The 72,089-nt window shown below is 41.7% G+C and overlaps 2 protein-coding genes across 2 annotated transcripts; both read right to left on the bottom strand.

The window, feature by feature from the left end:
• Nucleotides 1–14,187: 14,187 nt before the first annotated feature.
• Nucleotides 14,188–35,608, bottom strand: fnta (farnesyltransferase, CAAX box, subunit alpha). The gene is made up of 9 exons (XM_084331663.1): nt 35,422–35,608; nt 34,889–34,974; nt 33,790–33,904; nt 28,218–28,322; nt 25,335–25,461; nt 24,451–24,599; nt 23,274–23,336; nt 16,993–17,158; nt 14,188–16,375 (listed from the first exon to the last, which is right to left on the bottom strand). The coding sequence occupies exons 1-9, from the start codon at nt 35,544–35,546 to the stop codon at nt 16,208–16,210; spliced, it is 1,104 nt and encodes a 367-aa protein (XP_084187789.1). The 5' UTR covers nt 35,547–35,608; the 3' UTR covers nt 14,188–16,207.
• A 5,560-nt stretch (nt 35,609–41,168) lies between these two features.
• On the bottom strand, nt 41,169–69,566 carry aup1 (AUP1 lipid droplet regulating VLDL assembly factor). Its single transcript, XM_084331228.1, has 12 exons — nt 69,252–69,566; nt 61,983–62,120; nt 57,432–57,582; nt 54,048–54,235; nt 52,621–52,693; nt 46,654–46,727; nt 46,220–46,286; nt 44,552–44,654; nt 44,020–44,151; nt 43,108–43,244; nt 42,087–42,175; nt 41,169–41,507 (listed from the first exon to the last, which is right to left on the bottom strand). The coding sequence occupies exons 1-12, from the start codon at nt 69,290–69,292 to the stop codon at nt 41,462–41,464; spliced, it is 1,239 nt and encodes a 412-aa protein (XP_084187354.1). The 5' UTR covers nt 69,293–69,566; the 3' UTR covers nt 41,169–41,461.
• Between the last annotated feature and the right edge of the window lie 2,523 nt (nt 69,567–72,089).

The following is a 72,089-nucleotide window of genomic DNA, read 5'->3' as shown; positions in this document are numbered from 1 at the left end:
TCTAGACGCCCGTCGGCGTATTGCTGCCTAACACCGATTGTTTTTAGGTACTGCACAATTCTGTGGCCTTACACCCATGACAGCTTTCACCACTGCCCTTTGCTGTTCCTCAGGACCTATGGGGTGAAAGTTATAGATTCAACTGACTGTATCACACTTCCCATTACCACACAGAGGAACCACTATGATAAACATTGATTACATTATGCGATTCTCCATACCTAAGCAGATATTTCAATATATATAGGAAGCATCACCTATATGAATTGAAAATGGGGGACCCTGATGGAAACAAGACAAACGTCTTTCTCAGGTCTGCATCCCCTTAACAATTGTATGTATAGAGCCGTACTGTATTGTACCCATTCTGCAATCTGTTAAATAAAGTTTTCATTCATTCATTCATTCATTCATTCATTCATTCATTCATTCATCAAACACTTAATTTCCTGCATTCTGGTGTACTTTTATGAGGCGCGTCTGCAAGGTTGAGATGGTACGGTCCTGTAGGGGTGTCTGGAATTGTTGGTTAATATAGAGTTACAGGTAAGAAGGATATATAAATGTTTTGACCCGCTTATTTTTCACCTCTTTTAGGAAGGGGGTTGTCCATCATATTAGCTATATTTTTTGAGGGGGACAAATTTACCTCTTCTCAATATCGAGTGGGACATGTCCCCTGCAACTCCCCCTAAAACTACACCTATGTATATTTATAATTATATATATATTCAGGCACGTGCACACATAGAGCCCAAGGGGTGCTTGAGCACCTGCCTTTTTGAGCCTCGTAAAAAAGTGCCCTTTTTGAAGAAAACATATTTTTTTATTTTATTTTTTGTTACGCATATAGACTGACCTTCCAACTGAAAAATGTCAGGATAGAATCAAAATATTAGGTAGAGAGAGATGCCCCATATTCCATTGCAGTTTGCACGTCCTCCTCAGCGTGCCTCTCCGCGGACCTATATATTTTATGATGATGATGATAGAAACCGCTGTGGCGCATACAGTTGAATGCTGGTATTATACTCACTGAGGGACACGAAGAAGTCAAGTCCGATGGGATTTGGGAATCTCAAATACAAATTGGGATTGGAATAAAAAAATGCATTTATATTAATCAATACAGAATATACAGCACTTCTTGGGGTCTGTAGGGTAAGCACTTATTCCCTCCCCCCTGAACATTTATGGAGATGTATGGGCCTTTTAAGTCAGTGATAAGTGTCTTTCAAGGATAAGTGAGCTCCTGCACTGATTATTATAGTTCAATATTCAATATTTGATCACCAAAACCCCCCAAAAAGCATAAAAAGGGGCCCCACCCCCGCCCGAAAAGGGCCCTTAAAAATCAGGCTTGTGGGCTACGCGCGCTCGGTTAAAACACACAGTGCCCTTTTCAGCCTTTGAGCACCTGCCCCTCTAAAAACAGATATGATCAATGGATCAGCAGAGGAGGACGACGAGGTGCGCAAACAGACCACGGAGAAAGTCGGATAGTCGACGGAGCCGTCGGCAAACACAGCACCTTGTCGACTAGGACTAGGACACTGTTAACGTCGACAATTGGTATGGATTTTTTTTACTTTCATGTAAAGGATAATTTCATTGGATTATAGTGGACTTTTATTATTAGTTCTACAACGGAAGATGCCAAAAGGGATTATTATTTTTTTTGGAGCTACAGCTGTAGTCTGAAGTAATTTTTTATACATTGGAAGCAAGCTATTATAATTATTCATCCAAATAACTGACAATGGTGCTTATAAATGCAGAGTGCCCTATTGAGGGTTGTGCCTATGTAGCTGAGCATGCGGCGGCGGTGGTGGCGGCCATGTTAAGTGTACACGCCACTATACATGTCACAGGCGCAGCCCCCTGGGCGCCGGGCGCAAATACTAAAATGGAGAAGCTAAAGCGTCCCTCCATAGCACTGGCCGGAACGGGCGAGGCCTGGTCATACTTCGTAACCCGCTGGGGTGAGTACAAAACAGGCACCAAGCTGGTCGGGCCCGACATAGTTTCACAGCTACTGGAGTGCTGCGAGGAGGATCTGAGGAAGGACCTCACACGCGCGGCAGGCAGGAGCCTAGCGGGCAACGACGAGGAGGACGTCCTCGCTGCCATGAAGGCACTCGCCGTTCGCGCAGAGAACACCATGGTAGCTCGGGCAGCCCTGTCTAACATGCGGCAGGGATATGAAGAGCCCATTCGGTCGTTCCACACCCGCATCAAGGGGCAGGCGGACACGTGCAAGTACCAGATGAAATGCACTAGGACAGGGTGTGACCAAGTCAACGACTTCACGGAAGAGATCCTACGTGACGCGATTGCCCGTGGCATTGCAGCTTCGGAAATACAGCTCGACCTGCTCGGTGAGAAGAACCAGAACATGCCACTAAAGGACATGATCGAGTATATCGAGGCTAAGGAGTCTGGAAAGCGCTCAGCATCGCGCCTGCTCGACCCTCAGAGAGCGGACACGGTCAGCAGTTCGTACAGGCGGGTGAGACAACAGGACACCCGCTACAGAGGAGGAGCCAGGCTAGAGAAACCAAAGGCCAAGCCTGAAGGGGTATGCATCCACTGCGGCGAGGTGGGCCACGGCAAAACACCCCAGTGGCACACCAGACGTGCCGAGTGCCCCGCATACGGTAAAAAGTGTCGGAAGTGTGGCCGCCAGAATCACCTCGAGAGGGCCTGCCTGGGTGGCCGATCGACTAGGCCCCCACCCGGAGAGACTGACCGGACGTGTGACGAGCAGACAGCAGCCTTCGTTGAGCTATGCACAGTCAGCACAGATGGCGAGTTACGCACGCTTCCCCTCGCTCATCACCTGTACGATGACATGTGCGACAAGTGGATGAAGCGTGCGTCCAGCCCGCAGCCATACGTCAACCTCACTCTCACCACCGAGCACGAGGATTACAAGGCTCTGGGTTTTGACCTCCTAAAACGCACCCGTGCAGTATCCCTGCCTGCTGTGGCCGATACGGGATGCCAAAGCTGCCTGATCGGCATTAAAGTCGCTCAACAAATGGGCCTAAGCACAGAGGACCTCATCCCTGTATCCATGACCATGAAGGCTGCAAACAATAAGGGAATTCGGATCCTCGGCGCTGCGGTAGTCAGATTCGCCGGCAACAGTGGTGGCGCCCAAAGGTTGGAGAACGCCGTTTCTTGCCTCCCACAAGCCGGCTGCAATGTGGACTAAGTCATACATAGCACGAGTCCCCTCCGATACTCGAGGTAACAGCAATCGCATCTTTCCACCTGCGCAGCGCAATCTTTCAGCGTCAGGGGTCTGCGCTTTGGAGGGGCGCCGCCCCCATCGCTTCCTGATTCTACTGCGCAGGCGCACCAACCGACCTGTAGGAGTCGCTGTCCACAACGCCCGATCCCCACCCATCAGTTTCCCACCCCCTAATACTGCCAATGTGTATTAGTACGGACGACCAGCTAAACTGAAAGCAAGTGGAGCGCTGGGCTCGAACAGGCGAACCCAGCGTCTCCAGTATTTGTGGTGAGCGCCTTGCCCACTGCACCACGTAGCCGCACCAGTGATGTTAATACTTGAAAACGTTTGGGAAAATAATTTGCAAAAAATATGCAACACTGAAAAATATTAATCTATAACCATAATGTAATTTGAGTCGGTACCGACCCCGTGGGGTGGAACAGGTTAAGGTTTTTAAAGAAAAGTAATTTAATCGTAATGGTAATTTAATCATGAAAAACACATTCCATTAACTCATTAATTCAATATGTTTTTTTTTGCTACATTATTCTGTAATCAAATAAATACAGTAGAGATATCTGTCAATAATCAATCCAACATAATACACAAATGCAACCATAATAATAATAGTAATTGTATTGCTTACATACACACACACACACACACAGGAGACAATCCCAACATCCAAGTCCGGGAGGTCAAAGACATGCCTACACTGGCTCCCGGTAAAAAAGTAAATTAATAATACATTTCACAATGAATGAATGAATGAATGAATGAATGAATGAATGAATGAATGAAAAAGTTTATTTTTGGACATGTTATTCTCCATATTTCTCCAAACAACTCACTATATCTTGTTCCGTCGAACCAAACAATCATAGCAAAAAAAAAATATATATATATATATATATATATTTAAAAAAAAAAAAAAAAAAAAAAAAAAAGGGGAATTATAAACAAAAGGTCAAGAGCAATGTGTTTGGTTAGCAGACACATGTTGTTCACATAAACAAGCCATCAAATCCCATATGGTCTATCCATCGGTTAGGATTCCTGGTTTTCACCCAGGCGGAATTTGAACCCATTATCCCTTTCACTGCCACACTACAGAAGGTTAACCCTTTACTAACCCATGAGGAACCACTCTCAGTCGTAGCATCTCTATATAGGATAGGCTAGGATATATATATATCTCTGGTCTGGTCTGTCAGGTGGTTTAGAGCTCTGGTCTGGTCTGTCAGGTGGTTTAGAGCTCTGGTCTGGTCTGTCAACCCTCCCATAACCGTCGGTAGCGTGATAGTAAAGGGTTAACCTTCTGTAGTGTGGCAGTGATTTTAGGTATCAGAATGAATGAATGGGGCATTGCAGTGTTTGCCACAGAGGGCAACCTTCACTGGGACATTCATGGCTTCATTGTCCCCCTTGTACATGTCCTCATGGAGCACCGCACAATTGGACACTATACCGCCAAGTGTTCCAGGCTGTCAAAGCGGCAGTGAGTGAGGAGGGCTACACATTAATTGTCCCCTCGTAATCCATATACATATGAATTACGAGGGGCATATCAAATCCCATATGGTCTATCGGTTACGTCACGTCACCCGGTGGCCCTCGAGGTCGGAGCAGAGGATCTTGCGTCTGGGCCATGTTGGAGTCCTTCCAGCCCCGCGGGCCGCAGATGTTGCCGTACTCGGGCCACGTCAGCGTGGAGTTGTAGATCCTCATGCCTTCCGACCGGTAGATGTACATTGGCTGTACAACTGGGCCATGCGGAAAAGGAGGTAGAACAGGTGTCCGTACAGGAGCCAGGGCAGCCCGAAGTTCAGCGCCACCTTGCACCGTGATGAGCGTCATGCCCAGGCCCCGGAGGAGCCAGAGGGAGTCGGGGAGGAGGGACGTCAGGGAGCAGGCGCCAGAGAGCACCTCGGTGAGCAGGGCCCGGCGGGCGAACACCTGGGCGGAGGCGTGGAGGCTGAGGAAGGAGGTGACAGTGAAGAAGGCTGCGACGGTGGCCAGCTCCGAGCAGGGGACGCACGTCTTGTCGGCCACGGGGAAGGAGAAGACGGCGAAGACCACGGAGAGGAAGAAGTACCTGGGGCAAGGAGGGACGGACGGTGTATTTTTTTTTATTCATTTCTTTATTTCGCACCATTTCAGCAAAACAGTAAAAACATTGACCATGACAGAAAGGGTATAAAGGTGCTGAGTAGAGGCAAGAAGAGACCCAGATGGGCCTATACAGGGCCTGAACTCATTAAATCATTGGATTAAAAAAAAAAAACACAAAAAGAAAAGTTAAGTAAAATAAGTTCATAAAACAATTTTTATAATATTAACACATCCCTTGCCAAAAACGTTGTACAACGTGTTTCAAGGTCATGCTAATTCCGCCAATCCACGGCTCACATGTTGGCTGGGAAATGCATGTATTTGACCCTTCTATCGAGATTTCCATGACTTTTCCATACCTGGAAAATGAAAAAATTAAATCCATGTTTTCCAGGTACTGTGGGAACCCTGCATATGCTGCGGGAGCCATCACAACTCTGCAACGCTTCAATACCGCCACCTGGTGGCCGATCGGCGAGTTGCCAAACCGGAAATGCCCGTTTCAGCTTGGTCCGTCCTAGGGCTGGGCGATATGACCAAAAACGTTATCGCGATAAAATTATAAAATTATTTTCATATAACTCGATATCGATAATTATCGTCGATATAATGTCTGTCAAGTTTAATTAACTTCTTATGCTGCTGCGAATGTCTCGAGTCGAGTTGATGTCGTCATCAGTCCGCGCACGTTAGCAGTTAGCCGACAAGCGGAGTATCTCATGACAATGTAATAAATATGACACTAAAATACTCTCTTCCGCCACAATATATTGAAACGACGTCCACTGTATACCCCACACTACTATAAACGTGGCCTCAGAATTCACGCCACACACATACTCGGCACGTAAATATATAAAACAGCGCCGTGCAAGCTAGTTGAACCCCAGAACCCACCTCACCCCTGCCCACTTTGCCAACCTAGGATGGCTTAGAGTAGACGACAGAGTACAGCAACTTGCAATGGGCCTGGTCTACAAGATACACTATACGACCGGGGTGCCCATGTACATGTCAAAATACTTCCCAAAGGTCAGTGAATACCACAACCACTACACCAGAGGAAGCTCAACAAATCATGTTAAACCCAGATTCGGCTCAAACAAGGGACTAAACACGTTTCGCAATTATGCCACAACAATGTGGAACGCCCTACCCAAAGCTGTAAAGGAATGTGAATCCCTGCCCACATTCAAAACCGCCCTTAAAGAGCACCTACGGGAGGCTGCAATTCGAAACTGGCCACCGTAAATGCCCAAAACCCCCACCACCTCCTAATAGACAGTCTCCTCCCCACCGCATGTATATATTCCCTCCCCGCCGTATGTATATTCCCCTCCCACCCACCCACCCCCTCCTAATGTACAGTCCCCTCCCCATCATATGTATATACTCTGTCAGGATCTAGGGGTAACAGTACTGTATATTTGAATACCGCCTATGTCACAAATGTATCAGTACTAAATACCTATATGTCCCTATGCCATAAATGTCATGTATGTTATGTATGTCATAAATGTCTATATGAATTGAAAATGGGGGACCCTGATGGAAACAAGACAAACGTCTTTCTCAGGTCTGCATCCCCTTAACAATTGTATGTATTGAGCCGTACTGTATTGTACCCATTCTGCAATCTGTTAAATAAAGTTTTCATTCATTCATTCATTCAGTTATCCTAGCCAGCCTGTTGTTTCTAAGCGGTGTATTCCATGACAATGTGCTAAATATGACACTAAAATACTCTTCCGCCACAATATATTGAAACGACGTCCACTGTATACCCCACACTACTATAAACGTGGCCTCAGAATTCACGCCACACACATACTCGGCACGTAAATATATAAAACAGCGCCGTGCAAGCTAATTAGCCTAGCAAGCCTTGTTGTTGAGTGAGTCCTACCTCTGGGTCTCCTTCCGGGTCTCCTTCGCTCTCGGCCATCTCCTTCACTGATTGGTTGTTAGTGCGTGTGCTCATATCCAAGCTTGGAAAATCGATATATCGAAACTTTGCGACCACGTTTCATGTTTATTTCGAGGAAATAATTTATCGCGATAGTTATCGTAATCGTTTTATCGCCCAGACCTAGTCCGTCCCCTAATTCCGCCCGGCCACTCGTTTATCGTCCCGGGACTCAATCCACACACCGTGGACATGGATCGTTGCCATAACTCAATAAACATGATTTGGGCGTATATTAGTATTATACAAACCGGAACTGGATCGCCTCGATCCCCACCACATAACTGGGATCCGTTTGTTCCACTCTCATCGCCCAACGGTACGAGGAGACTGACGTGAGTTTCAGCGTTTTTTTTTATCATTTTCGATACAAACTGCTCTGATCAATATATCACCCATACTACATAAATCATTTAACGTCGGTCACAGAATTATAAACGACCCCCCCCCCCCCCTCCGTTCACCCGCAGATGATAAGTCATAACGTTTAGGACCATGTACAGTTGAAATTTTTAATATAGCATGGATCGGTATCAAACTGCATTTGATAATCTAATATATGCATTTATGCCTATATCTCACGTTCTATGAAATACTGCAGAAAACGATAAAAACATATTTATACTCTAGACGGTATTTTCGTATGAATGTGAATGAAAAAGTAAAACGTTCCTACATCCTGAACAATAGATAATTGATGTTGAATGGGCCATAGTAATGTCAATTTAGCAATACAATTTAAAAAGTTATAGCCCTGCAAAGAAGGTGAACATCTCCATAGACAAATAGCGCTGGCAGAGAATGGTTTAGGATGATCAAAGTGGTGGCAGAGAATGGGTTAATGGGGAAGTGCCCCATTTGCATATATAAACAAAATTCAGAACTTGCAATATATTTTTTCTTAGTTTATATGTACATAACAAACTGGGAAAGTTTCATAGTGATATATATTCAAATATTTTTTTGCCTATTAGGGGGTACTACACTGTACTACACTGTTTGTAGCCTGTGTGTAGTTCTGTTCAGTTCAATATTATTATTATTATTCAGTTATCAGGCATGTGTTTAGGTTGTCTATTACTAATGGTGTGATTAGGTATTGTGTTTGTAAATATCTGTTTAAAAAAAAAGTATGGCATTTTACAAGGAGTTTTCCCAAAAAAGAGTTTATGAGTTTTTCCTCATACTCTGAGCCAGAAATCTCCACTTCAGTAGCACTCACATACACCAAACCTTCCAGTTCTATTCATATCTATGTTCTGAAGGTATTTACAGAAGGGTTTGTTGATATCGCATTCATACCCTGATTTATATCACATTTTATTCCTAAAAACATGGCGAAATATGGAATTTTACCATAAAAATGGACTGAATCAGAGTATTTTCTGATTTATGGAGTGATAAAAAGAGATATCCAAAATCCCCTCTGTAATAACCTTTGGCTCTAATATGTCAACAAAATGAAACTATAATTTTGAAAATGGCTTTATCCAATGTTCAGATTCCTGTCCTGGAATTATATGCAAATTAGTGCATATTTAAGTAGATCATGCATGCCTCATTTGCATATTTAAACATACAATTTCAGAAAACTTGTAATACAATAAAGCCTCGTCTTAATATAAGTAATCAACTGGGGAAGTTTCATTGTGATATCTATTAGTTACATTTTTTACCCTATTCACCTGTAGTGTCTCACCTTAACAACCAATATAACGGAGGATGTTGTTGACTAGGCTCGGGCGGTATGACGGTATACCAGGATATTTCGAGATCCCGCCGGTATGATTCTCAATACCGTGACGTCACAGACTGCTATTACACTGACAAGAGTTGATTGTAGTGCACAGCACGCGCCAGCAGAGGGATACGTGGCTATCGTTCCGGGAGCTAACGTTGATACCTGGATGGTGCGGGCTAACTGGCTACCATTCCGGGAGCCAACTGTAGGTAGCACTTGTGTCACTTACTTGTAACAGCTGTTCGCCACAGGCACAGTTCTAGGTACGAATGAGGAGAGGAGTAATATGCACAATTGAAGAATAGTGGACCAGAGACAGAATTATAACAATAACCGGTGTTTTAATCAAATGTGCGCTAGCTAGACATACATAATACATACAGACGTAAAGTACAAGTAACGGTTTGAAGTATCCCTTTTAGGTTCGTTCAGTAACCTCTCCTTTCGGGAGGGTTACTTCGATGTCAAGTCCTAGATTGATTGGATCAACACATTAGGTTTGGTTCAGACGTCTGAGGTTATCTCTAGCTAAAAGCTAGGTTCAAGGTTGGATATTGGATGTATCCTTTTATCATTAGTAAACACTATATCAGTTTATCATTTCAATAGGTAAATGTTTAAACATATTAATTTAAACCTTTTAATGTGCAGGGAACGCAAATACCTTATTAGGTGAAATGCTCCTTTAAACTCTTCCTTTGACGATGTAACAACAAAAGTACCAAATGGAATATTCTAGATCTAGGTTATGGGAATGCAAATACCTTATTAGGTGAAATTACCCTTTAAACCTTCTTTTACAGGAGAACCATCAGTGATTCAACTATAATCAATGTCATCAATGGGTACACTTGAATCCCATTAACTCGTCCTCTTTACAAGAGAACATCAGTAGTTCAAGTAACAAATTATATAGACGGGTAATGTTTTGAACAACTAACGTTACGTTTAGAATGGAATGCATTGGCAAAGATCGTTAGCTCAAAGCTATTCCGGACAGTTTATCAACTTCCTGTCACGCCGGCTGCAGGTTGGCGACAGCCCGTTTCAATTTGTCACACTGTCTAGAGAGAGAAGAGAGGAGACAATGAGAGGAGAAGAGGATGAGAAGAGAGGAAAGGAGAAAGAGGAAGAGGAGAGGAGAGAAAGGACGCAGACAGGACAGGAGGAAAGAGTATTTTCGTTTCATTGTCATACGAGTTTCGCCGCGACGCGGCAGCCTCGAGTCACACTTTCGTTTTTGTCACCTGGGCACAGTGATGTAGTACACTGCCAAAGCAGTAGGTGGCAGTAGGTGGCGAACATGAAGGCAATTTCAACCAATCATAACTTGAATGTGCCAATACACTTCCTGGAAGCTCCAGCAAAAAAAAATTCAACAAGGCAGGCGCCTATGCAGCGCCACCATCTTGCCTATTTACTCAATGCAGCAATTCTTTTTCAGCAAAGCCTAATAAAAGTGCAATAAACAAAACGGATACACTGTGTTCTGCCTGTCATTTGTTGATGAAACAAAACTAACATCAACACAAGTGACCACCAAGAGCGGATAGTTTAGTCTAAAAAAAGATCGGTAGCATTGTTAGCTGCATGCTAACGTCAATGGAATTTGCCATTATAACAGTATAGCATTGTGGCTAGAAGCTAACGTTAGCTCACGCTACTTAGCCAGCACCAAACTGATGATATCGGGAGCTATCAGTGGTTAGATAACATTAGAGACAACGCTGTGTGTATTAAACAAAGGTGAATAGATGACTGGGCCATTTTGTTTACTGCTTGTTAAGTTGAAAGAGCAAGGAGTAACGCCGGTGTAGTGAGTTGACATTTTTCTGCTATTGGATCATAAGTTAGCTAGCTAACCGTTGAACTTGGAACAGATACAAGTTTGGTATGCTACCGGAATGATTGACAAGCAGACTTTGCAAACAGGCCTCACGGTTTCTCCCATTAAAACATGACTAACATGTTAGCCGGCAGACAGTACCCCAAAACCCACAAATACCACTTGTATGTATAATACATTTAACATTGTGCCAGCCACCAAAAATGTATATTACTTACGTACGGGTATTTGTGAATGATAATAACGATACGAGTACGACCGATAGATGCACACCACGTCGACTCGTCTGCCATGTGGGGCCTGGCGGGGAGGCTGGGGAGACTGACGAAATTGGCAGGTGCGGGTCACGTGGAGAGGCGGGGCACTTCCGCAGTACGGCGTCAATAGAGGGACAATCTACTGAGTTGTACGCAAGAATGTTGCATCCGCTCAACGTACAGCCATTGAGTCAACTTGCCAAGACCCATTGTTTCGTAAAAATAACACAACTGATTGATTGATTGATTGATTGATTGAAAAGTTTATTAACAGATTGCAGAATGGGTACAGTACAGTACAGCTCAATACATACAATTGTTAAGGGGATGCAGACCAGAGAAAGACTTTCGTCTTGTTTACATCAGGGTCCCCCATTTTCAATTCATCATAACATATATGACATACATGACATACAGATAGACAGTACTGCTACATCTATACATTTATGACATATCAGATTTGCAAATACAGTACTGTTTGTGATACAAAATTCATTTGAATAATATAAATAATAATAATAATAATAATAATAATAATAATAATAATAATAATAATAATAATAATAATAATAATAATAATAATAATAATAATAATAATAATAATAGATTCTATTTGTAATGCGCTTTACAGTTGCGGGGAAAATCTCAAAGCGCTACAGTTAAAAGAACTTAAAACTAGCGAGAATAAAGGAAAGAAAGAATATAAAAATAGGCAAGACTAAAACATTATAATATAACATAGAGAAACATAGAATAAATAAAACTGATAAAAATAAATTGGTAAAAGAACATAAAATGTGTGGAGCTAAAAAATGATAAAAAGTCAACAGAAGGCTCTACTAAAAAGGTGAGTTTTGAGGCCTTTCTTAAAAGCATCCACAGTGCTCTCAGGTAGTCAGGGAGAGCATTCCACAGACTGGGAGTGGAAGAGCAAAAAGCCTGATCTCCCATAGTGCAGAGATTTGTCCTTGGGCGCTGGAGGAGGTTTGCCTGGCCAGAGCGGAGATGTCGAGAGGAGGAGTGAGGGGTGATGAGTTCTTTGAGGTATAGGGGGGGCGTTTCCGTAGAGGCATTTGTGGGTGAGCAGGGAGACTTTGAACTCAATCCTGAGTGAGACAGGGAGCCAGTGAAGGGACTTGAGGATGGGGGTGATGTGGTGGTATTTCTGCACTCTCATCAGGATCCTAGCAGCGCTGTTTTGGATACATTGTAGCCTTTGGATGTTCTTGCTAGGGATCCCGATGAGGAGTGCGTTGCAGTAATCCAGCCTGGAGGAAACAAAGGCGTGGATGAGCTTTTCGGCATCTGACAGAGTGAGTGAGGGGCGAAGTTTGGCGATGTTCCTAAGGTGGTAGAAAGAGTTTTTGTATAGTTGATTTATGTGCGCCTCAAAGGTCAGGTGAGGGTCAATTTTTACCCCTAGGTTGGTGATTGTTGGGTGATGTTTTGGCCGGAAAAGGTGATGGTCGGTGGTGGATGAGCGAACCTGGTGTGGGGTGCCAATAATAATGGCTTCAGTTTTAGAACTGTTTAACTGTAAGAAGTTGTGCTTCATCCACGCCTTGGTCTCCTCAAGGCATGTGGTCAGAGTGGAAGATGGCAGAACTGTGGATGGGGTGGGGTTTATTTTTAGGTAGAGTTGGGTGTCATCAGCGTTGCAGTGGAATGATATTCCATGCCGGCTGATGACAGAGCCAAGGGGGAGCATGTAGAGTAAATAATATTATGGTAAGGCTGTCCCCGAAGCCTGTTTTTGGGATTCGAACTTCGTCAGGGTTCTTCGAACGGACGTTCGAACCTTCGTTTTTTTATTTTCTTTTTTTATATCTGATGATCTGACCAGTGTGAGACGCACAGAGCAGCAGCTCCCTGATAACCCAGAGAAGAACATGATGTATCCCATTGTTCTGGGTTCTGAGAGCTTCAGCTCAGGAGAACACAGCTGGGAGGCGGAGGTGGGAGACCGTCCTGACTGGTCTATAGGTGTAGTTAAAGAGTCATTTGACAACAACAGAGGGGCTACAGGCATCACTACAACATGGTATCTGGGCTCTAGATTATCAGAGTGGTGAGTACATTAATGTTCTGGGTCAGATCCTCACATGATGATGATGATGTGCACTACGCAAACCTGTAACAATTTCATTAAAGAAAAACGTGTGCCATAGCTTGTTTTTTGTATGTTTGTGTTTATGGGGTTATATCATGTAAGCTATTAAACTCCAATATATGCAGGTGCTTTGTTTACAATGGCTCCTTAATATTGTATGAATAATAATTCTGAAAAAACCTGCTCATGCTCATAGTCTGGATATTTAGCTGTATTCTTTCCACCTGTATCAGACAGAGTGCATACATATGGACGACAAAGCAAAACAATAGCTCACTGAACACATCGTTTGTGGTATTTTGTGTATTGCTACAAGCAAACTGGGTTTAGGGTTTATTTAGACATGTATATTGTTTCCTGGTGAATGAAAAGTGCATGCAGCTCTGAGACATCTAATAACCTCTCCATGACTCGTATCTCTGCCATTATAAAACTGATAACATTGATTTGTGGAGCATATAGTTCACTATTTGTACGGTAATCTTGTTGTAGTGTCACAAGGCCTTGTCTCTGCAGGTTTAACAGTTGAACGAAAGGGAAGCTGTATTGAGCTGTACTGTATTGTACCCATTCTGCAATCTGTTAATAAAGTTTTCAATCAATCAATCAATCAAGCTCATGATGAATTGAAAATGGGGGACCCTGATGTAAACAAGATGAAAGTCTTTCTCTGGTCTGCATCCCCTTAACAATTGTATTGAGCCGTACTGTATTGTACCCATTCTGCAATCGGTTAATAAAGTTTTCAATATGACGACCGGCCAAGCCGGAGGCACCGCTGACAGCCAGATTCGATCCCACTGTCTCTGCGGTGGTAGACAGACGCTTAGTCCGCTGCGCTACCCAGCCACACAAAGCCATAGTTGTGTGTAGTGGGCAGCTGATGTTTTTCTTTGTAAAGACGAAAAGGAAAATTCAATCAATCAACTACTGTTTAATCTTTTGTGGCCACTTTCACTCTCGCACAGCATGCAACATATCAGAGTAGAACCCTCAACCCATACACCAAATTCTGGGCACACGCCGAAATAGTGCTGATAATCTGGGCTAAAAAGGTACAACCTCCAATTGCAGTATGGTGCCCAATGTTCACAAACATTTATTCAACCGATGACGTTTCTTTCAGTCTGATATTTATTGTCCGAGCCTTTGATACAAACACCGACGACATGGACACTGATTTTGAGGCTGTAAAACGTCCGTTTACATTTGTAAGCATCGAAGAGACGGGTTAAACATTCAGAAAAAGCGCCGTTTTCCCATCTCCCAAGTCAGACTCTTCAATAACACATTTTAAATAGTACACAGTCAAATACATTCTGCATTGTTCCCTTTAATGATTCCCAATGACACATGTATGACTCAACATTAGTATGTACACAGTTCTCTGGACCCCTTTCCACCAGGCTCCCCTTAATTTCTTCGTTAGACACATCAAAGTGACCACAATAACATTCCAACAACAAAACCTTTATTTCCAGTTGCGATGTTTGCTAAGGCAATAATTGACAGGAAAAACACTTGGGTCCAAACTAGCAACAGAACTCCAGTGAAACCATCTATACAACCCGTTTGTATGACGTTTGAGTTGATTATCTGGAGAAAGGCCGGCACTATATACTAGGGCTGCTAGATTATGGCAAAAATCATTATTTTTGATGGATATTGAAATCACGATTGTTAAACATGATTGATTACTCGCAGATTTTGAGAACATCATACGACGACGACTGAATTTGTTTGACTTTTTCTTCTTCTCGACCAAGAAGGGGGGGGGGGGGGGGGGAGCCAAAAATCATAATCGAAATTTAAACCTGATCGACCAGCCCTACAATATACATCTGGTACTTTCCGGTGTTAAGAGTTCTAGGTGGTGATGGCGGCAGTGGTTCAGACAGGGTTATTTGCGGTGGCCCGGGGCGGGTGACATGCACACGCTCAGCAGCAGAGGGGACTACGCACATGGAAGCCAAGAAGCCTGGTTAGTATGTCATGGTGTCCCGCAATTCTTCAACCATTATCTTTATCTGAAAAAGTATATATATATATATATATATAGCTAACCCTAACTAACCTTACTGTCATGCACTTGTCCTAATATACTAACCTACAGTGTAGCACTCAACACTATGATGAACATCGTTACTCAGCTGATAAGAGTTGTGCCCTTCCTGATGACTTGTCGTACATAACGTGTAAGTCGCTTTGGATAAAAGCGTCAGCTAAATTACTAAATGTAAATGTGTCCCGTTTGGGAAATCTACGTAGTGGGCGTAGTGTCTGATAAGTGTCGCGGTCCGCGCCACAAATAAATCTACGGGGGAAACATTGTGCCAAAAAAACAGTTGGAGTGGAAGTGGTGTGTTTACCTCCTGTGGGATACATCAGGAAGCAGGATTGCTCAGATAACAAGATAACTCTAAAAAACAATCTTATTAGATAAAACAGATTGTATTGCAGACGGTTTTCCATTGGGAACATAATTAGTAGGTAATAATGATCAAATTGCGTGTGTTAACACTTTGGCTGCCTAAGGTTAAATTCATGATATACCATAGATTGCCAGCGCTATTTGTCTATGGAGAAAGTCCCCTTCTTTGCAGGGCTATAACTTTTTAAATTCTATTGCTACATTGCCATTATTAGGGCCCATTCAAAGTCCTATATGTATTGTTCATGGTTGTTATAGCAGATATCATGCATCATCAATCATCATTATCAAGGGCCAAATTTGTCACAGTATCGTATCGCGAGTTACTCGTATCGTCCCACCCCTAGTTGGTATGGCAATGAGATATCCTCAAGAACCCATATCCCAATATAAAAATTTGAGAAATCGTTCAAAAGCAGTTAAGAATCACATTGACGTTCCGGTTCACTTTCATCGGGGCTAACTGGGTAATTCTGCTTCAGGGGAAAGACGCCCGAGGACCCCTAGCTCAGCTCTTGGTCACCAGACGCCGGGGCTGAAGCTGGTTCTGGGTCAACGGCCGGGGGATCGGAGGTGTCGCTGGGTCCGTATCTGCTCTCCAGGGAACGGGCTATGTACAGCCAGTACTCCTTGCGGATGGTGTCCTTCTCCCGGGCCAAGAGCTCACAAAGCTTTGAGGGGGGGGGGAGAGAGAAGGAATATAGAAAGAAAGAAAAGAGATGATTAGAAGCAGCGTAAAAAAAATATATATATTCGCTCAGCGAATATTGTCTGATCCTTTGCATCACCTTCATGGTGAGTTTGACAAGCTTCCATCTGGAAGGAGCTATAGAGTTGCCCTAGCCCCAAAAAAACATATTTAAGAAGTCCTTCATCCCACATGCCATTGCCCTGATGAATTCTTAGATAAAAATGTTGCAGCTCTGTCTGTGTTTGTGTTGTTTTTTGTCTTTGTATTTTGTCTATGTACTGCATTGGGCTGTTTTGGGCCAATATGGTGTTGTCTTGTTGATTGCAACCATGGTGAAGCCAAAGATACATTTCCATGAAAATGGAAAAATAAAAATATCTATCTATCTATCTATCTATCTATCTATCTATCTATATCAATGCATTTCCCAGGATCTTATAAATCTATAGCTTCCCTGGTTAATGTGGATTCCAGATTTGCTTGGCTACTGTATAATAGCTCCTGTAGGCTGCAGTATACAGTGTCAGGTTGGTAGATACAGATTATAGCAGACATTTAGGAAAGGTTAAAAAATATTCGAAAGAATTCAAACATTACCTCTAGTGCCTTGCCCAACGTTTCCTTCTGGTTGCTGTTCTCCAAGACGTCCTCGTAACCGTCCACCAGGAAGGCCAGGAGGTATGGGGAACAGTGAGTCTCCTTGAGCTCCAGGACCTGGTCCAGTAGCCCCGGGTGTGACGACAGGCCCCGATCCTGCAGAATCCTGGGATGAAATACCAAGGGGGAATGAATACCAAGGCTAATGATGATGCATTTGGATGGTTCCCATGAACCATTTTATTTACACCACAATTTGTAGGTCTATGCTGCCTACTGCACATACATATGGGACTAAAGATATGCTTCAACGTCGGCTGTCGCAGATATTTTGCCCGTGGGAGCTAGACCGACATACTTCCACATTAGTTCAACGTGTGGGTTGCAGACAGTACACCAACGAACCACTAGGTGACAGCGCTGCGTTGCGTCGTTCAAAAGGGCTATATACCGTAAATCCTCAAATATAGGACGGGTCTTCTATTTACCTCAGCTGCAAAGAGCACCAGGCCTTTATTAGAGAGAGGCTTATATAAGAGGCAGACCTTAATTTTAAAAAATGACACTCATGGACATAATCCCTTAATTTTCAGACTTTTATTGCATTATTATTATAATGTTTTTATTAATACGTACATTGTCCGTCTAAATTTATTTAGACTAGCATTGGTATTTAAATATTGAGTGCAGTTGAGTAATTGTGGGATTAACGTAATTCACACACTGAAGTTGGAACTGTCTATAGGTTGCGGGGTCCGGGGACAATTTAGCGTGTGGTACCTACCTTCTCGACTTCCTCAGTCGAGTGGAGTTGATGATAACATGCAGTAGCTTTAGCTAACACTATCATAGCATCATGATCTGTAATGTGTCAACCGGACAACGCCAGCCCCGCCTGCCAACGCCATATAGATAGCGAACGTTAACGTTTGCAAACGAAGTCAACGTCATCCAGCTGACACCACAGATCTAGATATTATGACAACATTAGCTAGCGGCTAGCGCTAAAGCTAACCAGAGGGAAACGTTAATGTACGGTAGTCAGTGTAGCGGGAGGCAGCACTTGATTTGCATTGGCAAGAGTTTATCTCATTCTATATCAAAAAAAAATTAAAATAAATACTTTTTTTTGCGACCTTATATTAGAGACCGGCCTTTATTTGTCTGCATGCATCAAACCCTCGGCCATTATAAGAGGCACGTCCTTTATTAGAGTACCCTCCACTATTAGAGGATTTACGGTATTCGAATTTGTAATGTAGTTAATCACGCTCCGACCAAGCTCCCGAGGTGATAAATGGTAAATACGGAAATACGTCGGAGGAACATGCCCCGGCCCAGGGCAGCGGCCAATCACAGCATATCCCACATTCTGCACTCTGTATCAGTCTTTAGGATGGTCCTCTCTGTACCAAAGAAGACAATCACACATGTTGATTTTTTTCCTTAAAGGAAAACTCCAACATTTTGGGAAATTAGCTTATTTAACATCTTCCCTGGAGTTAGACAAGAAGATACATACCTTTTTTGTCTCTGTGCATGCATTTAGCTTTGGGAACAGTCGCTCCGTTAGCATAGCTTAGCTTCATCACTGGAAGTGGGGGAGATCCGGAGCCTGACGTTCCCTTACACTGTATACAGTCACAAAATACACTCCAAATACAACTCCAAAACGTTCATGTAAACATGTTGTGACCTGTGTATTCACCACGTGGAGAAATAAAAAATAACCCTAACCCTAACCCTTCCATAATGTCCTTCTCAAGTATTGTCCAAAGCGGTTACACTTTGAATATCCAGCAATGCAGGCACACACAATGTTGGCCATCATGGATCATAATGAGAACCACGAGACAAAGCGTGAACAGGCACAAACAGCAGCGGGTAAGTACTATACAGAAAAACACTCCTCTTACCCAGAGGTGTTTGAGTTTTCAGCCATAGAAATGTCTGTAATAATATATACAGTATATAATTTCTGGCCTAGACATACAGTATCATAACTGACCCCATTTGTTAGGGTTAGGGTAAGAGGAGTGTTTTTCTGTATAGTACTTACCCGCTGCTGTTTGTGCCTGTTCACGCTTTGTCTCGTGGTTCTCATTATGATCCATGATGGCCAACATTGTGCGTGCCTGCATCGCTGGATATTCAAAGTGTAACTGCTTTGGACAATACTTGAGAAGGACATTATGGAAGGGTTAGGGTAATTTTTTTATTTCTCCACGTGGTGAATACACAGGTCACAACATGTTTACATGAACGTTTTGGAGTTGTATTTGGAGTGTATTTTGTGACTGTATACAGTGTAAGGGAACGTCAGGCTCCGGATCTCCCCCACTTCCAGTGATGAAGCTAAGCTACGCTAACGGAGCGACTGTTCCCAAAGCTAAATGCACGCACAGAAACAAAAAAGGTATGCATCTTCTTGTCTAACTCCAGGGAAGATGTTAAATAAGCTAATTTCCCAAAATGTTGGAGTTTTCCTTTAACAGTTAACACTTTCAGAGCCCAAGCTTAATCTCGATTTACCGGTTGAATGCCCACCATCCACTTCAATGTTAGCGTTAATAACGCCTAATCTATGTTTTAAATTATGGCTATGTGTTTAATCTGCTCGTCGCTTATCAATGACTCGTTTTCCAATCAACATTGTCGAAGCGGATTGTTTTTTTATCGGTTCATTTTCGTTTTATAGCATTTTGAAAAGCCCTCGTTTTCAAGGAAAATATAAATGTTCCATGATAAAAGACGTTTACTGGAATATTCTAGAATACACAAAAACTGCCATTTTTCAGCCTATTTATGAATAGTTTTCAAATAAACGCTAGATTATCGATAGTATATGTGTACGTATGCACGCTGGGGCCGCAAGCTGAAAATCGATTCTCTGATTTCCTCAAAGCGATCGCGCACACACACACACACACACATACATAGGGCAAACGCTGAGATCTCAGCGAATACAACTCTGATTATCCCAAGACTGGTCAAATAGATTCCTTACCTCAGATCAGATGTTCTCCAAAAAGATCATTCCAATTCCTGATCGCCATTCCAAAAATCGATCACTACTGTCTACTATCGATTGGCTACTGTGAATATATATTCCAGGCTGATTCCCGTCCCGCGATCACTTCCATGTTGAGCAGACGGCTTGCCAGCTCAGGGAGCCAGCTGGCCCCGCCTCTACATATCACTGATCCCAGGTCAGTCTAAGCGACTGACGTGCAGTTTTCAGGGATAGACGATAGGGGGCGCTTTTTTCCATTCTGAGCTGCTGATGGGGCTGGTGCACCAACGGGAGACTCGGTTGATGAAATATGAATTCAGATGATCGCTAATAAAAAAACAAAACGATAATTGTTGTCGTGGGCATTCAGGGGGGGGCTGATAAAACGTCATATCATGTCGTGGGCACTGAAAGTGTTAAGTCATTGCTAGGTAAGCTGCCCTTATATATCTCCAGACTTGTCCTTTTATACTTGCCTTTTTAACACCAGACGAGCAGCAAATGGGATGCTTTTAAATGTTCCTTTGATGCAGTCAGAGCTTGGTAAAGCTGCATTCTCCCACTATGCTCCCTTTTTATGGAATATGCTGCAAGTAAAACTTTGTCTAGAGGGGAGCTCCCGTAGCTCACCGCATATCTCGGCGCTATTTCTGCGTCGGGGAAAACCGTGCTCGTCACGGATCTGGGGGACACGAGTTCGATTCCCGGACCCGCCGTCATTTCTCAGAATGTCTTCCCCTGCTCTACATCCCATTTCAACCTGTTTCTGTCGGTCATGCTTGACCAGAAAAGCGATAAACGCTAAAAAATTAAGTAAAAAAAAAAAGAGAAAAAAAAACTTTGTCTAGAGGCACTTCCTACTGTAAATGCTTTTAAAAAGGTATGCTACGATTAGCCCTTCACGAAACATGCAACTGTTTTACCTGATGCTATTGTTGATGCGATTATGCTCCTTGCCACTGCACAAATGACCTTCTGTATTTATATTTGAATTATATGTTTTTTGTTTAATGCCCTGTTTTATGTTGAAACTTGTTGTGTGCCGTGTTGGTCAGGACTCCCTGGAAGAAGAGATCTTGTATCTCAATGGGACATTCCTGGATAAATAAAGGATAAATAAAAATAAACAGCGCTGCACTGTCCACGTCAGCTTACGTCGATTGGACGTGCCGTTAATTTTTTGGCCAGCTGCATGTAGGCGTCGCCGGTAGGCTTGCAGGAGCTTAGCAGGCCACTTTGACGCCAGAGTATAAATTAGGCATAATGTGTTATGAGCTCGCTTGCAAATAGTAATTTATTTTTATTATACCAGCGCTTGTATTCCTGTGCTTTATCGTTCTTATTTCTATTATTACTATACTTAGTATTTAACACATTGAACGCCAGCAGCAGGGGGCGCTGATCCCCCTTCAGCGCCAGGTCTTTATTCAATGGATATAGTTTTAGAATGCCAAACTTGTGAGTCCTAAAACTATATTTTATATTATAGCTATGGATCTAATAACGCCGTCGACTGTCAGTGAGTTGCTTCTGGTCAACATGCAAAAAACAGATTGTTTTTTCATCTGTACATTTCCGTTTTATACCATTTTGAATACGAGTATGGTTGGGTGATTCTGAGTAAATCCCATGAAGGACAAGAAAAAGGCATTTTACTGTAATCCAGTCATCACGTTGTAATTTTTTGGCTGATTATCTAATCATCCTGAAATCAACGCTAGATTATTGGTATTATGTCTCCTCATGTATATATGAAATGTTGCTTCGACCACGGGGCGGGGCTCAGATCGGCTCAGGAAACACACCAGACAATTTCCAATGGAGTGCAATAGCTCCGCAAGGCAGTAGGCAGTGTTGACGGCCTGCCAGCTCAGACAGGGTCTGAAGGGTCTGCAGAGGCTGCAGCCATGAATTATGAATAGATATAGCGAATAAAAGAAACAACGATCCCAAAAACGAGTTAACTCGTTGTTGGTGCTGAACGCATGGCAGGCAATAACGAGTTAACTCGTTCTTGGCGCAGATTGTGTTAAGACAAATTACACATACCAGTTATTAGCTTGTTCTATTATCCATCCATTGGTCATCCATATCAACACCCATATATCCCGAGACCCTGATGGGGGATACCCCTGGACTATATTTAACACATTGTCTGCCAGGCATTGTACCCATCCTTATGCCCAGTATGCCAGTGCTGTAACCCTATAGAGATGTTTACCTTCTTTGCAGGGCTATAACTTTTTAAATATTATAGCTATATCGACATTACTATGGCCCATTCAACATCGGGTATCTATCGTTCCGGATGTGGGAACGTTATATTTTTTCATTCATACATTGTCGTGTTAGTACCGTCGTTAGTACCGTGTTTTTAAGGTTTTCTGCAGTAATTCCTAAAACGCGAGTTATAGGCCCCGACGCATATGATAGATTATCGATTGGCGTTTCTTTCCTATACACGCTATATTAAAAAAATTCAAATGTATATGATCGGTATACATTATACTTCATCATGTGTGAAGGAAAGGGAGGGGGGGGGGGTCGTTTATAATTCCTTGATAGTCAGTAACGGCTTTATTTAGTATGGGTTGATATGTTGATCAGATGGATTGCCGTGAAATGAATAAACAATCAGGCTGAAAATAACGTTATATTCCTCTTACCGTTCGCCGATGAGACTGGAGGAAAAATATTCCAATTATTTGACGTCGATCTGCTAGATCCATTTCCTGTTTGTATGCCGCAATAAACGCCGAAATCATATTGATTATTGCGTTTAGAAAGCGATCCCATGCACTCGAGTGTGTATCTAGACCCACGTTACAAGATATTACTGCCGGAGGAATTTCCTCGATGCACAGAGCGCCACTTCCGGTTTGGCTTGGAGTGTAACTCGCCCGACATCCACCAGGCGGCGGTATTGAGGCGTTGCAATATCAGACAGGGTCCAGCTGCAGTCCCGGAGGGCGGCTGGATGAATTATGAATGCCATGGCGAAATTCTTTTATATTGATCCCAAAAACTAGTTAACTCGTTTCTGGCGCACAACGCATGGCGGGCAATAACGAGTATACTCGTTTTTGGCGTCCAATGTGTTAAATATGACTTGAAAGACATTTGAAAAAGTGGTGTATATTTGGTATTTGGTGAATGTTGGAAATGTATAAGATTCACATTTTTGAACGTTCCGTTACATGCCGATTTGCTCTAGAAGAACTGTACAGTACAATTCAGTGTGATGTAATTCAACCGTTTCACAACTTACCCTTTCAAATAGTTCCATACACTCTCATTGTGGGGAGCCTTCTTGATCTGTTTTAGACAATACCTTGAACATAGGGAGAACAAATGATCAGATGATTCTTGGGGGCAGATGGAAGGGGCCACTAAATCATTGCAGTTGTTTTTGTGTTTGAAAATGTTTAATTTTACGGCCAAATAATTGACCGTATTCACAGGGCAGCCATTTTGCTCTTATGTCATGCTCAGGTTTCCACCCTGTTCCCATTGAATATGGTCAATTATATGGCTGATATATATATTGATCAAATACAATAGTAGACCTAATTTACAACAGTATTTAGAATATAACTGTCATGAGAGAAGACACTTGAAGATGTATTGAAATGTTCAACAGGCACAGCTAAAAAATCTATAATAAAAGGCCAAAAAACTGATAAATATTAAGTGCAGTAAAACACAAGGAAAGGCTTTTCAAGTTCAAAGCCATTCCTCAGGCTGCATCCAAGCATTTGTATACACATACAATACACCAAGTGGTTGACTGAGAATAAATTTTTTTTAATAATGTGTGTGAAATTTCATATGAAATTATATAATACCGGTAATTGTGTATATATAAAAATTAGGGATGCTCGATATTGGCTTTTTTACCGATACCGATATACCGATATTGTCCAACTCTTAATTTCTGATACCGATATCAACCGATACCGATATATGCAGGGTCCCCCCCCCCCCAAAAACAGAATAATTTCAGGTAATTAACATTACATATCTCTTGTTGTGGAATTAACACAACATTATGCATACTTTTGACAATAAATAAAATCAGAATTTGTTCTTACTTGCTTGCCTGGGTAAATAAAGGTTATAGAAATGTAATCTTTTTAATTTTTTTTTGGAAAACCGATGCCGATATTTTTTGATATCACATTTTAATGCCAATATCGGCCGAAAATATCGGTAGGCCGATAATATCGGACATCCCTAATAAAAATGTATATATGAAATAAAATATATAAATATGAAATTGACCTCTCTCAAGCCCAGTCCTCTTTTCTTGATCCTCCAAACACAACTGTTGCTTTCCTCAGACATACAAAGTTTGCAGATAAACTATTCTCTTAAAAGAGGGCGGAGCTTGAGATCAATTCAATTATACTCCCCCCCCCCCCCAGACAAAGAGAAAAAGAACATACTTGACTTCCCTGTCCAGGATGTCTAGGCTGGAGTAGCCCGTAGTGTGAGCGATAACGTAATGTCTCTGGTTCCACGCAGAGTTATTCCTCACGTCTTCTTCCAGAAGCCTCTCCACGAACTCCAGCTCACTCTCCCATAGTTTGTACTCCTGGGGAACAATGGAGACCAGAGTAACTCCTCAAAATGTGCAGTCAAACGGGGCCAGATTCTGGCAAACATAATGTGCAGTTATACATTTCAAATAATGGTCAAAAATAAATGGTACAGTACAACGAAAAGAAGTTTGGCATCCAACCAGAGTGCAAATGTAACAGTAAAGTGCAATAGTAATATAACGCTGCCCCCGATACTTCCCGTCTCTGCTGTGCAGGCGTCACCCAACCGACCTGTAGGAGTCGCTGTCCACAATGTCCAATCCCCACCCATCGACTTTCCACCCGCTACCTCTGTCAATTGAGATAGTATGACGACTGGCCCAAGCCGCAGGCAATGCTCATGCGGGATTCGAGACCAGTCTCTTGCATTGGTGACGAGCGCAATCTCCGCCACCCAGCCGCACCCCCCAATTGCACCAATTAAAATTATTGTGCGTTCCATACAAGCTCTCGCCAGACGCACCAAGCTCCCAGTAGCGCCGCAAAAAAATTACTTTCATATATTTAATATTATTTCATCTCTGCCCCCCCCCCCCCCCCCCCCTCTACCTGCGCAAATTAAGTTCAAGACTTTTTAATACCTTGCCTTAAATTGATAATTTAATACTTTTGAACACCCCCGCAGATATGATGAGTGAATGGGTGAATGTGAGGAGCAAAATTGTAAAGCGCTTTGGATAAATGCTGCTATATAAAATGCTAACCTGGAGAGTCAAGGTGGTACCTACCTGGATCACCCACTGTCTGTGCTGCCAGGCGTGGTAGTTTTTTGCGTCTTTACTCAGAATGTCCGCGATGAACTCCAGTTCCGCCGTGGGGTCGTGCAGCCACTCTACTACTATACGCCTGTGATGCCTGGAACGGAAGGGGTTCAGGGAAGCAACAGTTGTGATTGGAGGATCAAGAAAAAAGGTGTGGGGTTTGAGATAGGTCAATTATAAAAAAAAAGGCCCCCCAATCGTAGAATGAAGGGTTGCGTTCCAAAAAAAGATGTATATCTTAAAAGAAAAAAACATTGTTAAAAAGCCTTAAAGGGGAACACCACTCAAATTCAAAAGTCTAATGTTATTTCCATGGCCTAGGGCCTAACAAAAATAATGGTTGGTTTCAGGTTGCCGACCGACCCTGCCGATTTAGGTGCGACCCAATATATTTTATGAGTTTTAAAAAAAAATTATATATTAAAAAAAAAAAAAAATCATTTTTTTTTTTTTAGAATAAAGTTTCATAGAAATCTTAGTCAAACATTTAGTATTATGGATATTAAACATGCTGGCAGAGTACATGCATCCATGTTGTTGTGAACATTTTAACCCTTTCACTGCCACACGACAGCCGGTTAACCCTTTCACTGTGACAATACAGAAGGTTAGCCCTTTACTATCACACAACCGACGGCGATGCTCCATCATTAGCATCATTAGCTCCGCATCCGCGGAGCTAATGATGCTAATGATGGAGCATCGCCGTCGGTTGTGTGATAGTAAAGGGCTAACCTTCTGTCGTGTGGCAGTGAAAGGGTTAATTAAATAAAGAAATTCCCTATCCATAGTCGCCGTGGGAAAGAATAAAATAAAAAAAAAAAAAAAAAATTCCCTACCTACCCATGGTCAAACTGACAACCAACCTGAAACCAACTATTATTTTTGTTAGGCCTAGGGCAGTTCAATCAATATTTGTGAACATGGGCTCCCAAAGCCAGAAACCAGAGAAGTAAGAAATAATCAAACTTGTGATGTCAGCAAGTATAAAGTCTGGAGCTGCTCCAGACAGTGAATTTTGTGGAACCACGGAACGTTTGTCTTCACTCAGAACATTCCCCTGGGTGTCTCTCAGTGTCATGATCGATCAAATCTCTCCCAATTTACCGTCTATGGAGCAGCTTCAGACTTTATACCCGACGACATCACAAGTTTGCGTTCTAGTTGTGCTCCAGTTTCCCGATTTCGGGAGAGAGTTGCTCATTTCCACTAATATTTTGGTACCATCTTGGACCAGAGGAATATGAATTCTGAAATTGGGGGCGTAGTTCCTCTTTTAACCCCTTTCACTGCCACACTACAGAAGGTTAACCCTTTACTATCACACTACCGACGGGTCCTGCTGTTGTGTGGCAGTGAAAGGGTTAACCTTCTGTGTATTGTCGCAGTGAAAGGGTTAACACTTTGGTTGCCTAAGGTTAAATTAATGATATACCATAGATTGCCAGCGCTATTTGTCTATGGAGAAAGTCCCCTTCTTTGCAGGGCTATAACTTTTTAAATTCTATTGCTACATTGCCATTATTAGGGCCCATTCAAAGTCCTATATGTATTGTTCATTGTGTAGCAACGTTAAACTTTTTCATTCACATATTCATAGTAAAGTATGGTCTAATGTATAAGTATGTTTTCATCTCTTTCTGCAGCTTTCTCCAGAACGTGATCTATAGCCCCAAATGCATTATATTGATGATGAAATACAGTTTGATGGCAATCAGCGCGATATAAAAAATTCCAACTAGACGTACTTCTAGAAGTTACTACACGTCATCTGATGTTGACCGGATGGGCGAGGGGGCGTTTATAATTCCGTGGGCAGCGTTATACCAATCATCTAATGTGGGTCAAATGTTGATAATATCAGTTATTATCGAAGACGGTAACGTTACACGCTGAAACTCACCCCAGTCTCCGCGCGCCGTTGGGCGATCATCGTCGAGTAGAAATTTTATCATTATGGGATATATTATTACCCGGTCCATCTCCAGCTTGTATAATGGTATATACGTCCAAATCATGTTGTTTATCGAGTTATTGGCAATCGATCGCTATGTAGAGTGACGAGCTAGAGTCACGGGACATGTACCGAGTGGCCGGAAGCAATACGGACGTCTAGCAAAACCTCTAATGCGCTTCCTGTTAAGCGCTTGCGCCGATCGGCCACCAGATGGCGCTCCTGAACCGCCAGAGAGCTCAGTGGGTCCTGCTGGTGGATCTCAGGCCAGCGGAGGGACATTATGAATCCGATCGCAGATTTTTGAAATATTGATATAAAGACGACGTACAGCGTCCCCCGGCAACTTTAGCATGGCCAGCAAAGACGTCTAAAGACGGCTCCCGGCAGTCAAAGTGTTAAGCATCATTTGTGGATAATCACACGTTGGAATGCAACCAGGTTGTCTTTATTCAGGGTATCTGCGGGTTTCAACAAGTTCAATTTAACACTTTTTAATACCACTTAGAGCAAAGTTTAATACCAATTTCATGAAGATACTAGCCACACAAAAAAGAGCGACACTGGACTGGTGCGTGGCAATTACAATTCTTGAACGTTCCACACAAGCTCTCACCGGACACACCAAGCTCCCGGTAGCCCCGCAAAAAACAACAACTTGAATACAAAAGCAATTCATATATTTTAAATTATTTGATCTCCCAACAGCCCCCCCCCCCCCCCCCCCCCCCCCCACACATGTAATGTGCAAATGATATGCAAGACTTTTAATACCTTTTAAGGCCTTCAATTTAATACGCCACAGATACCCTGTTTATTGTGAACCGTCGCTTCAGACTTCCACCAGTAGATGGACAGAGAATTCTATTTGGAGATTCAAAGTAGTCGGGGCTCACCAGACTTGATAGTTTTTAGGTTGTTCCTCGATGATGGCAGTAATGTACCTCATCTCCTCCCTGAGGTCCTTCTCCAGGGCCTGGAGTAAAACACGCCTGTAGTGCCTGCAGTGACAACAAGCACAATTACTCATGTGCACCTTAGTTTTACACTCATTTTCAGTTACAAATAATAATTATAATTATTACATTACATTAGGCATCTCAAAGCGCTTTACATACATGGCATTATAGCATACAGACAAACACAGTACATGGACAAACACAGTACATGGACTTTCACAATGACAACATAGTGGAGATAATACAGAGAGAGGGAGACAACTTAGAGACAAGACAGAGAGAACATTTAAAATAATAATAATAATAATAATAATACTCATAGGTGTGTACAGATGTGAAAATGTAAGTGATGCAGGGGTTGGGGGGTCAGGAGTGAGGGTATGCAAGATTGAACAGGTGGGTTTTGAGGTGGGACTTAAATGTTTCTACGGATGGGGCTTCTTTGATGTGTAATGGGAGTTGATTCCAGAGTCGGGGAGCAGCGGAGGAGAATGATTTGTTTTCTGTGGATTTAAGGCGGTAGTGTGGTGTACTCAGAAGGGCTAAGTTGGATGAGCGGAGTGATTTTCAGAAAATCGGGATAAAAAAAATATATATTTTTTTCCCCTTTTTAACTTTTTATTTTATTTCAACAAACATGACCATGTTCACGTCTTAAACTCATACCGAGGCCTTCGTTTTGGTTTTAAATTGCATATCATCATTCATTTATTTATTGTCACAGAGCAGAAGAATTTTGCCAAAACAAACGCATTTCCTTTGATTTAATTATACATCAAATGATTTATGTCAAGGATGAGGGACATCCACTAGTTGCAGAACTTGCAGTCACCTGATTTTTACAGACGATGGCGCCATTGCTCTCATGAAGCAGCAGGTTGGAGGCGGAGTTTTTAGATTACTCCGGTTGCAATGCCTCGCTTGAATGAAGTTAACTTTTCACATGGATAACGTCAACATTCAGGATGAATGTAATGTGAGAAATTGGGATAAAAAAAAAAAAAAATCTCTTCTTTTTTGATCGGATCGGGAAAGATCGGTATCGGTAGATACTCAAAATCACATGATCGGGATTGGATCGGGAGCAAAAAATGTGATCGGGACATCCCTAATTGTCATGATACAGCACAAGTACAGTACAACGAAAGGAGGTTTGGTATCCAACCAGAGAGCAAATGTAACAGTAAAGTGCAATAGTAATATACAGGGAACAAAATAAGTACCCGCCAACCGCCAATGGCACGCAGATTTAAGGTTTGGTGACTAACAATGCGAGGTCTGCCCGCCACCTGGCGTGTAGTTCATATCGATACTCTTATTTTGAAAAAAAATCCTGTGCGGGACTCATTTCCGCCCCAAAAGCAGCTCCAGTCATAATATCTATGGCTCCGTCAGCTAGCAACGTTCGGTTTATATGATACTCTTATTTTGAAAAAACCCAGTGGCAACTCGACGAGTCATATCCGCCCAGTCCGTGCTATTGTCTGCGGCGCAGGTCGGTCAAGCAGAGGAGCAGCGCTACACAGCAGTGCGGCTATTTTGCGATCCGAAATAAGTCTGTGGTGTTTTTTTTTTCTCACAATGGGTCAAATGCATCGAACACGCTTTGCATCATCGCCATTCCTTTATGCCCACATCGCCCGAAATGAACGTTACATTAGCGTAAGCTAACAAGCTAATCCTGATCAGAGGCAGAGCCATAGAGAACAGCAGACAGTGTGGACTGAGGAAAGGTTGTGTGTGTGCGTGCGTTTGGAAAGACGACGAAGTCAGTCAGGAGTATATTATAGTAAACTGCGGATTACTGAGGATGGACAGATAGTGTTGATATTCAAATATAAAAAAGTTTAGAGAGGAGTGGAAGTTTGAAGACAGACTAGACTACAATATGATGCGGGGGTGGTGAGTTGAAACAGTGTGAATGAATGAAAACTTTATTTAACAGATTGCAGAATGGGTACAATACAGTACGGCTCAATACACACAATTGTTAAGGGGATGCAGACCAGAGAAAGACTTTCGTCTTGTTTACATCAGGGTCCCCCATTGTGTGTGTGTGTGTCCCAACGACCCCACTTCTATGTTTCAATAAATTATTTGCATTTAAAACTATTAACGCTGACTCATTCCTTCAGTCCACTCAAAACTATGCTAATATTCCTTATGTTGTTTATGATATTAATTGAAAATATGAAAATAGCATATGAGAGTATTATAGTAATAATAACACAATGGCGATATACTAAAAAGCTATTTATAATTTTTGGCTGGTAAAAAATCTGCCTGGCTGGTAGTTTTTAAAATCGACCAGCCAAATGGCTGGTAAGTCAAAAAGTTAAGTTTGTTCCCTGATATATACAATGTACAGGTGATTACATTTACACTTAGCGGACGCTTTTATCCAAAGCGACTTACAAGTTCTGTACAACAAGTCCGCAGGAAAGGTACAACTCTGGCAGCTAAGGGTAAGTAACATTGTACATCAAAGTGTCGAACTTCAGTGCTACAGACTTGAGTGCATATTGCCACATCAATGTGGAACCAGGGTTTCCCATTAATTACCTAGACTGTGGTGGCCCGCCAGTCTAATTAGTCCCGCCACAGTTGTATAATGAAACCAAAGAAAATTTAGAAAAAAAATCTTTCGAAAGAGTGCCTAAACTTAACCAGTTGGAAACAAGGCGGACAGTAATAAAATGTTCAATCAATCAATCAATTCAATAATCCACGCTCACTTAAAACAGCGCACCTCCCAGCTGCTTCTATAGAAAGTAGGTTAAAAAAAAGTTCCTCCTATAGGGCAAAGACTTTCTATAGAAGCATCTAAGAATGAAGTTCTCTAGAAAGTAGGTTAAAAAAAGAAAAAGTTGGATGGGTTAGTTTGTTGAATGTCTTAGTTGAGAGACAGTTGGATGTAGGGCTGGGCGATATAACGATAACGATAAATATCGCGATATATTTTAATAATCGATATCGAATATCAAAAAAAAAAAAAACGAAAAATCGTTTTTTTTTCTTTTTTTTTACCTGCAACAGGGCAGTTTTAAAACCAGAGACAGTGGACAGACTTGTCTTTCTTGCCTGCAACTTAAAGTAATGGCTTTGCTTGTCCAAATGACAATACTGACCAAATTCTGATTTCTTTTTCTCTTGTCCATTTATTTTGTTTGCTTTCTAATTTAAAATACATTTTGAAACCGTCTGTACACAGTAGGCTATGTGTGCTAGCAGAACTAGACTCCAGTCACGAGTCACGGTGCACATGTGCGGTGGTTTGTCCACCAAAAAAGCGCCAAAAGATCGAAAATAAACTAGCAGAGCCAGAACTGTTCAACTCCTCTGGAGCCACAGCCAGCAGAGAAGCCGGTTTACTTTAGCTTTTAAACCAGCTGCAGCCTGAGAACTGGAGTGTGAGGGGATGTAACACTAAAGATGGCGGCAATGACAAAGAATTGCTGCAAAATAAACATACATCTGTTGTTAAAAAAAAAAAAAAAAAAAAAAATATATATATATATATATATTTTTTTTTATACTTATAACAATTCGATAATTATCGATATCGAGAAATAAAATAAAATTATCATATCGTTATCGCGATATGATTTTTTTCCATATCGCCCAGCCCTAGTTGGATGTGTTAGTTTGTTGGATGTCTTAGTTGAGAGACAGTTGGATGTGTTAGTTTGTTGGATGTCTTAGTTGAGAGACCGTTGGATGTGTTAAGTTTGTTGGATGTGTTAAGTTGAGACAGTTGCACTTCCACACGGAGGCAACTGCTCTTTTTTTTGGAAACTACTTTTTCTGCGGATGGTTGTCAATAAATCTTCAACTAATGTGTGTTTATTGTATAGCAATAAGGTTGGATGACATCGGTCATTGTATAAAAGCCATTACACCACACGCAGTCGTGGGTTATGAGAATTAGACCATGCCTAGGGTGGGCCTAGGCATGGTCTAATTCTCATTATACAACGGCATGCAAATTTCTCGATTCTGATTGGCTGAAAGTCTATTTACACATGGGTATTTGTAATAATCCCACGCTCTTGGTCCCAGGACCCGCCCACAACCGCATTCCTATCACTCCGCCGTTCGTGGTTTTAGGAATGAAAGCAAGATGGCAGACACGCCGGACAGTAAACATTACGAAAGGATATGGTGATAGGGTCATAAAGACTACTAAATGAAAAACGATTCTGTCAGGGCGAATGTCTGAGTTTCTTAAACAATGTTGGATGATGTAATTGATGGGTCATGAGTCATTGTGGAACAAAATAAAAATCGCGCAAATTGATTGATTGAAAAAAAAAAAAATGTGTACCTACTTTCTATAGAAGCAGCTGGGAGGTGCGCTGTTTTAAGTGAGCGTGGATTATTGAATTGATTGATTGTGCCAATTTTATTACTGTCCGCCTCGTTTCCAACTAGTTACGTTTAGGCACTCTTTCGAAGTTGCTCTCTTTCAAAGTTGGTTAAGGTTAGAGTTTGTCTTTAGAGCAGGGCGATAGACCACCAGCCCTGATTCCAAACTCTAACCAAGTTCGAAAGAGAGTGACTTCGAAAGAGTGCCTAAACTTAACCAGTTGGAAACAAGGCGGACACTCCGGACAGTAATAAAATTAGTAATCAATCAATCAATTCAATAACCCACGCTCACTTAAAACAGCGCACCTCCCAGCTGCTTCTATAGAAAGTAGGTTTAAACCCCCCCCCCACCCATATTATTATATAGGGCAAAGACAACTTTTTTCTATGTCTAATTCTCACAACCCACTCCTGCACGTGATGTAATGCTTAATAAGCCACTCCTGCGTGTGATGTAATGATTTAGTAGCAGAGTGCTAGTAAAAGACTGTACAATGGTTAGTAGTGATTAAACTACTAAGCAGCTGCCCCCGCTGGGTGATAAACTGGGTATAAATTTAAAATATATAAATTAGTACTACTGAGTAATGTTCTAATCAGATGTATGTACAGAGTTGTAGTATTAATATGTACAGTGACACAGGTATAAAGACACTATGGTAGTAAGTTATACTGGCCAGCAGTGTAACTAGTAAGAGTAAGTACTGTAGGGATAGGGAGGGATATGTACAGATAGTCATGTCAAGTAAAGTCATTTATTTATATAGCGCATTTAAAAGCTCAGAGAGCCGACCAAAGTGCTGTACAATAAATAACTATAGAATTAAAAACTATAGACATAGTCACACAGTGTAACAGAGGACAATACAACATGACAAAAGACAGGATGGACAGTCAATAGAGTAGGACCACAAGACACTAGGAGGATAAAACAGACGATCCAGTATGGCATAGGACAGTAGACATGTTATGACACAAAGACTATACAGTACATATAGTATCTACAGATATGTAAAGGGGATTATATGCAGGTATGAACAGATATATATTATCTCTATATGGTAAAGATAAATGTATATTAGCAGTCAAATGATAAGAGGAACACTATATAATAGTTTATCTAAACATGAGACATGCTTACCAAACAGTGTAGTTCGCAGCATTGAGCTCAATGGCATCAGCAGTCAACGCAAATGCACGGTCACTTTTTTCATCGTTCTTCAGCAATGCACGGAAATAGTCAAACACGTCGGAGACTGTGGATGACATAATATGAAACATTTAAAAAAAAGAAAAAAAAATCCATCAGGGCACTAAACACCAAACTGCTACACTGCAGCAGACAAACCTCTGCCACCTCAGGGTTGTCCTGGACAAGCTAATCAACGAGTGGATGGATGGATGCATTTCTTCAATAGATTTAACAACTGGTGTCATACTGGACTCCACCCTCTCTTTTCACTCCCATATAAAATCAATACCAAAATCAGCTTTTTTCCATGAACATAAGCAGACTCCGGCCATCTCTCCCCGACTCCGTAGCAGACACTTATTCACTCCTTCGTCACCTCCCGTCTGGACTACGCAAACTCCGTTCTTGTAGGGCTACCCAGCAATGCCCTGAACAGGCTACAATATGTATAAAATTCTGCTGCTAGGGTTCTCACCCGCACCAAGTCCTGGCACCATATCACCCCCACCCTCATTCACCTCCACTGGCTGACAGTCAAGTCGCGCATCAAATCCCTTCACTCCCTTGCCCTACGGTACCTAGCTGACCTCCTCCATCCTTACATCCCACCCCGGAGGCTGCGGTCCTCTGACTCCGGTCTCCTCTCCATCCCCACCACCAACCTGTGTACTGTCTGTCCCAGAGCCTTCTCTGTTGCCGCACCCACCCTCTGGAACTCCCTCGCTCCAAACATCGGCAGTGCTACATCCCTGGACTCTTTCAAATCCCAACTCAAAACTCACCTCTTCACCAAATTGATAAATGACTGCCTGACTTCCCTCTTTTCTTTTACCTTGTTGTTACGTTGTTCCCTTCCCCTTAGCTGCCCCCTACTGTTAATCGCCTTGGGTCTCCTGAAAGGTGCTATATAAATCCAGTACATTATTATTATTAACTGACTCAAGTGACTTTGTATGTTCCTAGCTTCCTATATGAGCGAGGTGGTGATTTGGAAGCTAATTGGTTTGTTTTCACCAGACACCGCAGGTAGTGTTGTGAACAGCCTTACACTTTTCAGAGTAGGCGATCTTCACAACCGGATTTGGACCATCATCTTGAGGAACGGGTTCCAAGTCTGCCCACTCCTTCCTAACTCTGTGAGAGAAATTAGTTAGTCCTATATCCACCTATAGGCCAGTTTATATAGTACCGAATGTATATCAAAACATTGACTAGTACTGTATCTAGTTTCAAGTTCAAGTTTGTTTTATTTGTCACATAATGTAAATTACAGTGAAAAGCTTGGTTATATATGAGCCTCCTGATGTGCTCCTGATGTGCTTCATACAGTAAAAAAGCTAACTTTTTTAAATGCAAAATGAGGTAGGGATGTAACAAAGTACAAATATGATTGTGATAAATATATATGGTGTAGTGTTAAAAAGGCTACAGCGTTACACAAATTGTGGAACTCAAAATGGATTAAATTATGTAGTGAGACCTGTATATCTATCCAGTTAGCTAGTTTCTGTGTTCCAGGTCGAGATAGTTAACGTTAGCTACAGTAACCAGTAAGCTAGCAGTCATAGAACCTTAGCCCACCTGTACATATTATATCGAAACGAGTCTCCAGCATAATCCATTTCTTCAGAGTGCTCCCCATCCTGCTCGTTCTCTTCTCGGAGTTCATCTAATGATTCATTCGAGGTTGCTTCAAGCCCCGACATGGCTAAATGGCTAGTTTTTAGAATGAGTTTTTACCTCTTTTTTTGTTTACGATAGCAGTGAACTTCTGTGAACTTCCGTGTAACGCGTCATATCCGGTCTGTGTCTTCAAAATAAAAGCACGAGCTTAAATGTTAGATGTACTTGATTGATTGATTGATTGATTGATTGATTGATTGATTGATTGAAAACTTTATTAACAGATTGCAGAATGGGTACTGTTTCAATGTGTTCCGTCCGTGTCCCGACTGTACACAATGAAGGGTTAAAGCAGACTTGCTTACTTGTACTTTATTCACAGTTGTTATGGTTACAACATAAGCTTGGTTCCACCCTAAGCGAACGTCCTACGTGCAACAGCACTTAAATAGAACAATCCTATTGTTACATCTTTCTTTTTCTTTTTCCAAGTACAGATATATACACAATCTCGATATTTAACTTACAGCTACTTAACCTGTGTTCTACTTACTTACTTACACCAGATCCCAACAACAACACTGTGTAAATGGCTCATTAGTACCCCTCCCCACTCAACCGCTCAAAACATGACTGTGCACACATAACCCATTTCACTATTTTTTTTCTTTTTTTTTCTCTCTCTCCAGTCCATTCTCTAATCACGAAGTATAGTCCTTCAGGTATTGAGGCCTGACAACCTGTCGACCAGACCTGGTAGTGACCGTACCTTGGCTCCCTACCGGGTTGACTGGCGGGCCGGCTTTCTCAGTCACTGGTGACGCAGGTGTGATTGTACCTGGTGTGTCTATAGTGGTGTGATCGTGTCTGAGGTGGCGACGATTTCTTCTCAGAACACCTCCCGACTCTAACTCCACCTCATATGATCTGTGGCTCACTGGTTGGATCACCTTTGCCACTCTCCAAGTCCTGTGTGTGTCACCAGTCTGAGGTCAATGTGTTCCGTCCGTGTCCCGACTGTACACAATGAAGGGTTAAAGCAGACTTGCTTACTTGTACTTTATTCACAGTTGTTATGGTTACAACATAAGCTTGGTTCCACCCTAAGCGAACCCTCGGTGTCACCTCTAAAAGCGTCCTACGTGCAACAGCACTTAAATAGAACAATCCTATTGTTACAGGTACAATACAGTACAGCTCAATACCAGTGATGCCACAGATTACTTGTAAAAATAATCTGATTACTGATTACTCCTTTAAAGAGTAATCTAGTTACTTTACTGATTACTTGATTAGGTTACGAAGTCGTCGTCGTCCCCCCTACTGCTGCCACAACATAAGAATGACAACAGTTTTTTCTCTCTCTCTCTCTCTCTCTCTCTCTCTCTCTCTCTCTCTCTCTCTCTCTACCAAATCCATTCTGAGACAACGGACTCAGTGCGTACTCCGCAAGTTGCGCGTAACATGAATCTCTCTCTCACTCTCGCTCTCACTCTCTTACTCTCTCTCAAGTAGCCAAATTACACTATAAAACGAACTGGATAGTTGATTTAACCTCATGCTGAAGCCATTCTAAAATCAGCTATTCGTAAACATGTGTGTGTGGCTGTGTGTGTGCGAGCGCACGTCCCATCTCCGGTCTAGCTGATTGTACCCCTGGCTCTTTTATCATCAGCATTATGAGATAGTAACTAAATAGTAACTCACAGCCACTTGGAAAAGTAACTGTAATCAGATTACTGGCTTGTAAAAAGTAAGTAAATTAGATGACTATTTACTGAAAAAGTAATCAGATTAGAGTAACTAGTTACTTAGTAACTAGTTACTGGCATCACTGCTCAATACACACAATTGTTTTTTTATCCACTTTTTCTCCTCTTTTTCTATTTTTCGTTCCACTGTGCCAATTCTTCCCTCCCCTGTCTTGAACGTTGCTCGCATATGCCCCCCACTGGCTGGTTGTAGGGAGGATAGAAGCCTTGCATCACGTGTCCCCTCCGATACACGAGGAGGCAGCCTGTCACATCTTTTCACCTGCCAGCGCGGACTCTCATTGGCGAGGTGTAACGTGTGGGGGCTCACACTACTTTCCTGTCTCTGCTGTGCAGGCGGCCCCAACCGACCTGTAGGAGTCGCTGTCCACAACGTCCAGATTACCACCCATCGACTTCCACCCGCTAACTCAAATCAAATCAAATCAAATGTATTTGTAAGGCCCGACAACACACGTTAATGTCCGTAATGGCCCAGACACGTCTTCTTTAAACAAGTCAAGAAGAAACATAACAATAAATCAAGGACAAAACAAGAACACCATAAGGTCCAACAAATTTAAAATAAATGCATGAATGCAAACACTCCCAGACATACCCCACGCGAAGGTAAGGAAAAACTCACTAAAACCTAACAATAGGAAAAAATGCACCACAGGCAGTGTGGAGGAGAGAAACCTTAGAAGGGCCATTCAAGGGGGGATCTCCCTTCTTAGATGTCGGTGATAGTAGTGTTGCAGACTGACAGTTGGTAAGCATGCACTCAAGTGTGTAGTGAAACACAGATGAGTGCATGCAATAGCAGCTGAACATTTTGAAAAATTAAAGTTAGAGCTGATAGTGATAGCAACTGAACATTTTGAAAGATTAAAGATAGAGCTGATAGCGGATCTATTTGAGGCACAGGGGTGGCGCAAAGAGGGTTGTGTCCTCCCTGTCTTAATCACGGGATGTTCAACACTCCGGTCATCGCTCCGAGACAGCCGGAGACAGGGAGATAGGGGGCGGCGCAGAGAGGGTCGCAACCTCCCCGACATCATCGCGGGACGTCCAGCACTCCGGTCATTACGAGACAACCGGAGACAGGGAGACAGGAGGGCACGCAGAGAGGGTCGCATCCTCCCGGTCTTCATCACGGGACGTCCGACACTCCGGTCAACACTCTGGGACAGCAACTCACAGGGAGACGGGACAGGCGTTAGACAGCTCGTGTGAATGTAGTGGGCGGACATAGCAATAGATACAAGTGGTAAGCATATATGTGAATAGAATAGATATATGAAGTAAGCATATTATGTGAATAGAATAGAAGTACTTAACCCAGCAATGAAACCACGTTGACAGACCACAAACCATGTTGACAGAAGACGGTAAGGAGCTGATCCATGGCCTCGGTGGTGCACGTAGAGCAGTCACTGCAATCTTGGCCAAGACCCCGAGACATCCATCACCTTAGTCAGCACTACAAGACAGGCACTCAGAGAGATGGGGGGGACGGGGACGGGGGGACGCCTCTATCCCTTCTACAACGGCGCTCAGGTTCCGGGTTCCTCTGATTGGCCACGTTTAGAGAGTTCCCATGTTTGTAGAGGGCGGAGATGGAGCAACAGATACATGCAACTCTGCCAATTGAGTTAGTATGACGGCTGGCCCAAGCCGGAGGCAACGCCGACAGCCGGAGTCGAACCCGGTGTCTCTTGCGTTGGTGACGAGCGCAATGTCCGCTGAGCCACCCAGCCGCCCCAATACACACAATTGGGGATGCAGACCAGAGAAAGACTTTCGTTCTGTTCTGGTGGTTCTGGCTTGGAATGGGCAACACTACATTGATGTAAATTTAAACCTTGAGCGTCTCCGGGTTCCAAGTCATGCAGGCTCGGGAACAGCTTATTCCCCCCCTCAACGGTCATCTAACTGAACTCGCTCTCCTCACAGCACCATAATCCCTGAACCCAATGCGTTTACTCTAGGCTCTGTTGTACAAACTTTGTTGACTATACTCCATTTATACCTATCGACTGTCTTCACGGTCTACAACTGCCTTGCACTGTAAACATAACTAGATACCTCCATTTATAGTCTACCATATTAGTTTGATAGCCATGTGCAATAATACTATATACTGCATATTTATCTAGAGCTGTTGGATATATCTACATATTTCCCTGTTCACATACTGTAGCTGTATATATATCTGCATCTGTCCAATAGCTACTCTTACTAGTTAATTATACCTCTGGCCAATATGACTTACTACCCTAGTTGGCCTACTGCAGGGAAAAGACCCCTCTGGTGAAGCTGCCTACCTGGCCCGTACACTGGCTATTGAATCGTTGTGTAACATTAGCCAGCTGGAAATCAATGTGGCTTTGACCAAAGAACTAATCATGTGTACCAAGCGAGATCTGGAAACAGAGCCAGTTTCACTTGATGGCCAACATGTTGAGTGTGAATATTCAAATATCTTGGTACAGTCTGATGAGCGTCAGGTGAGCTTCTCTGAAAACATGTTTTCAAGAAATGTTCACAGCCACTTTATCTTCTGAGAAGACTCCAGGGCTTCGGTGTGAGTCAGCAGATTTTAGAGCTGGTGTACAAAACCCTTATTGAGAGTGTTTTAACTTTTCATTTTCCTGTTTGGTTCGGTCACCTGAACTGCAAAACTTAAGAATAAACTCTCTCTCATTGTGTAAACCATTAGCATCCTTAATTATGCAAAGTGACCAACAAGACAGAAGCCAGACATGAAATGTTTTTAATGCGTTTCTAATGTGTAACTGTGTCTATGCCCGTTTGTGTTTTATGTTGTGCTAGTTGCCTTCTGGCATCTTATGTTGATTTTCCTGTTTGGTGAGCCGAAGAAAAATGTCCACCTTGGTGGACAATAAAGTTATATTAAATTCTATTCAATCTATCTCTGTACAATAGATACATGAGTTTAGCATATATTATGTAGTAGCTTGTTATCACATTTAATCACTTGTACATTGTTAATGCACTTTATGGCTTAATTTGCTGGTTAGATGCAAACTCGTACTTGTGCTGTGCATGTACAATGACAATAAATTGGAATCTAATCAAATAGTTTTATGGGATTACCTAGACCACATCCTTACATTGAGCGGCATTCCAAACACAACACAAGGGGTGTTGCTTCATTCCATTCTTTCACCATTTCTTGTTCAAATTACTAATACCCTCCTCTCTGCTGCGACTGCAAATTATATACCACTACACTGTGCTGTTACTCAAGTCACTCGTGCCTTATTCTTATACTTTTAAGATTCTTTATTTTGCCATTGAACATTTTAATATTTGAATTCTAGTTTATTTTATGATCTTGTGATTTTGTATGAAGGGTGGACTAGCAAAGTAAGATTTTCATTGTATGGCGTAACCGTCTATTTAACTGTGCATATGACAAATGCATATATTGAACCTTAAAATGAAGCAGCAAGACTTCACATAATATAAATCCTCTCTTCATCAAGAACAGACTGAAACAAGTCTGCTCCCCGCCTCCCTCTACTGGCAGGTTATTGCATGTGAATTCCTCCATTACCAAATAAATATGTATTTAACTCTTGGGTATCTAAATGGATGTTTCTTGCAAACATTTCACATGTTCAAATTCTGCTGACGTTCAAACATTCCTTTTAAACATTCAAATAGCAAAATCTTAATTTCCAAGGCTGCTTACAAAATCAAACATTGTGAAATTTGAATCAAGAAGCATTTAGTTTTTGCACAACGTTTTTTGTATTGGATTCTATTATATGTTGTACCCACTGTATTGCACATCGTTGCGGGCAAGACCACCCGCATTTCATTGTATACTCGTATGCTGTGACAAATAAAACTCTTGACTCTTTAAGACAACTAGGCATTGAAGACATCAATGTCCTTATGAATGATTCAATAATTTCTTAAAAACAAGGTCAAGCTGAACTTTATTGTCATTGACGACTCTGGACATTATAAAAATAAATAGATGATTCACAGTCACTGGATCTTAATACAAACTGTTATCAAAATTATGTCTTAGCCAGAATGAAGAATTTAAAAGACATGCATAATCACCATTCCATTGACTGTTCAGAATACCTGCTGTGATTAACAAAATCTGTTAACTTATGAAGTCACCATTCAAATTAGACATCCTAGCTTTGCAAATTTAACATATTCCTTCCGGCCAGGGATTCAGTGATGGCTCGACTTGAACTTGTTCAACGCATGTCTTCCTGGTCCAATCCATGCTTTTCAACATAGCGTCTGGGTGAGAGAATTGAAAATTAAGAGTTAAAGAAAGAGGACATGTTGCATGTAAACGCATCTGAACTCTACTGTATATTTTACCAGTCATCGGTCTAGTCGCTATTATAGATAGATTATTGCTATGGGTTTCAGTTCATGCTTTATTTACCGGTAGATTTAATTATTTAATCAAATATATATATATTTTTTAATAACATAATCACGATACTAAGTAAATAAAACTCACTGACGTGGAGCTTGGAACTCATTTAGATACTAGATTTTACTCAAATATTTCCTCCATAAATCTTGAGGCTATGCTATTTTTCACCTACAACTATAATTAACACAACACAAGATGCAGCATCCTCATGACATTGCAAATACAAACTCAACTTAATATCTTACAAACCAAACGGACTTGTGCAAGACTGCTGACAAGTGTGGGGAAATAATGTGAAGAAGTGTGCCAAAAAAATATAAATTTGCTTTATTTTTTCCAAGTGTGCCCCTTTGGTACGTGATTATTCATTTGAAATAATAATAGATAATTTAAACCCCGTCAGTTCCCTACTTTCACATAAAATCAAAACTCACCTTCTTGCGTAATCATACATGGCCTGTTTCCTCTCTTGAAGAGACAGATGTCTGTCCGTTGGCGACCTCCCGAAACATTTGGCAGCAGGCTGTGAATGAAAAGGGTTGAAATCACAATCTCACCAATACAACACCACCGCTGGGCGGACACAGGACGAGGACCCTCATCTATAAGAGACGTTTCCCTTATCTCAAGACCCCCCCCCCCCCCCTTCCTTATCTCAAGATGTGAAGATGAGACCCCCCCCCCCCCCAAGATGTGAAGACGAGACACCCCCACCATCCTTATCTCAAGATGTGAAGATGAGACCCCCCCACCTCAAAATGTGAAGACGAGACCCCCACCTTCCTCACCTCAAGATGTGAAGATGAGACCCCCCCACCTCAAGATGTGAAGACGAGACCCCCACCTTCCTCACCTCAAGATGTGAAGATGAGACCCCACCCCCCACCTCAAGATGTCAAGACGAGACCCCCCCCCTCAAGATGTGAATACGAGACCCCCCCCCCCCCCTCAAGATGTGAATACGAGACCCCCCCCACCTCCCCAATGCATTTTGAAACCAATTTGTAACGTAACAAAATGTGTAGAAAGTTAAGGGGGGGAATATACTGAAGGAGCCTATCCCAAAATGTAAGATAAGCTAAGATGAATCTTTGAAATATTTTTATTTTTTAGATTTCTTTTGTTTGCATTTTACTGCTTTATTTCAGACAGGCCTGACAGAGAGGAAGGTTGGGAGAAGACATGGGGGGGGGGAAGACATGCGGCAAAGGTCTCCGGGTCCGGTTGTCGAACCCGGGACGTCCGCGTTGCACTGCAGCACAGCTACGTGGTTGCGCCACCCTGGCGCCCCAAGATGGATCTTTATTAGGGAGATCATATCTTTAACTTTTCATCTTTTTAACAAGAGGTCATGCCCATTTCAACCAACTAAATACAAATAAATATAAGTATTTGTCTTTGAATATTTTTATTATACATTTTTTTATATAGTTTTTTCACAACTAGACTACAGACCTTGACGGTGGGAATGGGACCAGATGGGAAGGAGGCGTTTCTAGTCCCGAACGTGGCTCCTCCAATCGCTCCCAGGGGAGAGTCGTCGATGCTCTCCAACAGGTTAGTGATGGTGGTGTCGACACAGTTTGTTTTCACTGTGTAGAGTTGAGAGACGACACGTTTTTTTTGTAAGAACATGTTTGTTCTAAAATGGTACATTTTGAAAGAGGGGTAAATGAAAGGAGTTCTTGGGAAATGTCGGATCTAAATCTGCTGCTGCTAGATGTCCAACTTTGGAAAAGGTTTTTAGAAAAAGGAAAAATGTATCCAAGTAGCAGAGTTAAACCAAGGCTGCACAATGTTTAGCAAAGAATCGGCAGGTGCTCTTGGGTCTTTGGGAGAAGAGTGTAAAAGAAATATATATATATATATGGAAGGAAAATGTGTTAAAAAGCCTTTATTGTGTCATGGCGACAGTTAAAAAAAAACACTAACATGCGTCGACGAAGCTGGTCTTCATCGGGGCAAAAATCTATCGTTATTGTCATGTGTTGTTATTAAATGAGATATTTGATTTAATTAATATGGGTGCACAGCCATCGTGTATCATTCATGGGAATAGGTTTCATAAAAACAATTTAAAGATCCACGTGGCCGTGGCTGATTTCTGAATAAACGCGGATACAAATCGAAAAAGGTCGCCAATTCGACCCTCGAACCCGCAGGAAAATATGGGCAGAGGAAGTGAATTGAGTAAAGCCAATGGTTGATTTGAATTTCAAGGACTTTAAGGACTTTTTAAGCACATTGTTAAAAAAATTGGCTGTTTTCAAGGAGTTCCAGGCCTAGACTTTTTCTTTTGTAAAAAGAAATAAAGCACTTTAAGCACTTCAAGGACCTTGTGCGAACCCTTGATCAGTGTTCCCATACCTAGGTCTTGTGCAATGACATTCAGTGGGACATCCGGCAGCACGTCCTTCACCTGCTGGGCCATTCTGATGATCCTATGGTCCTCCAGTCCCGAGCTCGGGACCATGAAGCCAAGGGGGGCACTTCTCACACCTGTTGGGGGGGAAAACAAGTGTCCATCAAATCACACCCCCGGAGAAAAATACTCAGAAATCATACAAACCGCTCCCATTAAAATCAAGGCACTACTATATCAACACAGGGTTCCCAGATATTGCTAAATGAAATTCAAGGACTTTCAAGTACTTTTCCCATTTTAAAAGGGCATTTAAAAGGATAAAATTCACTTTTAAATGCTGTTTTTTTATAGAGAAAATTTATCGGATCCAATATTTATGGCTTAAAACCAATTTCCAACAATTAGTTACACTTTAAATAAAAAAATTCAATTTCTTTGAATTTACTTTTTTTTTTAAAGCACTTTAGCACTTCCAAGGACCTTGTGTGAACCCTGTCAACAGAAGGAGACGTATCTCGCGTTTAACTTTCTTACTTGTGGAGGTTTGTGGCACGACGTGTCTTTTCCTTTTGATGTGCTCCGCTTTGTCCGCTTTAGTGATCTGGGTGGAGACCAGTCCAAGTTCACAAGAGAGGAGCTGCAAAGGGATAATTAGTAAGTAAGTAGGTTTTATTTCTAAAAAGAAAATTTTAAAACAACTGTACTGCCCTGCAGAAGTGAACCGCAGTAAGTGTTTTTCATAATTGAGTTATAAGTGACATTTTTATTCTTAATATCCGTGTTATCTTGTGACAACGTTTCAGAGTTCCATCTTGCTCCGTTTTAGAGAAAAGGGGTATAAAGAATTGCAGTAACTACAAAATCACTGGATAGTCAAAGACATTTTATTCAGTTTCACGGTTTGCGTAGTTAGCTTCTGCAGGGCAGAGTAGTTGCACCAAAGTGCTGTACATATAAATGGCACTATAATAAAACACAGTAAAACATGGTAAAGAAAGCAATAGAAATACGACAAATATAACAAGTATGATTCGAAAAATTAAATACACAACATGAAACAGGGTAGGTGTGAGATCAGACTATCCAGGCAAAAAAAAAGCCCAGTTTAAAAGCTAAAAGGGTAAACAGGTAGGTTTTTAACCTGGATTTAAAAGGCAGACGGGGAGGGAGTGCACCTTATACTGGGCATTCAGCCTCTTATAATTAGTCAATAACCACTAATAGATAGGCAGCCCACCACAAATACATTTCTTAAACTGATACAACACATTAATATATATGAATATATTATTATATATAGTATATTGCCCCACCCCAGCTAGCCACAAGTAACATAACGCCCTGTTATGACACATACAGACATTATCTGATGTCACTATGACCACCATGTGCTTGTACTCGAGTTAACACTTCCCCCGAGCAACAGTTGTGATTGGAAGATCAATAAAAGAGGCCAGGGCTTGAGATAGGTAAATTATGTTTAACTCTAATCTTCAGCATCGGGCTGAGGATAGATAAGACCCCGAACAGCACATCTGTAAATAATTAATCATGAGCTTCTCCAGCCCTGGAGAGAGTTCACCTATTTTTGCGTCAGGTTTTGGGATGTTTTTATCTGAATTCTTTATTGGAATTCCAGAACTCCAGTGGTTTCAATGAGGAGTGGCCATTGTTACATTGCCATTAGAATGTTGAGTTCCAAAGATTCTATCTAGGGTTAATAGTGGCTATATTTACATGGTGACCGCAGTTTGATTAATTGAATTGCACCGGACTGAACAGCTGAAAGTGCATCAAAGTGTACAATTAATGATCTATTATCGCAACTATACCTATATGGAGTAGACAGATTGGTGGCATATTCAGCAATAGAAAAGGGACTGAACATTTTACCTTTTAACATGTAGACACAATTAACCATGGCATGTTCAAGGTTCAACTTTATTTGCCAACTTGTCTGCGTCAGATCATTCTATCTCCGTTATGTTGACCTTGAGCTGCCCTTTTATTGTTAACAAATCTCAGTCTCGACAGAAAGTACTAAATTGCGCTCATGTACGATACATGTTCCGATAAATTCAATAAAAGCTTGTATAAAAAATATATTAAAGATTTATTTTTATTGAAGATTTTTTTCTTTTTCAGCTTTATAAACCTGCAAACAGAGCTTAAGATTTGTAATTAATTAAATATCATCTTTACCTCCTGGACTTTGTTGGCATACTCTTGCATGGACTCACCATCTTGCCTGGACACTGGTGGGAGCCAACTGTGACGGCGTAAACAGAAGAGACAGGGGCATTCATATATTTGTCGGGGAAGTGCAGAATGTCTGCAAGAAGGGTTTGGTGACTACGGTGATTATTGATTATGTGTTCATGTGGTCAAGTGATCAATAACAAGAATCGCTTTCATGTCGGTGGGAGCTATGGCTTCCAGGGGGAAGGAAAAGAAAAACAGGAAATGTTTAACCAAGGTGTGATAAGACTTCTGCCCTCCTCATTAACTTAGAATTCTGGCTAGTGAAGACAATTCATCACTACCTTATAAGACCGCCTTTATATTAAAAGAATGCTACAAAGAAAGAAAAGAAAGAAATGACTGATACAAAAATAATGATACAAATTATTTAGTACCTTACATGATACACTGTGTATGGAGCAAAAAATGTCCACAACAGTTCTGTCAGCCAAGAGGACTCTGGTGCATTCTGTGGAGAGAAAACAACCGAGTCAGTAATTATAAGACGTACGTTTGTTGTTTTTATGTCCTTTATGTAATTATTAAATCATTTGACCACAATGTCTTGATTTTTTTAAAAGGGACAGTTTATAACTTTTATATACATTTGTATTATTATTATACAATGTATACAATGAAACCCATTTGGATGTAATAAATCAAACAGTGCAGGGATTAAATAAAAAAATTGTTTATAGCGTTAGCGTTTTAAAACTTTTAAGGGAGCCTACTTGTTTCGGTTTTGTCGATAATCCAATGTACAGTTACCCCCCCACCCAACCTCCTCCAATGTACAGTTTCCCCCCCCCTCCACCCAACCTCCTCCAATGTAGTTTCTTCATCAAATGTATATACCGGTACTCTCTTTTTTAGACTCTTATTGTATCACAAAAAATACTGTATTTGTAAATCTGGTATGTCAAATGTATAGATGTAGCAGTATTGTCTATCTGTATGTCATGTGTGTCATATATGTTATGATGAATAAAAAATGGGGGACCCTGATGTAAACAAGATGAAAGTCTCTCTCTGGTCTGCATCCCCTTAACACATTAACTGCCATGCAGTTTGCCCCTCTCATACCACTCTCTGCCACCACTCTAAGCCTATGTTCACCTTCTTTGCAGGGCTATAACTTTTTAAATTGTATTGCTAAATTGACATTACTATGGCCCATTCAACATCGATCGATGAAGACCGCTATGGTCGAAACATGTTGATTAGATTTTAAATGACTTAGCCACCTTTAATAAAGGCCTTTTAACCATCTTCCCTCTGGATTTTACATATTTTTGAGTGCCTGGATCGACTCTCTTCTCTGATCGATTATCTATCGTTCAGGATGTAGGAACGTTATACTTTTTCATTCATAGATTCATACGAAAATACCGCCAAGAATATAAATATGTTTTTATCGTTTTCTGCAGTAATTCCTAGAACGCTAGTTATAGGCCTAAACGCATAATATAGATTATCGATTGCAGTTTATTCGTGATACACGCTATATTAAAAAAACCAACTGAATACGATCCTAAACATTATGACTCATCATGCGCGGATGAACAGGGGGGGGGGGGGGGGGGTCGTTTATAATTCCGTGATAGTCAGTAAATGCTTTATGTAGTAAGGGTGATATATTGATCAGAGCAGTTTGCATTAATAATAATAAACAATCACACTGGAGGAAAAAGATCCCACTTATTTGACGTGGATCAACTAGATCCATTTCCGGTTTGTATGGCGAAATAAACGCCCAAATCATATCGATTATTGAGTTATGGCAGCGATCCATATACACGGATGTGTGTCTAGAGTCCCGCAACAATATGTGACTGCCGGACGCATTTCCCAGAGATCGAGTCGATCCATTTCCGGTTTGGTAACTCGCCCGATCATCCACCAGGCGGCGGTATTGAAGCGTTGCACTGTTGTGCAGGCTCCCACTGTATCAGACCAGGCTCGGTGAGGGAATTATGAATACCATGGCGAAAAATGAAATATGATCTCAATAACGTCGTACGCCGTGGATTGGCGGAATTCGCATGACCTTGAAACAAGTCGTAAGCCGTTTCCGGCGGTGGATGTGTTAACAATTATGTGTATTGAGCCATACTGTACTGTACCCATTCTGCAATCTGTTAATATCAATCAATCAATCAATATTTAACAGATTGCAGAATGGGTACAGTACAGTATGGTTCAATACACACAATTGTTAAGGGGATGCAGACCAGAGGAAGACGTTTGTCTTGTTTACATCAGGGTCCCCCATTTTCAATTCCCAATGACACCACATTTATGGCATAGGGACATACATGACATACTACAGGTATATAGTAATGTTACATTCAGGGGAGGAAACTAACTTTTTGGCTTACCAGCCAACTGGCGGGTATCTGATTTTTTTTACCAGCCAAATAGATTTTTTACCAGACAAAAAAAATCGCTAATTGTGATAATTACTTCTTTGTACGTCTTCGTCTAAATTGATTTTCAATCATAGTAAATTAATCACACTGTCTCTACTCTTCAAAATATTACATCATTAAATCACATATTAACATGAAAGAGGGAACTATTCTGGACTGGGTTGGGCTGAACTGGGCAGTGAAAGATGCTGGGTTGGGCTGGTCTAGGTTATACTGAATGATGAATTGAAAATGAATTGAAAATGGGGGACCCTGATGTAAACAAGACGAAAGTCTTTCTCTGGTCTGCATCCCCTTAACAATTGCATGTATTGAGCCGTACTGTACTGTACCCATTCTGCAATCTGTTAAATAAAGTTTTCATTCATCACAGCTCAACTACTAGGAATGTGTGTCTGACTCTTAAGTGCAGGAAATATTCATCAGAAAGGGGGGACATGATGGAGGGAATGGAAAGAGCAGGTTTGACAGGAGCAGGGTTGAAGGGATTGATTGATTGAAAAGTTTATTAACAGATTGCAGAATGGGTACAATACAGTACAGTTCAATACATACAATTGTTAAGGGGATGCAGACCAGAGAAAGACTTTCGTCTTGTTTACATCAGGGTCCCCCATTTTCAATTCATCATAACATATTGGAGTGTGGAGGAAGTGGACAAGGCATTAAGCAAACAGGACTGAAATGGGGGACCCTGATGTAAACAAGACTAAAGTCCTTCTCTGGTCTGCATCCCCTTAACAATTGTGTGTATTGAGCTGTACTGTATTGTACCCATTCTGCAATCTGTTAATAAAGTTTTCAATCAATCAATCAATACTGGGTTGGGCAGTGAAAGAACCAAGCATTTCACTGTAATGTAATAGCTAAATAAAACAACTTGAACTTGACTTGTTACATTTGCACTCTGGTTGTATGCCAAATGTATTCTGGTTGTACTGTACTTGTGCTGTAAGATGACAATACATTGGAACCGAATCGACAACGCTAGGGGTTCAGCAGGTGTGTTCTGAATGCCAAATATGACAACATCACCGTTGTGAAGGGCATATGGGCGAGTGGTGATATGCTGGGAAACCCGGTAATAATAAAATGTCACTCGGCTGCATTTAAGCAAAGCCGCTCAGTATAGTCGTCCACTATGTTGAATGCGCGTTATGGTAGCTTGTTACATGCTAGGTAGCTAGCCGGCTAATGCTGGTTGACTTGTCATTCTCATCCGACTCGAAGGAGACGCGTCGCGTGCTGTTGTACGCCCCCATGTCAGACCGCACCGATATCCGAAAGCGACGACTCTACATGCAATTATTTTCATCCACTCATGTGTTTTTGTAAGTTTGTCTACGTTGTCAAGCCGGTGACAGGAGTCTGTAGGGCCGCACGCAGTGGTCTGTCCACTTCCCCTAGATGGGCGGCATCTTCTAGAAAACGAGTGTTCATTGGAGGAGCTTAGAGCGCATCTGTACAACGATGATGTTCATTGGTTATGGTCTGATTATTATGTGGCGCAAATGGGAGGAATCAAGGGGGGAGTCAGAGTTCGGTTTGTGCCAGTGAGCGAATCAGCAGATTGCAGAATGATTTTTTTGTTTTGTTTTGTAATTACTAGTACTCGCCAGACTGGCGAGTGCTCTTCATGAATTACTCGCCAAACGTAAAAAATACTCGCAATTGGCGAGTAAAGTGGCCTAATTTCCTCCCCTGGTTACATTTGTGACATATACGATATGCAAATATACAGTACTGTTACCCATAGATCCTAACAGAGATTATATACATATGATGGGGAGGAGACTGTACATTAGGAGGGGGTGGGTGGGTGCGAGAAAAAATATACATACGGTGGGGAGAAAATATATACATACGGTGGGGAGGAGACTGTCTACAGATACACCTGTGTGATGTTGCTACAGAGTTAAGCTAATAAAGGATACTCAACCACAGCAGGGGACTCACGTATTTGTACTGTGAAGTAACACGACAATGACAAATGTGTGGTTTGTTTTTCTTTTTGACATGGTTGCGGAACAAGTTAACTCGCCACTACAGCCCGCAGTAGCCTAGCCAGTCTCTTCAAACTTCCACTCGAAACTTTTTGTTAGGTGTTGCCGCTCATCCTTTTCGTCTGAGAACACCGCGGTGGGTTTTCTTTTTAGTGGCCGGCTTACTCCTTCGATTAACGTTATTATGCTAACGTTAGCTAATCCATATAGCAGGCGTGCGTAACGTTACAGTGCAAGCAGGTGGTGGATGTGACGTCGGTAAACAAGGAGAGATTGACGCGCGAGCAGGGATGCACCGATCCAACTTTTTCAGTCCCGATACAGATACCTGGGTTTGGGTATCGGCCGATACGATACGCATTGTCCAAATTCCCCCCACCAAAAAAGTTAAAAAAAACAATTTGTATCCAAGTTTTATTTTTATTTTTTTATATTAAAATATAGTTTAAGAATTGTAAAGGATCACAAGTGTGTTTTTGATTTGTTGTAAACAAAGACAGAAAATAAACTTCATTCAATTAATAAACTGTATGCCTCACTGTCACTGTGTGGAAGATACTGGGATCATTCTTTTGTGCAAGGCAACATCAGGCCTGACTAAAAACATTACTTTCAGAACTTAGTGAAACTGAATGTAACAAATTAACACAGATATAAATGTACTGAATGGTTATCTTATTTTATTTATAAAAAAAATATATAAAAAAAAAATCTGATTTTTATTTTTTACCGATACCCGATCCAGCTATTTTACTGGTATGCGGCCGATACCGATACCAATATCGGAGCGGTGCATCCCTATGCGCGAGGGCTGCAAAAACAGTGTGAGGCTGTCATAAGACGTGTGTTTTCTGACATGCATTTCTACTGGATCTACTGCCTGTTCATGGTCTATGCTGAAGGTCGTCAGACCAAGTTTAAAAGAATAAAAGTGATTAAATCTATTACTTTTGTCCTGTAACATTTATATGTTTAAAGAAAATGTAGCGTATTATATCAGCCTATGATTTATGGTAAAGTAGATTCCCGCGGGGATGCGTCATCTCAAAACATCTCCTGACTAAACTTTTATTTTTTCAGGCGAAGTCATTATTATTTTAACCTCCACTATGTATATTTAATAGCGTTAGCTAAAAAAAATTTAAAGACAACCCGTATCAGGGTCTGACAGCACAATGACATTTTCATATCATAACAGGCTCACCGGTAGAGCCGTTGCGCCGCCGCTAACCATTCAATAAGCTTTGTGGTCCGGGCATAAATGTGTCCATAAATCCATTTATTTAGATCCAACAGTCTGAATGTATCTTGCGATTATTATACATTTCCGACGACGAACTATTAGCGTAATCCTGTCTCTCGAGTCGCTGCGTGCGTCCTGCCATTATTGCTCGCCATGACTCTGCTTGGCGTGGCCGCGGTAGGAAAAAAAATTCCCTTTTTCATGATATTTGATGCCTGATTGGCTAAATTTTGTTTCAATCTGTATGCATCTACAAATCATATTATACCAGGTAGCCAATTGACGGGAAATCAGTCAGACTCCGAATCAAATTGACGGAACGCTTTAATGCCTGCACAACTCCAAAAATTTACCAAACAAATTGTTCCGATGCCAATTTCCAGTTTAGGGAGACAGTTGCTTATATGTTTATAGATATTTCATTAACTGTCCAAGATCATTGGAATAATGCAATGTAAATTCCTTTGTTCATTCTAGAATGATCTAAATCCTATCCCTTGCATGCTTTCCAGAACTGCATAGGAACCCTTAGTTTTGCACTTCAGCCAAAAATCAAACCAAGTGACCAAAGTAAAATTTAACAATCTTAATTTTGAGAAGCTTAACAGATATGTGACCTGGACATTTATTATCATGTTAAAATTCCAATTAAGCACAAACGTGAACTCATGTATAAAATTACATTACCAAAGCAAGGAAGGGTCTCGACACCCGCAAGGCCACTGGTTGAATGGAATCAGTCAATGAGAAAGGCCAGGAGCTGGGGGCGGAGAAAGACATACATCTCAAGTCTCGTTTCCATAATGTTGAATCAGAATATAACAGAATATTATGAACTCTCAATGGGAATTTTAAGTAGTAGTACAAAATAGACATATGAAAATGAAAATATGGTTCAGGAGTAGATGGCATTAGCAGTGTGACATGCTCAAAATGTATTGTATGTTTTTATTTGTGTGATTGGCTCTTTTGGATTGGCTTCCAAAAGAAGTGTCAGAATAAAGCAAAATATCAAATTTTACATTAAATCTAAGAATTCACATATGATACTCCCAACGGTCTAGGACAGTCCAAGCTGTATTTGTCTCAATCTCAAAGAAAGAAAGAAAACGGAGAACTGCGGCTTTAACCTCTGATGTCAGCTGGCACTGCTCCAAAGATAACAAAGTGAGAAAGTGCAATAAAGCTTATTTGGGTGCAAAACTCAAAACAAACATTATGTAAATAAAATCCCATCTCCCATTGATGGGAGCAGCTTCACATTGTACACCATCATGACATCACAGGCTCAAGCCGATTTTCCGGCTTTAACCCTTTCACTGCCAGACTACCAAAACGGTTAACCCTTTCACTGCGACAATTCACAGACGATTAACCCTTTCACTGCCACACAACAGCCGGCGACCGTTGGTTGTGTGAAAGTAAAGGGTTAACCTTCTGTCGTGTGGCAGTGAAAGGTTAGGAGAGCCGTTCCGTTTTCCCAAATATCGATCAACTAGGGGCGGGACGATACGAGTAACTCACGATACGATACTTGGCCCTCGATAACGATAATATCACGATAATCAATATGTCGCAAGAAATTTAATCTAGGATACATCACGATATCTGTAACTGAAGAAGAAAGAATACTCATAAAAGGGCAAAAAGAAATAATTATGTATTTATTCACAGAATTTACTTTAGTGTGAATCACAGCCTGGCCAATTGTACATGAAACAATGTTCAACAAATTGCACAGTGCCTCTTTAACAGACACACACACTGACCACACCTTCATTATTATTAATTATGTCACCAACAGAAAACCTTGTGACCATCTGCAATAAAAAAATATATATACATCATCTGTTTTATCTAATGAGATAATCTGCAGTAAAATGGGATTGTCAAGCTAAAAACATTTAAAAAATATATAATTATAAATATATATATATATATATATATATATATATATATATATATCGATACTTGGTGTCACTGTATCAATATAATATCTGCACGCAAAATCTCACGATATGTCGCTGCATACATTTCCCCCACATCAACCTGTATGAAGTCTAAAAACAGAGGTGCCAGCTATTTGTCCTTCCAAAAGAAACCTTGAAACTAACCTGAACTTGAGCAAGCCGGCGCGACCGTTCGTGGTGTCCTCCTCGGGGAACAGGAGCAGCGGCAAGCTGCCCTCGGCGGAGCAGTACCTCTGCAGAGAGTCCGCCACCACGCCTTGGCCCGACGCAGAATCCAGCTCCATGAAGCCTCGGGCCCAGCACACGAAACCCGTGGAACCCTCCAGCAGGGGCTAGGGACAAACGGTCACAGTCGGCGAATGAAAACCATAAACATTGCATTCTCACTGCGCTATTTTTCGAGACACTAAAAAAAAAACGCTTTACAACTTGGAATGGGGAAAAACGCTTCTCCCCTACCTACAATGTGGAGCGCCCGACCTTTCGTTTACACGGGCTCAATGGCTGCCGTACGCCGACAGGGGCACATAATGGCTGCCGTACGCACACCCGTGTTACCAAGTAAACAAATCACGGAACGATGGCCCGCAGCATCCTAGTACTAGTAACGTTAGCTGTCAGAATGGTAGCCAGAAGCTCGATCGTTTTTGATTAAAAAAAATATATTTTATATATATTTTTTTTATAAAATATATATATTATATAATCATACTTGTAGTTGTATTATCTGCGAGATATCGCCACCACGCAACAAGTCAAAATGCTCGCTATCTGCAAACAGCTCCACTGTCTGTGTGTACTCGAGTAGCCTCCAGCTACAGCCAGGATTATCCGGAGCTGCACCCTATTGATCACATTCAACATGCCCTGAGCTCGAATACGCATCGAATCAGTGTTATAAGACATTGATATCAGGAGCTATCTGTAGCTACTGCTAGATAACGCTAAGACAACGCATCAGTGAACTATTTAGTTTAATGGGACGTTTCGTTTTGAACAGTGAGCTAACGGTAGCTAACGTGAGCTATCATGCACTACTAGACTTGCTGGAGCATTTGTTGATATCAGGAGCTATCAGTAGCTAGCCGGCTAGATACCGCTAACAATGCCTCATGTAGTCACTGGGTAATTTAGTTTAAACAGTAACGTTAGGTAGCCAACGGCTCGGTAGGTAGCCAACGTTAGCTCACGTCGCATGCACTACTAGAGCAGACTGTTGCCGGAGGAGAAGGAGGAGCCGTACGCGGCAAGCAGCACTGTGGAGAGAAGAGCGAGTGAGAACTCCGCAGAGAATTGGATCATGTTTTCCGTGTCGATGGGTTTTGACGATCGGCGAAAATAAAGCAAAGAAAGAAAATTAAACAAGTATGGACCTTGGCACCGTTTAGGAACAGACGTAATTTATTTCTTTCCCCCCCTCCTTTTTTCCATTTCCCCCCCATCCCAATTTTAGTCGTTATGCCAATTCCCAATCCCCTACCTGGTCATTGCGTGCTCTGCCCCCTACCGTCGGTCCGGGAGGGCGGAGACTATCACATGCTTCCTCCGACACATGTGTAGCTAATCCCCACTTCTTTTCACCTGGCAGCGCGGACTCTCACTGGGGGAGTGTAACGTGTGGAAGGATCACACTACCTCTCCCAGATCCTTCCCTTGCTGTGCAGGCGACCCTGACCGAACTGTAGGAGTCGCTGTTTTACAACGACCAGGACCCACCCTCGCCGGCTTCCCACTCGCTGACACTGCCAATTGTGTCAGTATGGACGGTCGGCCAAGCCGGAGGCACCACAGCTGGATTCGATCCCACTCTCTCTGTGGTGGTAGACAGACGCTTAGTACGCTGCGCTACCTGGCCGCCCTGGAACTGACGTAATTTAAAAAATATATATATATATTTAGCTTTTGCCACTGGAATTGAAAAAAATGCAAATGATACCCAACCCATACTGTGGAGATAGTGATGCTCGTTATTAGGGATGTCCGGTATTATCGGCCGACCGATATTATGTGATATCGGAAAATATCGGTATCGGTTAAAAAAAAAATTAAAAACAATAACAATATTTGTTATATATATATATCCAGTGAAATGATTAGTTACCTGAAATTATTCCGTTTTTTGGGGGGGGAAACCCTGCATATATCGGTATCGGTTGATATCGGTATCGGAAATTAACACTTTGAGTGCCGGGACACGTCTTTTCACGTCTTTGCTGGCCATGCTAAAGTTGCCGGGGGACGCTGTACAGCGTCCTTATATCAATATTTCAAAAATCTGCGATCGGATTCATAATGTCCCTCCGCTGGCCTGAGATCCACCAGCAGGACCCACTGAGCTCTCTGGCGGTTCAGGAGCGCCATCTGGTGGCCGATCGGCGCAATCGCCAAACAGGATGTTGAATAGAGGTTGTCCTAGACGACCGTAGTACTTCCGGCGCTCGCTATAGGTCCCGCGACTCTGGCTCGTCACACTACACAGTGATCGATTGCCAATAACTCGATAAACAACATGATTTGGACGTATATACCATTATACAAGCTGGAGATGGACCGGGTAAATTTACATCCCATAATGATAAGATTTCAACTCGACGATGATCGCCCAACGGCGCGCGGAGACTGGGGTGAGTTTCAGCGTGTAACGTTACCCTCTTCGATACCAACTGCTATTATCAACATTTGACCCACATTAGATGATTGGTATAACGCTGCCCACGGAATTATAAACGCCCCCTAGCCCATCCGGTCAACATCAGATGACGTGTAGTAACTTCTAGAAGTACGTCTAGTTGGAATTTTTTATATCGCGCTGATTGCCATAAAACTGTATTGCATCATCAATATAATGCATTTGGGGCTATAGATCACGTTCTGGAGAAAGCTGCAGAAAGAGATGAAAACATACTTATACATTAGACCATACTTTACTATGAATATGTGAATGAAAAAGTTTAACATTGCTACACAATGAACAATACATATAGGACTTTGAATGGGCCCTAATAATGGCAATGTAGCAATAGAATTTAAAAAGTTATAGCCATGCAAAGAAGGGGTACTTCTCCATAGACAAATAGAGCCGGCAACCTATGGTATATCATTAATTTAACCCAAGGCAACCAAGTGTTAAGAGTTGGACAATATCGGTAAAAAAGCCAATATCGAGCATCCCTACTCGTTATCGAATGGGCTCCTCACGAGTAAGTATTCTTCAGAGTTTAACCCTTTCACTACCACACTACAGAAGGTTAACCTTTCACTACCACTACAGACGGTTAAGTGTGGTAGTGAAAGGGTTAACCTTCTGTAGTGTGGTTGTGAAAGGGTTAACCCTTTGTCGTGTGGCAGTGAAAGGATTTAACCTTCGGTATTGTCGCAGTGCAAGGGTTAACCCTTTGGTAGTGTAAGGGTTAAAAGGTGAAACTGGGAAATGGGTCGGGAATAAGCACTCATTCGTGCATCTCACAAACAGTGCATTGACGAAACAGTTGACAAGGCATTCAAAAGCAAAAAGGTTAAAAGACTCACCGTACTGCATGGGGTCAGGAGGTTGATTATGTTGTGGTCGAACTCTGTCACATGGTTGCATACGTATAGCTTCATGTTTTTGTCTCTTGAGCGGGGGTTCTCCTGTCTGAGGTGCATCCCAAGGACGGAACACATGATCCGCACCATACATCTTTGAGAAAGATAAGAGAGAACTGGGATTGATAAGAAGTTTTGTGTATATGTAATAATCCACACTAATATATTTCATGATATTCGGGGGGACTTTAATAAAATAAAATAGAATTACAATAACGATCACAATATCTGCTTAGACTTATGGAAGATCACATGGCACTGTGTAGACCAGGGGTGGGCAATTATTTTTCCCGGGGGGCCGAATGAGCAACTGAAAATATGTTGGGGGGCCGGGCCAAAATTCCAAACTCAATTATGCAAAATATACATTTTATTTCTATATAAAAAGCAGTAAATGGCATTGTTTTGACCCCTGGTAAGAATGTATGTTATTATTTGGCAATTAAAAGGTGAGGTTAGCTTTCAAAAATATAATTTATTCAAATAGAATTTATTTCCAAAATGATAAACAAAATGTGAAACATAACAAAGGGCATTTTGAGTTTCATATACTATTGAAACAATGATTTTCTTAGCTTTCTAAAGACATCACATCATCTTATAGCAAAAATAAACAAAACAAGTCACTAAACTGTGTAAAGAAAAGTGTCCCAGTTTTGTAGCCTTTTTGACTTTACATGCCTATATTAAAGATTTAATGTTTTCAGAACTGTGCAAAAAAAAGAAAAAAAATATCCCATTTCACTTGTTATATTTCCACATTTTAGTGTTCTTCAGTTCGGCCACATATGTAGGTGGATCCAAAGAGAACCAACATCTTCTGAGCATGTCTCCTAAGCGTATATTGTGCATGTGAACGTTGACATGAAAAAAAAAGAAAAAAAAATATTAAAAGAAATATTAAAAAAATATATTTTTTTTAAATTTTTTTATTATTATCATGTAATCTTTCGCGGGCCGGTCAGAATCATCCCGCGGGCCGTACAATGCCCAGGTCTGGTGTAGACGATACACGATGTTCCTCAGATTGGACTGCAGGGTTAATAAATTAAAATATTTCTGATTTTTTTAATGAGAAATCTCAACTTAATATTCACTTAAATAAATAGTAAAATAATTAAAAAAAAATATATATATATAAATATATATAGGCTAAATATGCCTAGTTTTATAAATGTGTATTGATAACAGTGCTGTAATTAAATGTTCTAATAAATATGCATGATCAAGTTCAACGTGTGCTTTGTTTTGATATTCCTTAATTCCATGTTGAAAATTACATACACATATTACATATACATTAACAGTTTGAGTGCCAGCCATTAACACTTTGAATGCCCAAACCGAGAATATTCGGGTTTACCCGCCGCGGGTTGAATGCCCATAACGAGAATATTCGTTTTTTCTCGTTTTTATTTTTTATTTATTAGCGATCTGAATTCATATTGCATCAAGCAAGTCTACCGAGTCTAAATCAGCCACCCCAGGTGCTCAGATGTGAAAAAAGCGCCCCTATCGTCTCCCAGATGGTAATTCACCCTTTTGGATTGGAGTCAATGAAAATGCATGAGAAAAAAAAAACGGAATCCACGTTTTACTTCTCACGCATGTAACCGTCGCCGATCAGCTTCATGCTGGACCCTCAGCACAGCGTGGTTACTGTGTTTTACAGTATACGCGTGGAATCAATAAAAGGATTGATTTTTGGAACGGCGATCAGGAATTGGAATAATCCATTTGGATACCATCTGATCTCAGGTAAGGAATCTATTTTACCAGTCTTGGGATGATCAGACCCGTTTTCACGGAGATATAAGCTTTTCCCAAGCTCGGTCAGGAACTAGGAGAATCGATTTTCAGCTCGCGGCACGAGCGTGCATGCGTACACATATACTATCGATAATCTAGCGTTTATTTGAAAACGATTCATAAATAGGCAGAAAAATGACAACGTTCTAGAATATTCCAGTAAAGGGCGATTATTATGGAATCTCTTCTTTTTTCCGTGAAAACGAGTGCTTTTCAAAATGCTAGGAAACGGAAATTAACCGATAAAAAACAATCCGCTTGGACAATGTTGACTGGAAAATGAGTCTTTGATAAGCGACGGGGAAAGATTAGACACATAGCCATCATTTAAAACATAGATTAGGCAATATTAACGTTAACATTGGAGTGGATGGTGGCATTCAAGGGGGTAAAAAGGAAAACATGGCCGGCTCTGAAAGTGTTAACATTGGAAACCCCGTTGAATGCCAGCACCCACTTCAATGATAGCGTTGTGAATGCATAATCTCTCTTAAATTATGGCTATGTGTCTAATATGTCTGTCGTTTATCAATGACTTGTTTGCAGTCAACATTGTCGAAACGGATTGGTTTTTTATCGGTTCATTTTCATTTGATAGCATTTTGAAAAGCCCCCGTTTAAGGAAAATATATAGATTCCGCGATAAACGGCATTTACTGGAATATTCTAGCATACAAAAAAACTGTCATTTTTCGGCCTATTTATGAATCGTTTTCAAATAAACGCTAGATTATCGATAGTATATGTGTACTTATGCACGCTATAGAGGCGGGCTGAAAAATAGATTGTCTCATTTCCTCATCAGCGAAAAAAGCTCAGATTATCCTAAGACTGGTCAAATAAATTCCTTACCCGAGATCAGATGTTATCCAAAAAGATTATTCCAATTCCTGATCGCCATTCCAAATATCAATCACGCTTATTGATTACAGTGTTGGTACTGTGTAAATACATAATCCACGCTGTTCTGATGGCCGGCAATCACTTGGTCTCTTCAGTTGGCTTGACGGAAAAGTAAAATGAACAAACTGACCACTCCCCCTGCATCAGTCTAAACTAATAGGGTGCAGTTACACAGGAGAGACGATAGGGGGCGGTGTCTTCCCAATTGAGCTCAGAGAGACTCTGCAGCACTAACCCGAGGCTCGATTGATGAAATATGAATTCAAATCACCAATAAAAAAAAAAAAGACAAACAAACGCTATATAGTGCCGGGGGCACTCAAAGGTCGGCATGAACTAACGACAAAAGCGTCCGTGGCACTCAATGTGTTATGTGTGGGGTCACCAAAAAAAAATCCTAAATCAAATGGGGTTGTGGTATAAAAAAGTTTGAGAACCCCTGTACTAGACAAATATCAAGATGTATACATCAGTGGACCAATTGCATGCTTTCGCAGAGGACAAGAAGCCTTCAGTCGACTCCTTCAGACATTAAGCACCCCCACAGCCCAAATGGAATGATCAAAAAAAAAATTTGCATTTGACTACCAGTCGACTATCGACAAATTTTGACCAATCTAAGTCGACTATACAAATCCTTAGTCGGGTACAAGCCTACTAAATATTAGGGGTGGGACGGTACGCATTCGAACCGTGTACCGTACGGTACGACCCCCACGGTTCGGGGCGTCTGTGTATCGTACGGTTCAGATGACGCGCAAATAAAAAGATTAATTTGGCGGAGCCGGGAGAGGTGAGCACTGGCTGCAGGCAGCAGCAGCACTGCAGCCAGGTGCTAGTCAGTTTGTGTAAAAATGGCAAGCACAATATAAATCAATCTTCATTACGACTTTAAAAACATAGCCATTAACATTACATAGGCCTACACACATCTTGCCATAGCGTTAGCAGTTTGTACAACACAACGCACGTTTTAACTATAGTAGCCCGCTAGCTAATACAGTCAATGAAATGTTACCGTAGCTACTAGCTAGCAGAGGAGGAAATGGGAGTCTGAGAGGCGGGGTGTTTAAAGACAATGATAGGCGTTTATTCAACATCCAAGAAGGCTAACATACAACTGTGTTTTACTAACTCCAACCGGGACTATTGTCGCTTTCCCACTGCATGCCATCACCTCCTAACGTTGATAACATTGCCTGAGCTGGCGATCCGTGACACTAAAATGTCCGTGGGGACCCGGCGCCAACCCATACATAGTTCCAACTCACCGAATTACGTAATCCACCACAGTTGCACTCAATATTTAAATAATGTTAGTCTAAATAAATGTAGACATATACATAATAATTTCAAGCCGAAAACGAATCTTTCCATTAAAAGAACTGACAATCAGGGAATTTAAACATGGTTGACATTGTTTTTTTGTGTTTATATTAAAGAAAGGAAAGTCTAGTGCTGGCTGAGCATATTGTTTGTTTGCACTAAGTTAATACTTTGACAAATGTAGCCTATATTTTTCAGTCAGTTCGGTCTTTGTGTGACAAACATTATTTAAGGCTGTAAACACTGTAAACTTTTTTTTTGTATATATATAAATGAGAAGCATGTTTAGATTTTTGAGTGTTATTTTTTTTAATAAAGATTAACGTATATCGAACCGAATCGAAAACCGTGAACCCAAAACCATGATACGAACCGAACAGTCCATTTTGTGAACCGTCCCACCCCTACTAAATATAGTATGATTTATAATATTTGGTAATATTGCCTAATACTTACCTTCTAGCAAGACTCTCTGGGAGTGCACAGCTAACCAAGAACACATGAACACCAATGAAAATTCGCAGCAACATCAAACACAGGCCAACTGGAGAGTAAATCAGCAAGAGTAGGAGAACAAGTCCATCTTTGGGAATCCTGCAAACACACGTACAAAAAAAACATTCGATATGTCAGCATTTACTCATCATCACTGGGAGCATCATTTAAAGCGACTCCAAAGCCAACGGTTCTTAAATTAAACTGACATGCATACAATATAGTACTGTATAGGGTGAATTCCAGCGTTATGGATGCGACATGCATACATAGTACTGTATAGGGTGAATTCCAGCATTATGGATGTGACGCAGGGACCCCAAGCGACTAACAAAATTACTCACAAAATGCACTGGTTAAGCATAAATTAAATCATTCTATATTCAACATCTATATTCATGGGACCTCTTAGACACCCCACAACATTGTTTGGATACAAATGTCATCATACGGCAACAACACATGATCTGCACTGCGTTACGGGTGTGACATGAAACAAGCAGGCTTTTGTGACGGCCTACATACTTCCTGCAAACTCAGTGAAGTCAAATGTGTAAGGAGGCATGGCTTAATATAAAAAAGTATAATTACGAAAATGTTTATATTTTCATTTCCATGCAGCTGAGGGAAACGTGTTATGGATGCGACATCCTGGCATTATGGACGTGAGCGAAATAATTTCACACATTATAGGAAAACTGTTACATGACAACATCAGCAAAGGGTTTTAGAGTGGTTGAGGCTTCTCGCTAGGGGTGTGGACATTTCTCGATTCTAAGATGCATTGCGATGCGGACGTGGACGATTCAGCATCGATGCAGTGACGGAACATAATCGATTATAAAAAATCAAAATAAAATTTTAAATGTGTACTCAATTCAATTCAAATGGCTTTATTGGCATAACGTAACTTGTACATGTTGCCAAAGCAAATGATTATTAACATAAACATGAATTACAAAACCGATAATGTCAAAGTACATAAAAAATATCATCAAAACATAAAACATCAAATATTACAGCATAAACGTGTGTCAGGTGACTGTCACTCACTGTCCCTCAGTCTATGGCAGGCAGCAACATTAGGGATGCCCCGATCACGTTTTTTGCCACCGATACCGATCGTCTTGAGCCGATACCGACCGTTTTTGATTAAAAAATTTAAAATTATTTTATATACATTTTTTTTTATAAAATATATATATTATATAATTAGACTTGCACTTGTATTATCTGCGAGACATCGCCACCATGCAACAAGTCAAAATGCTCGCTATCTGCAAACAGCTCCACTGTCTGTGTGTACTCGAGTAGCCTCCAGCTACGGCCAGGATTCTCCGGTGCTGCAGCTGGACCCTAGTATTGGTATAAATCACATTCAGCAAGCCCTCAGCTCGAATACACATCGAATCAATGTTATAAGACATTGATATCAGGAGCTATCCGTAGCTACTGCTAGCCGGCTAGATAACGTTAAGACAACGCCTCAGTGAACTATTTAGTTTAGAGCTAACGTGAGCTACCGAGTCAACGGAGGTAACTTATCATGCACTCGACTATTGCTGGAGCATTTGTTGATATCAGCAGCTATCAGTAGCTAGCCAGCTAGATAACGTTAGACAATTATATATATATTTTATATAAAAAAAAATTGAAATAAAATATATATTATATAATAATACTTGTAGTTGTATTATCTGCGAGACATCGCCACCACGCAATAAGACAAAATGCTTGCTATCTGCAAACAGCTCCACTGTCTGTGTGTATACTTGAGTAGCCTCCAGCTTAGGGCTGGGCGATAAAACGATAACGATAACTATCGCGATAAATTATTTCCTCGAAATAAACATGAAACGTGGTCGCAAAGTTTCGATATATCGATTTTCCAAGCTTGGCTCCGTTCAGCCTCGGCTCAGCTCACTCACTACCAACAACCAACGTTACGTGATGACGTGTTTACGCACAACAGCTAACAACCAATCAGTGAAGGAGATGGCCGAGAGCGAAATATACCCGGAAGGAGGTAGGACTCACTCAACAAGGCTTGCTAGGCTAATTAGCTTGCACGCCGGTTTTATATATTTACGTGCCGAGTATGTGTGTGACGTGAATTCTGAGGCCACGTTTATAGTAGTGGGGATATACAGTGGACGTCGTTTCAATATATTGTGGCGGAAGAGAGTATTTTAGTGTAATATTTAGCACATTGTCATGGAATACAGCGCTTAGATACTACAGGCTTGCTAGGCTAATTAGCTTGCACGGCGACGTTTTATATATTTACGTGCCGAGTATGTGTGTGTTTTGAATTCTGAGGCCACGTTTATAGTAGTGTGGGGTATACAGTTCGTTTCAATATATTGTGGCGGAAGAGAGTATTTTAGTGTCATATTTATTGTCATGAGATACTCCGCTTGCTTAACGTGTAACGTGCGCGGACTGATGACGACATCAACTCGACTTGAGACATTCGCAGCAGCATAAGAAGTTAATTAAACTTGACGGACATTATATCGACGATAATTATCGATATCGAATTATATGAAAATAATTTTATAATTTTATCGCGATAACGTTTTTGGTCATATCGCCCAGCCCTACTCCAGCTCCAGCAAGGATTCTCCGGCCCTGCAGCTAGCCCCTATATTCAGCTAGACTAGGGCTGGGCGATAAAACGATAACGATAACTATCGCGATAAATTATTTCCTCGAAATAAACATGAAACGTGGTCGCAAAGTTTCGATATATCGATTTTCCAAGCTTGGATATGAACACACGCACTAACAACCAATCAGTGAAGGAGATGGCCGATAGCGGAAGGAGACCCGGAAGGAGGCGCGGAGGTAGGACGCAGTAAACAAGGCTGGCTATGGCTAATTAGCTTGCACGCCGCTATTTCACAGGTTACCTGCCGAGTTGGTGTGTGTTTTGAATTCTGAGGGTAACTGTTATAGTAGTGTGGGGTATACGGTGGACGCCGTTGCAATGAATTGGGCGGAACAGAGTATTTTAGGGTCATTTTTTAGTACATTGTCATGAAATACTCCGCTCGGAAACGAGGCTGGCTATGGCTAATTAGCTTGCACTGCGCTATTTCACAGGTTACCTGCCGAGTTGGTGTGTGTTTTGAATTCTGAGGGTAACTGTTATAGTAGTGTGGGGTATACGGTGGACGTCGTTGCAATGAATTGGGCAGAACAGAGTATTTTAGGGTCATTTTTTAGTACATTGTCATGAAATACTCCGCTTGCTTTGGCTAACTCCTAACGTGCGCGGACTGATGACGACATCAACTCGACTCTCGAGACATTCACAGCAGCAAAACAAGTCAGCCCGCGTATCGGCGCCGGGCATAATAAGTTAATTAAACTTGACAGACATTATATCGACGATAATTATCGATATCGAGTTATATGAGAATAATTTTATAATTTTATCGCGATAACGTTTTTGGTCATATCGCCCAGCCCTAAGCTAGACCCTACATTCAGCATGCAAGGATTCTCCGGAGATGCAGCTGGACCCTATTTATAACGTTACGGTTATTTTGTCAAATCACATTCAACATGCCCTCAGCTAGGGGTGGACGGTATAAACGGTATACGGTATAAACGGTATGAATTTGCTCTACGGTATGGATTTTGCCTATACCGTGTAACCGGTAGTGCAGCTCTAAAATAGCAATGACGTCATGTAACCACTGCGCGACTATTTCACTCGCATTTGCCCCTAAAAATAGAATTAGTCATAGATAATAGATATGTGCGAACTGGAAAAAGTTATTTAGGAGGCTTCGCGCAGTGGGCGTGCCAGCCCCTCCCGCACGCATGTAAACACGGGTCTACTAGTAGTCTAGTGGGACGGGACGTCTCCCTGAGCTAACGTTAGCTTAGCTACCGTTACAAAATGACCCAGTCAACTATTCACTTTTAGTTTAATACATGATGAGGCATTGTCTAACCGAACGGTATCTAGTCGGCCAGCTACCGATAGCTCCTGACATCAACAAACGCTCCATCAAGTCTAGTAGAGTAGACGTGTATGATAGCTCCGTTAGCCGTTAGCTCACGTTAACGCAAGTTGGTTCACCGTTCAAAACGAAATGTCCCATTGAACTAAATAATTCACTGAGGCGTTGTATTAACGTTATATATCCGGCTAGCAGTAGCTACAGATAGCTCCTGATATCAATGTCTTATAACACTGATTCGATGCGTATTCGAGCTGAGGGCTTGATGAGCACAGTTAAGTAACGTTATGCCAATAGGGTCCAGGTGCAGCGCCGGAGAATCCTGGCCGTAGCTCTGCTCGAGGCTACTCGAGTATAGGTCCAGGTGCAGCTCCGGATAATCCTGGCCGTAGCTGGAGGCTACTAGAGTACACACAGACAGTGGAGCTTGTTGCGTGGTGGCGATGTCTCGCAGATAATACAAGTACAAGTCTAATTATATAATATATGTATTTTATAAAAAAAAAAAAAAATTATATAAAATAATTTTTTTTTAAATCAAAAACGATGATACCGTGATATATACCGTTACCGTCTATGCTTCAAATTATACCGTGATATAAATTTTAGACCATACCGTCCACCCCTACCCTCAGCTAGAATACGCATTCAATCAATGTTATAATAAGACATTGATATCAGGAGCTATCTGTAGCTACTGCTAGCCCGGTAGATAACGTTAAGACAATTTAGTTTACTGGGACAGATAAGATCTAACGTGAGCTAGCTAAGCTAGCTAACGAGGGAACGGAGGTATTATGCACTCGAGTCGACTATTGCTGGAGCATTTGTTGATATCAGCAGCTATCAGTAGCTAGCCAGCTAGATACCGTTAGACAATGCCTCATCATGTATTAAACTAAAAGTGAATAGTTGACTGGGTCATTGTTTAAACAGTAACGGTAGCTCAGCCCGCATATCGCAATGGTGGCGTTTCAGGAAGTAAACAAGCCAAATGAGAGCTTCCGATTGGTCATTTGCTTTCTTTCTCATGAAACCAGTCACGTCACTCTACTGTGATTGGACCGTTGACTTGAGTGCAATGTGGGACTTGTAGTTTTTTAACGATCTCGCGGCGGAGGAAAAAAAAGACGAGAGCGGCTATAATCTGTACTCGCACAATCAAAATAAGAGTATCGTTATGAACTACACGTCTACACGACACACGGCGGGCAGCCCTCTAAGTGTCAAGCGCCAAAGGTAAAAACTGACCGCCCCTGGCGGGCGGCGGGCTTTAGTTTCGGTCCCTGCATATAGCCCTTACGTTGACTAGGATGTACCCCAAAAAGAATATTCCAATTATCTGATTGCCATTCCAAATATTGATGTCGATCGTGTCGCCAGCATAATACACCAAAGAGCATGAATCGGTGTTTGATTCTTCTCAATCCAAGCGCTATAACCGCTCGTCATGCCCAACAAGGAAAAGTCCGCCCGGACCTATATAATCGATTCGACGCACAGCCAAATACACAGAGTTTCAAAGGATGTGCAATACCGGCCGCATCCTACCAGGCGGCGGTATTGGACTTTTGCAATCTCAGACTCACTCCCTCTGGTAACGCCAAGGTACCCGGATGAATAACGAATACAAATATTGAAAAAAATAAACGATCGAATTTTGGTTGCCGTTCAATGGTTGTCTAGCTAGCAAACACGTATTATAAACGTGGACGGCGCTGAATGAGTTAAGAACAAAATATACACCTTCATGGTGTATTTCAATGTGTTTTGCTGCTCATGTCTAGAACCTTTTTTCATGCTGAGGTTGACATTTGCATGGAAATGTCCATATAAACACTATCTGACCGTCACATGTGGGCCAGAGTCTGCAGTGTTGCATTTGATGATCACGTTTATATTATATATTTCCTATTTCTTTGCATTATTATTTTTTTGGTCTACCTTTTCTCCTCATTTTTTCTGTATTTTTATCCCGTCCCAATTTAGTCGTTATGCCAATTCCCCCCCCCCCCCCCCCCCTTCCTGGTCGTTGCGCGCATTTGCCGGTCTAGGGAGGGTTGAAGCCCATCATATGTCTCCTCCGATACATGTGGAGGCAGCCAGCCGCTTCTTTTCACCTGACAGCGAGGACTCTCACTGGGGGAGTGTAACGCGTGGGAGGATCACACTACCTCACCCAGATCCCTTCCTCGCTGAGCAGGCACCCCGACCGACCTGTAGGAGTCGCTGTTTACAACAACAAGGACCCACCCCACTAGCTTCCCACCCGCTGTATGGACGACCAACCAAGTCGGAGGTACCGCGGCAGCTGGATTCGATCCCACCGTCTCTGCAGTGGTAGGCCGACGCTTAGTCCACTGCGCTACCCGGCCACCCTTTTTTCTTTGCATTATTAAATGTAATGCAACATGCTGACCCCAGGAATCTCTAGGAATGAGGTCACCCAGTAGAGAGCAAGCCTCTAGTGAACTGCTGACAATATTTTCTCAACCATTTTCAACTAAAGTAGACCCAACTCAAGGAAAGTTTAAGAAACAGTTGAGATGTGTGGCCCATTCCTAGTCATCAAAACAGCAAATCGTTGACGGTCACACTACATTGTATCCATAAAGAAAGTTTCTAAAAGATAAATAAAAAACATTAACGTTAGTTTGTATGTATTCCCATAAAAACATTTTTACACAAATATTTGCACTACATCCATACCTCATTTTTGCTATTTAAAAAGTTTGCATTTTGTACTTAGTTTGTATAGTGTTTGGGCTTTATTATTTTTACTTTTATATGGTATGAAGCACATTCTCAGGGGGGGGGCGGCTCATACAGAACCAAGCATGTCACTGTATACATGTCATTATTATGTGACAAATAAAACAAACTTGAAACGTTAGCTACTAGTCTAATGATTGGAATTGAACACGAAGTAACGTCAGCCAAGTTGGCCTAACTAACATAATATTGTGACAACACGCTTTTTATGACAAAAAAGGCGTCAACATTAGCTGAAATTAGCTTCAGGTAATCGTTGTCAAATAACAGCAAGCAATGCACGGTTTCATTCGCATTAGACTCTCTCGGCCTAACTAGCTAAAGCCATAGTAAGTATATTGTAATGGTCAGTGTTCGCTATATAGCTAGCTTTAGCCACATTGTTTGAACGAGATAATGTAGTTAAACAACACGAGCGCATAGCTAGCTAGCTAACCAACGTTGCTCTGGCCGGACAGGTCGCTAAAAGGAGAAGCTAACTTACCGTCTAAAGTCAAACAGCTCCTCGATCCCCCGTGTCTCCATTTCGGCTCGGTTAAAGGGAGGTAGCCAGTAGGCTAACTTCAGAAGCTAACGTTAAGTAGAGAACCAAAACTCGATTCTAGAGAACACACCGTAGTCATAGCTTTCACAAGAAACACACTTTGTCATCAGGTGGAGGAAATCTGACAACGAACGCTAACTTGCCATAGCTACTGAATTTTGATCAGTTGTGTTGTGTGTTATTAGTTGACCAAGTTTGCAGCGAGGTTAGCTTCTATTAGCTAGCTGTTGTTGTCAAGATAGTACCAATAAGCGGCACTGCTAACGGAGCGTTAAAGTGAAAGAGCTGCGCGAGTTGCGTGAGAAGTACTTCCGGGTTACGTTCTTCAAAATAAAAGCTATGTGTGTGCAGCTGCTGTGGGGGAATAGCTGGAATGATGAATGAATGAATTAATGAATTGACTCTTGACGCCTGGTCGTGCTGTTTTGTATTTTTTGTGCTGTTTTTTGGACTTTCGCCGATACGAAACATAAATATATTAGGTATGGCTATAGCATAACGTAGAATGATACTGTAAATGTGTCCAATGTACAGTTTCTTCCCCCTCAAATGTAAAATGTTACTCTCTTTTAGAAACTCTGTCTCTTAATTTAACGGTACTGTATATTTTTATATCTTGTATGTCATAAATGTCTGGATGTAACAGTACAGTTTATCTGTATGCCGTGTATGTCATATTTATATGTTATGATTAATTGAAAATGGGGGACCCTGATGTAAACAAGACGAAAGTCTTTCTCTGGTCTGCAGTGCATCCCCTTAACAATTGTGTGTATTGAGCCATAGCCTACTGTATTTGTACCCATTCTGCAATCTGTTAATAAAGTTTTCAATCAATCAATCATTTACTCTCTTTGACAGTCAGCTTGCTAAGAGAATAAATTATTGATTGATTGATTGATTGATTGATTGATTGATTGATTGAAAACCTTATTAACAGATTGCAGAATGGGTACACAGTACGGCTCAATACACACAATTGTTAAGGGGATGCAGACCAGAGAAAGACTTTCGTCTTGTTTACATCAGGGCATTATGAATTGAAAATGGGGGACCCTGATGTAAACAAGACAAAATATTTCTCTGGTCTGCATCCCCTTAACAATTGTGTGTATTGAGCCGTACTCCAATGTACAGTTTCTTCCCCCTCAAATGTATATACTCTCTTTTTAGACTCTTTTTGTACCCATAAACAGTACTGTATATTTGTAGATCTGGTATGTCATACGTTTCAAGTTCAAGTTTCTTTATTAGTTGTCATACAGAAGTACAGAATACCTTTTTTTTCTTTCTTTTTTTAAATATTTTTCCCCCTCCTTTTTCCTCCCATCCCAATGTTAGTCGTTATGCCAATTCCCAATCCCCTTCCTGGTCGCTGCGCACTTACCCCCCACAGTCGGTCTGGGAGAGTGGAGGCTATCACGTGCTTCCTCCGACACACGTCTAGCCAATCAACTGCTTCTTTTCACCTGGCAGCGCGGATTCTCACTTGAGAGGGCGTAGCGTGTGGAAGGATCACACTATCCCACTTAGATCCTATCCGCGCTTAGCAGGCGCCCCGACCGAACTGTAGGAGTCGCTGTTTACAACGACCCGGACCCACCCCGCCAGCTTCTCCCACCCTCTAATACTGCCAATTGTTAGTGTGAACGGCCAGCCAAGCTTGTGACAACCCCGGAGCTGTGAGGTACAATTTACAGTAAGGTGTAATGAGGTATGTGTTGTAGTGCAAATTATTTACCAATACATATAAAGTGTGCTTAGGTGTTCTAAAGTGTGTAAAGTGGGTGCTGCAGTGAGTTGTTTATTTAAAGTGAGTGTGTGCGTGTGGATGTGTGTGCTGTGAGCTGTGAGTGCATTTGATGGTTGTTACATATTGTTATTGTTCGTTGAGCATCCTGATGGCCTGGGGATAGAAGCTTCTTCTGAGTCTCTCTGTGCTTGCCATGAGACTCCGGTATCGCTTGCGTGACCGCAGCAGTTCAAAAAGGCAGTTGTTTGGGTGGCTGGAGTCTTTGATAATTCTCTTAGGCTTGCCCATGCACCGCTTGTTGTAAATGCCCTGGAGAGTGGGAAGCCCCCCTCCAATTGTGCGTTCGGCTGAACGGGCCACTCTCTGTAGTCTGCTACGGTCTTGTGCGGTGCTATTCCCAAACCAGGAGGTGATATTGCCAGTCAGGATGCTCTCTATTGTGCATGAGTAGAAGTTCTTAAGGATCTTCTGACTGACTTGGAACTTCCTTAGGCACCTGAGGAAGTAGAGGCGTTGCTGTGCCTTCTTCACAACACTGTCAATGTGTGTGGTCCATGTCAAGTCCTCGGATATGTGGACTCCGAGGTACTTAAAACTGTTCACTCTCTCAACCGGTGCCCCGTCGATGCTGAGGGGGCTGTAGTCCCTGACCCCGACCTCCTAAAGTCCACAATCATCTCCTTTGTTTTGCTGACGTTCAGGGAGAGGCTGTTCTCTTGACACCATCCCGCTAGAACCTTGACCTCCTCCAGGTAGGGCCTCTCGTCGTTTGCAGAGATCAGGCCCACCACTACTGTGTCGTCAGCAAATTTGATGATTGTGTTGTTGTTCCTGTTAGGGTTTGTAACCGACCACAAGCGCAACGGCACAGAGAGAGTTGTTTCAGAGTTAGCCAAAAACAAGGGCGTATTTATTCTCAGAGTCACAAGATTGAATTAGGTGGAGAACAGAACAAACGGGGAATCTGGCATGTGAAGATGGTTGCGGCTCTGCAGATTCTCCCAGTAGGTGGTGGTGGGAATTAG

This window comes from Notolepis coatsorum (genome assembly GCF_963971535.1).
Source record: "Notolepis coatsorum genome assembly, chromosome: 16".
In the NCBI taxonomy this organism is placed as follows: Eukaryota; Metazoa; Chordata; class Actinopteri; order Aulopiformes; family Paralepididae; genus Notolepis; species Notolepis coatsorum.
This window is presented reverse-complemented; position numbering and strand designations above follow the sequence as displayed.

Bases quoted from the DNA above. Each gene is read 5' to 3' on its own strand.
- fnta (XM_084331663.1), bottom strand. From the start codon at position 35,546: ATGTCGGGGCTTGAAGCAACCTCGAATGAATCATTAGATGAACTCCGA. The intron at 33,905-34,888 runs GTAAGGCTGTTC...TGTCATCCACAG, and splicing joins GATCGCCTACTCTGAAAAGT to TCTCCGACGTGTTTGACTAT. The intron at 28,323-33,789 runs GTAAGCATGTCT...TTGTCACTGCAG, and splicing joins GCTGCGAACTACACTGTTTG to GCACTACAGGCGTGTTTTAC.
- aup1 (XM_084331228.1), bottom strand. From the start codon at position 69,292: ATGGAGACACGGGGGATCGAGGAGCTGTTTGACTTTAGACG. The intron at 54,236-57,431 runs GTGAGTCTTTTA...GTTTGTCCCTAG, and splicing joins TCCTGACCCCATGCAGTACG to CCCCTGCTGGAGGGTTCCAC. The intron at 43,245-44,019 runs GTATGGGAACAC...AACTCTACACAG, and splicing joins TGTCATTGCACAAGACCTAG to TGAAAACAAACTGTGTCGAC.